This window comes from Gobio gobio (assembly GCF_949357685.1).
Source record: "Gobio gobio genome assembly, chromosome: 17".
Lineage (NCBI taxonomy): Eukaryota > Metazoa > Chordata > Actinopteri > Cypriniformes > Gobionidae > Gobio > Gobio gobio.
Window position 1 is genome coordinate 36894554 of NC_137110.1, and position 70752 is coordinate 36965305.

At 38.9% G+C, this 70752-nt stretch overlaps 3 protein-coding genes across 6 annotated transcripts; all 3 read left to right on the forward strand.

The window, feature by feature from the left end:
- The first annotated feature begins 8203 nt into the window (after positions 1–8203).
- Positions 8204–31843, forward strand: cacnb4b (calcium channel, voltage-dependent, beta 4b subunit). Its single transcript, XM_079841531.1, has 13 exons — positions 8204–8670; positions 13995–14126; positions 15061–15183; positions 15359–15486; positions 17957–18006; positions 18273–18292; positions 18498–18578; positions 22605–22663; positions 22774–22883; positions 24790–24941; positions 25043–25138; positions 27109–27297; positions 29695–31843. The coding sequence occupies exons 1-13, from the start codon at positions 8626–8628 to the stop codon at positions 29977–29979; spliced, it is 1470 nt and encodes a 489-aa protein (XP_079697657.1). The 5' UTR covers positions 8204–8625; the 3' UTR covers positions 29980–31843.
- Positions 31844–50330: 18487 nt separating this feature from the next.
- Positions 50331–57549, forward strand: etv5b (ETS variant transcription factor 5b). Of its 4 annotated transcripts, none has more exons than XM_079840316.1 (12): positions 50331–50506; positions 51771–51918; positions 52080–52167; positions 52281–52328; positions 52564–52614; positions 53519–53642; positions 53728–54015; positions 54373–54662; positions 55462–55524; positions 55662–55900; positions 55985–56086; positions 56251–57549. In XM_079840316.1, the coding sequence occupies exons 2-12, from the start codon at positions 51871–51873 to the stop codon at positions 56485–56487; spliced, it is 1578 nt and encodes a 525-aa protein (XP_079696442.1). In that variant the 5' UTR covers positions 50331–50506; positions 51771–51870; the 3' UTR covers positions 56488–57549. The 4 variants fall into 4 exon arrangements, with proteins under 4 accessions (XP_079696442.1, XP_079696441.1, XP_079696444.1 ...); XM_079840315.1 differs by having other exon boundaries at positions 55985–56092; positions 56251–57547; XM_079840318.1 differs by lacking the exon at positions 51771–51918 and having other exon boundaries at positions 50385–50506.
- Positions 57550–64338: 6789 nt separating this feature from the next.
- On the forward strand, positions 64339–69587 carry gca (grancalcin). The gene is made up of 8 exons (XM_079840319.1): positions 64339–64790; positions 67838–68002; positions 68083–68152; positions 68264–68307; positions 68452–68599; positions 68851–68964; positions 69074–69132; positions 69286–69587. Exons 1-8 carry the CDS (start codon positions 64767–64769, stop codon positions 69310–69312), a joined length of 651 nt encoding a protein of 216 aa, XP_079696445.1. The 5' UTR covers positions 64339–64766; the 3' UTR covers positions 69313–69587.
- Positions 69588–70752: the final 1165 nt, after the last annotated feature.

Consider the following 70752-nt stretch of genomic DNA (forward strand, 5'->3'; position numbering starts at 1 on the left):
TCTCAGCAAGATCCCAATTCGTCAGTTCTGTTCTGATATACCGTTGAACGTGACTGATTGATAGGGAACAATAATTACTGAATGAGATTAGCCTTATTACTGTCTATTAACTATCTATGACAAATATCAAAGAATTACCAACTCATTACTAATCACAACATTAAAGGATAGTTCACCCAAATATGTAAATTCTGTCATCATTTACTCACCCTCAAGTTGTTCCAAACCTGTATGGATTTCTTTGTTCTGCTGTACACAAAGGAAGATATTTGGAAGAATGTTTGTAACCAAGCAGATCTCGCCCCCCATTGATTACCATAGTATTTGTTTTCCTACTATGGTAGTCAATGGAGGGCGAGATCTGCTTGGTTACAAACATTCTTCCAAATATTTTCCTGAACTATCCCTTTAACATGCATCTGAGATGTAATCAATTGTCTTTTTTACTATGAATATGTTCATAAAATACATCACTAATTACTCCAGTGTTACCTAGTCACTCTGCAGGAACTACTAGTGATTTGGACTATTATTTTAAAGTGGAAAAAAAAAATTCACTTTAAAATAATGGTTCAAATCCCTAGTCTCTCAAGGTCGCTGGTTGCAGTACAAAGGAAGGTTGTCAGGATCTAGATTCTGCTCTTATTTTATTTACTAATCAAACAAACTCAACTTATCAAAACAGAAGAATCTGTGGAACGGGAACAGAACAACCAACGGTGTAAAGACGAGGACAGACAGAGAACTGAAACACAGGGCTTAAAGGTGCGATATGTAGGATTGGGTACTGCAGTCCAAATTCAAAATATTGGAGAGCGTTGTTTCCCCCGCCCCCTCCTCCTCAGACTTGACACTCACGCAGGTTGCCAGCTTGAGGACAAGCAACAGGAGTGGGTGCAATTGGCAATGAAAGCCACACTGTAAGTTGATATATCCGCGTTTTAAAGGGGTCATGTCTCAGGTCAACTTATGAAGTTTGCGTGGTTTTTACATTCAAAAACATCATAATGAATAAGTAACAAGCTATTTTCTGCCCTGGTTTTGAGCCTCTCTCATGGAACACTCGGTTGTTATGGGCGTGCGGCACTGAAGACTTGGAAGTAAACACCCACTGCTATGATTGGATAAGCTTTGCATATTTAATGAGCTTCGGCTCCCCGTGAGTACACGTGAGGCATTGTTTTGAAAGCATGTGGGAAAACGACAACCGGAATGATTCACCCACAGCTAGGGCTCGCAAAATGTCTTTTATCAAACAAACACAATGATTTATCTCTCATCCACCTGCAATTAATTGGAATGTTATTTTTATATTACTTGACCCGCCCGATCGGTGGATATAACTGCAAACCGTGCATGACAAACACACACACACACAAGCCAAGTACGTTGAAGACTGCATGATCAAAACTTCCGCGATTGTATTTTTCCTTCAAATATCAAGTCAAGAGAGTGAACAACTCGCATCAAGAAAGGAATGTTATTTCACTATTTGAGATTATACGTATTGGTAGCCCGTCTGGAAAACACATAGCCCCGGGATGTTGGGCTTTGCAAGCCCTGTGACAGCGTGGTAAATTATGTTTAGTTAGACATACACATAATCGTACACGTACGATTCATACACGTTACACATAATCAATAGATATTAAATGATCTGTAACAATGCAATACTATCACATATTAAAAAAAATTACTCACATTAGTGTGTTGCTTCATTCATTCATGTAATCTCATCCTGTCTGCAAATCCAGTCTCTTGTTTACAAACGAATCCGTGGTGAAATGAAGGAACAATCGCGCAATGTCTTCCCCACGTGAGCTGGATATTCATTAAAAATAAAGTTCAACCACACATTCCCTATAATTGAATCTGAAGGAAGCTTATGCAGCGACTGTATTCTTCCACAACCAGACACAGCGCAATATCTTGCTATCTTCAGCATGTTTATTGCTCGGTAGCGCGATCCGTTTAGCTCCATTAGTCGGTAGGCGGGGCTACAGAATCAGGCGTACTTATTCTGCTGGCCTGGTGTCAATAAAAGCTTTTCTTAGACTAACAAGGAAGTTTTCAGCTCCGAAACGTGCAGGATATTCTTATATCACGATGAACTTTTATATATCAAAGGCTCAGAGCCGGCCCAAGGCATAAGCAAACTAAGTGGCTGCTTAGAGCACATGAAATTACTTCTTGCTGCATGTTACTTTATTGAAATAGCGAAATAGCCTTAAGCAATTACTAGATAATATGCAACATTTTTTTTTTTTTTCTAATATATCCATGGATTAATTCTGACAGCGCTGCACAAGCTCGCGGCACCATCGGCTGGACACTATTAGCTTGTTAGCCAGGGTTCAAAGTGCAAAGTGCGAGAAAAAATCAGCGCTGAAATGGTGCTACTCGTCAGTTGCCCGGTCACCTTTTTATGAATGGATGGGTTTGAGAATGTAATATGGTTTAGTGCGAATATCTTATCTGACGTGCTGCATGTTTTGGATGGAGTAGTGCAGCATAGCTTTCCGTTTCTGTTCACAGTAAATGCTTCTCTGCAAGTGCTATATGTTTATATGTCGCTCAGAATTCGGGAACGGAACATGCAGCAAACATCTTCCCAAATTCGTAATGAGAATCCTTTTATAAATCTGTTGTTGTCAACAAAAAGAAGCACTATCTTCCTCTGTGTTTCCGCCAAAATAAAAGCTCTGTTTAACGTTTGAAAGAAATCCATCAACATTTCTTGTTTTTAAAAGAAGTCTCTTCTGCTCACCAAGGCTGCATTTATTTGATCAAAAATACAGTAAACAGTTATATTGTGAAATATTATTGCAATTGAATAGCTGTTTTCCATGCTGCTCAAGAAACATTTATAATTATTATCAGTTTAAAAAAATGTTTTAGGATTCTTTGAAAGCTTTCTATTTCAAATATATGCTGTTCTTTTGAACCTTCTATTCATCAAATGGGGGGCATATTCAGCATAAGACACTTCTTTTAAAAACATTTTTTTTTAAATCGTACATATCCCAGTCTGAACTCTAGTACTGTGAGACTTTGAATATTAAAGTGCAAATGAACACCTGACCACTCTTGTGGGTTTGGTACTGTTACAATTAAGAACCGTATAAGGGTAAAAACATGACAGGCAGACATGATGTAAGCAACACAGCTACAACTAATACAATTGATAATGGGTGTGTGAATTATCCAGAATTGACAATAGTCAATTGTATTGGTGGCACAGAGGGGCCCCCCCAAAAAATTCTGCTTAGGGTCCCATAAAGGCTTGGGCCGGCCCTGCAAAGGCTGAATGAAAAGTAGATTTCTCAATTCATTACCCCTTTAATATGCTCTGGTTCATAGAGATTTTATGATGGATGCTGAGGCTTTTTAGGTCAGGTAGAATCTGCGATCTCTGACCCAGTTTGTTTGTTGGCTTCCATGGCAGTAATACAACTGGCAACCTGTGGTGTCGAAACACTATTGGGTAAACTGGCGGCGTGCGGTTTCACACAGACCAAAACAAAAACAGATATTCCTACATGGAACGCACATTTCAAAGTAGAATAACTGGCTGCAGGGCTCGCAAAATTCCTGGTAGCCCTTCGGGCAGGCACTCTTGAGATTTTGGTAGCCAGAAAAGAATTTAACTAGCCCGAATAAAAAAGACAATTTTGATGTCGAAAATTGGACTCGAAGTCGAAATAACACAAAAACACAAACAAAAACACATGTATTTGGTTCTAACTGAACTGAAATTTCGTAGAATTTCTATCCTGACCTGTCTTTTTTGGATCAGCAGAACTGAAATACCGATGTAAATCCATGCGCCTCTTAACATTTCCTCACACTCACACACACACAAGTGTCATCGATTTTCACCATTTTCTCCACTGTGCATGCGATCTCTTTCATTCAGCAACTAAAAAATAAATGTAAAGTAGTAAGATCTTTGGCAAAATTACACATCCTTAATAGTCTAAACACAATCTTAAATTGTCACTGTTTCCGTCAGTGCTGCTTCCCAAACACACAACACTAACCCAAGCTAAGACTGGATATAGGCTTTATTAGTTAACTGTCTTCTATACACTGTTTCACAGAGTTGCTAAGTTATTAAACAATATTTAATGTTTTATATAATGACCACTAGGAGGTGTTCTAGGTGTATGTTTTCCTTGAAGGGTTGAAAATGGAAGTAATAAAGTAATGTACGTTCATTGCATTTTACCATGAAATGAGAGTTGTGTCTTTATCAAACAAACACATTAATGATTTATCTCTCATCCACCCACAATTAATGTCATTTATTTTTTAGTACTTGGCCCAACCGATCGGATATAGAACCGCGCATCACTAACATGCACACACACACACCCAGCACGCGTTAGCAGAGCATAAGCAGCGCCCATGTTAACAGATTAGAGCATGTAGCCTACACCACACGCAGAGGCGTTTAAATTATTAAAACTAGAGGCATATCTTAACTTTAAGGTTACTTTTATCATGTAAACTACTTATTTACAGCATGTCATTTGCATCTGTGTTTGGGACAGAGGGGAACACGGTCGCATTCAGCAGATATATGCTGCCCATCATAAATCAAAGCACGAGACAGACAGGGGTTGGAGGAGAACAGCAGAAAAGGAGACAGAATGGACGTACTCGTCTATATATTATACAAGCGCAGTGGTTCAGCTGCACGTGACAAACGCTGCCAATGTAAAAAGCGCTACATATCTTAATCCTGAAAAATCCTGAAAAAAAACCTTAATCTGCTCTCCATACGCACAGTTTCTGCCTCCGTCTAGCCTAGGCTGTGCGTGCAGTGTGAAACCGATCAGCTAAACTTCACTGCGGTCAAATCAGTATGATCAAAACTTCTGCGATCGTATTTTTCCTACAAATAACAAGTCAAGAGAGTGAACAATGCACATCAAGAAAGGAATTTTATTTCACTATTTAAGAAAGCCCGTCGGGCAGGGCGGTGATACATTTTGGTAGCCCGATTGGAAAACACATTAGCCCCGGGACGTCGGCTAGCGATTTTGCGAGCCCTACTGTAGCATTGTTTTTCTGAGAAACAAGTAGGTGAATTTAGCATGTTTCCTACATATCTGCAAGCATATTATGGTATTTTTATGCTTTAATAAAGTGAAAAACTTACATACAGCACCTTTAAATACACACCAAACAAGAGGAACTAATGAGACTAATAAATGAGACACACCTGAACTGAAACTCAAATCAAAAAGTAACTATGGTGACAAACAGGCAGAGGAAACTGAGGATGTATGTATCAATTTTGGTGAAAATATCTCATTTCGTTTTGGAGTTATAGACATTTATATATAAAAAAAACACGTTAAAAATGACTGACACTTGACTTTGATTGGATTGTACTACCCCTTAATATCAATATTTTGACATTTGGGCTGTAGCATTTAGCTATCCATCTATGTTTCCGAACTTCTGACGCTGGTTTCGTCTCGATCGGGCTAGCAGTTTCAAAGATATCAGCTAACGTTTTATAAGCGCTAAATTACCACGCTGCACAAACCATATGCCGAAACCTGGCAAGTCTGGTATCGTTGGACTCGGCAAGGATTCAGGAGACAAAAAAAGTTACTCTCATGAAAATAAGTCAACCACACCCAAAGTTATATCCACTAGGTGGCGCTGTTTTGAAACTTCTCAGGCTTCTTCAGGGCATCATGGTGACGACCCATACCGAGTTTTGTAAAAATCCATTCATGCGTTCATAAAATACAGCATTTTAGCACATAATTCAAAATGGCCGATATGGTAAAATTTAGCATAAATTGAGACCACTCCATTTTTTGATTTATGGACAAACAGTTAAAAAGTTATAAGCAAAAATAGCTATTTTTCGTATCTCCGGACCAGTAGGTGGCGCTGCACCGACACGCATGTTGCCTCAGGTCATGCTTGTGATGACATGCACCAAGTTTGGTTTGAATACGATAAAGCGTTGCGGAGATATAGCCTTAAGTGTATTTTTGCAACCGCTGCGTAAAATTTGTTTGTATGTTTATCGAAGAAGATTTGACGAATCAACTTGAATTCCATAACTTTTTGTCAGCATGGTCTGGCGATGATCTGGTTACATTTTCGTGAAAATCAGAGCAACGGCCTAGGAGGAGTTAGGTTTTTCATTTTCATGACGGAAAATGACGTCATAGAGTGCAATCGAAACGGCTTGAGACAAGGAATTGAAGGAAACGGAATTTTGTTTCTAGCCCTTAGGGTTTAAAAGCTATTAGCATAAACATGAGTGAAACTTTGAAATTGAAACTTTCCTGCAAGCGATTCTATGGGCTGCCAAAGACTTCAATGGCAGAATAATAATAAGAAATCTAACGGTTTCAGTAGGTGCCTTCGCACCTTCGGTGCTTGGCCCCTGATTAACACACTGACAGCAAAACACATGACTAGAAATACAGACATGAATGAAAAAAAAAACCTAAAACATGACAGTGTAGTTCTTGAAGATTGTATTTTTTACTCAGAACATGCTCATAAATTGCATCATAATTACTCATGTGTTGCCTAGTCACTCTGCAGGAACTACTAGCAATCTAGACCATTATCTTAAAGTGAAAAACATGTTCAAAGTAAAAAAGACAATAGTTTGTTATAGTCAATAGTTCTTAATGAAGCTAATCTCATTCAGTAATTATTGATTACGTAATAAGGAACTATCTCCGTCCTAAATTTAATAGTATGTACTGATTAGTTAATCTTGCTTACATTAGTTAACAGTATATAATAGCTGAAGTGTTAATGAAGGACTAGTCATTTGTCCTGTTGACCTATTAATGACGGAACATTATTCTAAAGTATTACCTTAATATCAAATATCAGATTCCATTAGCATAGATGCTATATATTCTCAAGAGTAAATGGTTGGGAAAGGATTGAGGAACAACCATATCTGAAACAATTCATTCATGTTTTTGTCATTGCTCCCTCTACAGGTAAATAGGGGAACATATTCACGCCGTAGTCGACTGAAGAGGTCTGATGGCAGCACCACCTCCACCAGTTTTATCCTGAGACAGGTAAAAAAAAATTGTCAATTTCTGGAAGCGATCAGGTAAAAAGTGATCTATAAAAAGCAATTCATCCATTTTTTTGGCTCAGTTAAATTATTACTTAGAGACTATTCACTTAAACAGTAGAACTAGTAATCAGACACATTTAATGTAGCAAACATATTCTGTCCTCATTCTTTGTTTTGTTCAGATTTATGGGCTGTTATGCGTGCCTGTTAAAACCTTTTTCTTTTTCACTTCCAGTTTAATCTTTTGTCATAGATCGTAATGCAACTTTGTATAAACAATGTTCATAATTGTATAAGTGTGCATAAATATAAAGTATACATATTTATATACATCATCCAGACCTCATGTGAGATCACACAAATATCTACTATATATATACTATATGTTGATAAAAGTGGAAATAAAACTCGATAGGTTAATTATTAATATATAATTTCTAACTATAATTTTGTCCATAACCATTTAATTATTATCTATTACTATATAAATATATGTATGTATGTACTGTATGACACATACATACATACATACATAGTGTGTGTGTGTGTGTGTGTGTGTGTGTGTGTGTGTGTGTGTGTGTGTGTGTGTGTGTGTGTGTGTGTGTGTGTGTGTGTGTGTGTGTGTGTGTGTGTGTGTGTGTGTGTGTGTGTGTGTGTGTGTGTGTGTGTGTGTGTGTGTGTGTGTGTGTGTGTGTGTGTGTGTGTGTGTGTGTGTGTGTGTGTGTGATGATTAAAATATAGTTCTAAATTATATTTTGATAATAATTCAAAATATAATTGATTAAATGAATCAAATAGAATCATTGCAAATAAAGGGGAACATACTGGAGAAAAACTGACTGTAAAAAAAAAATATGACAGAAGGAAAGACAGAATGAAAGAAGCAGAGGGAGGCTCTCTCTCTTTCTCTCTCATGAGCGTTCACAGTCAAGGAGAACACACGTCAGCAGCAGCTCTGACTAGAAGGCTGCTCGACCAATCAGCATGCAGCTGGTCAACTGTGTCATCAGCCTGAGATTGAGGAAGGGTTCTCTCTCTCTCTCTCTCTCTCTCTCTCTCTCTCTCTCTCTCTCTCTCTCTCTCTCTCTCTCTCTCTCTTTGCCTTACCCTCTCTCTCTCTCTGATGCGGGCAGCAGTGCCGTGCCGTGTGTGTGTGAGCGTGTTGGTGAGAGATGATGAAACGTCCGCGTCAGTGAGCCGTTGGGAAGCTTCTCCCTGCCTGAGGATGTGAGAGAATTGGAGGCTGAACGAGGGATCCACTCCATCCTGCAGGCCGAGCCGTCTGCACAGGCCTGCTTTCCCTCTTTCTCTCTCTCTCCATCCTTTCTCGTGAGGCATCTCTCACCCTTTTTTTCCCTCCTTGTTCTTCCTCTGTGGAGCAAGGGGATCGTCATCCCCCCATCGATTCTTTTTTTTTTTGTGGTGGTGGCTCCCTCCTCCTCTTCCTCCTCCTCCTCCTCCCCCTCTCTCTCCATCTCCACCACCTCCTCCTCTCTTTTTTTTCTCTATTCTTCAAGAGGACCTCTTTGGAATAGCAAACCTCCATGTATGACAATTTGTACCTGCATGGATTTGAAGACTCGGAGGCGGTGAGTTATTTTTCTCTCGATCGGAATTGGCTACGGCTATATATAGTGTTTTCCCACTGGCTATATGAGTGCGTGCGTGAGCGCGCTCGTGTGCGTGTGCCGAACACTGGCTCAGCTGTGCTGCACATACAGGGCCTGCGAGACTCAGTGTACCATGATTTTCTAAGATGCAGCCCACCAATTTCCGTGGGTGTACAATTGGGAGATGCTCATCAGAGGCTTGCGTGTGTGTGTCTTTCAGTATGTGTTGTTAATATCACACATTCCCATTGAACATTCACTCCTATTCCATACGGCGTGTTTAAAGAATGCCACAGTAAAAAAAAAAAACAGCACTCATTCATTTTTCTGTTTTTTTTTCAGGAATAAGATATGTAGCTTTCTGTTATTTGTAGGACCTATCTGATCTCTTTAAGGTTGAAAATGCTTAGGGGGTTATCATATCAATTGTAAAGCTTCCTTTACTGTCTGGCTGTTAAAGGGGCAGAGCCGTTTCTTGCTGATGTGTAGAATGTAATGAGTCACATGGCTTAGGTGCCTCACTTGAATGCCTTAAAGTGAAATCGAGCCAGAAGTCTGGAAAAGCCATCAGGAATTGTGCGTTGTGTTTGAGGCCCATACAACCCACTCTAATTCCCATCAGCTGTGTTTATATTTCAGTGTTCTATATGCATAAATACAGACCATAATCCATAATCAGACTCCTGTGCTTTTGTGAATGAACATGGTATATTATGTTGTGTAAATATTTAGTCAGCATTAACGTATAACTTTTTAACTAGGACACTCATTTAAAATCATTTAAAATTGAAGTCACACTTTCTAATTTTCACTATTACTGCGATTATTAACTACAACTAACTACAACTAATAACTTTGATTTTTGCCTCAATAAACTCCTAATTACTGCTTTTTAATAGTTGACACTTTAATATATGACACTAAAAGTGGTTCTTGGTCGTAATCATAGGGGAACCACTTTTGGTGCTATATAGCAGGGGTTTTCAAACTGGGGTCCGGGGACCCCCAGGGGTCCTTCAGAAGGTTCTAAGGGGTCCCCAGAAAATTTCAGAGAATAAAAAGACAAAGCAAAAATGGATAAAGTCTACCGAATATTCTAACGGTATAATTTCTAAATGTTTCTCTCCTTTCTTGCCGTATACATTCCAGAATTGTATATGTTTGCTTTGTATCTTTCTAGTGAGTTTCTCTCACTATAGTCCCCTTTATCTCGCTTACTGGGGTTGTAAGGCAGTTTTCTTAACACCGTACATACGCTGCTTACATACATTTGTTGTGAAAGTTGCTTATACCAATCATTTTTAATTGAAAATATTCTTCTTCGGGGTTATACATCCAACATGAATAGCCATTTAAGCTGAGATACAATATGTTGTATTTATAATGTCACACTTACTATTTATCTAACAGTTTTTTTAGATAAAATTTTCCTACATAAAAATAGATGGATTTTAGGTAGGGGGTCCCTATTAAGGGGGTCCTTAGCATCATAAAGTTTGAAAACCCCTGCTATATAGAACTAGCCTGGATGCCAGCCGAACTTAGCCCCGCCCACAACATTTTTACTCGGGCAGTTCGGTCTGGAATTGATCGGTAGAGAAGTAATTATGCCCGAACAGAAACTGTTCGGACCAATGAAATTGTCAGGGCGGGCTTTAGACGATGATGGACAGATGATCAACAGTAACGTAATCATCTACGTCATCAAAGGCACTTGGGTTGAGTTTGTTCTAATCCTAAACGGAGAACTTGTTCGTATGCATTCACCATTACTATTTCTCTCAGAAATGATGATCGTGTTGGTAAGTACTCTGTGTATCCTTAAATTATTTTTTTACAACACCGGCAAAGATTGTTTACACTAATCTTGTTCTTCTAACGTTAGGCTACTTATTCCAGCGTGCGTGCAGACAGGGTTGCCAAGTTTTTACAACAAAACCTGCCCAATTGCTAACGTTCCTCAAAACTAGCCAAAAACAAGCCCAATAGCTTTCTAGGGGGGGTTCTCCGGGGAAAAAAAGGCATTTGGGGGGTAAAATATGTGTTATTTTGGCAGGGCTGGCAGCTAAAAATCGCATTCCTGGGTTTGTAATTATATCACATAATTGGGGTCGCTTCAACCCGCGGACATGGCAACACAGTGCAGTTGAGTTCTGTTGACATTTGACAACTAACGTTATGCGTCGCTCCATTGCTCTGATTGGTTGTAGGTCTATCCAATTGAGGTCTTTCCTGGTTCGGTTGAAACACGCCCCATAATCACACCCCAACGGAGCAGTATCAGACTCATATTCTGACTAGAATTGAGTATGACGACGTCAGGCTAATATAGAACCATATCTTAATATGTTCTGTATATGGTAGCGTTGCTATATAGCACCTCAATCAGCGGTGCTATATAGCACCTCAGCCAAAGAACCGGTGAAGAACCACTGAAGCACCAAAATTGGTGCTATACAGCACTTAAAGAGGTTCCCCTATGATTACGAGCCAAGAACCACTTTGTGCCATATTTTTTATATAGTTTATTATGAGTGTAGTTTGTTAGTTAGTTAAGGTATTGGGTAGGATTAAGGGATGTAGAATATGGTCATGCAGAATAAGGCATTAATATGTGCTTTATAAGTAGTAATAAACAGCCAATATCCTAGTAAAATGCATGTTAGTAAGCAAATGGTTAATTGTGAGAATTAGACCCTAAACTAAAATGTGACCAAAATTTCAATAAGCAAGCATAATGTTCAAGAAAGTTGTGTAACTACATAGTCTGTGCTCATATGGCTGATATTCTACATACTTCAAAATTGATGTCCGGGAGAATTTATATTTGTTTACTAATAAAATACAGACCCGTTTGAACCACATCCGCATTGCAAATCCAGTTGAATTGCGGTTGTAAAACTTCTAAGCTTAATAAAAGCTTCATTTAGTTGAAGAGAAACCTGTCTGTTTAACTTCATTTTGGGCCATTGTCTCTCTTCATGATGTTATACAGGCCCTCCAAAGTCACTCTTCAGCAAAAAGACCGTTATCTCGTTAAAATCGAGGATGAAAGCCATTCATTTGAATTTTCGCTTTTTGCTCGCAATCATCACTTCTGCGGCGAAAGATAAGCAAACTTGTGCATTTTTTTGTTTCCCGAATCAGGCGTTTTGTGATTGGACTCACCGGCCTCAATTGGGTCCCTGCTGAAGTAAGCTTGTGTCGAGCGGCTGCCTTCAGGGAAAAAGTGTTTCGCCATAGGCAGCATGCTGAAATTTTTTAGCCGACTGTGAGGCTTTTTCGCCCTCTCTCTCTGCCTCTCTCTCTAATGCGATATTGACCCGATCATTCTTTTCACTGACTTGAGCTAATGTTGTTTCCAAATTGGATTAACAGAATACAGCTTCCCAGCTTCACTTCACTTCGAGCAGTATCTCTCATTAATTAGAAGACTATGTACTTGCTAGTTGGATCTTCTTTATTATCTTAAAGGGGGCAAGTGTGAATGCCAACGGTGTATGTTTTTATTTAGCGGATAGGGATCAGGTGATTCTCTTTTGAATGTCATGGAGCCGTCTGAGGACGTTATGGAGATTTCAGGTGAAAATGTCCAGATTATGTATTGTGACGTTTTTCATGGTCCTGAGAAGCCCGCAGTGAAGGTATGTATTCTTAAAGGAAACTATCTAGTTATGTTTTCGCATTGGAATGCCGAGAGAGTTTACTTTGGAGTAGTATACTTTTGAAGACTTTTTACTATTTAGAGTCGTTTGTTGTCTGTTGTCAAAGGAACTTTCTCAAAGCTGATGGATGATGGAAACGTACGAGGAACGCGTTGTTGAAATGATTGTACAGCCGTTAAAGGGTTTTTGAAGCTCAGACCTAGACATATATTTATAGTTTTTGGTTTGAAGATAATTGGTTTCTATCCTGTTGATAAAGATGTGACGTTTCATAGCCTGTTACTCTATTTTAGGATTCAATATGTTTATATTTGTCTCAGACAGTGACAGATGCCTCAAGGTGGAAATCGCAGTCTAACTCGAAATCATTTGAATGCATACTGGTTACACTGTTTTAAACTGTGACTGTTTATATTCAATTATTATTATATACAAAAATATGATGATTATCCATAAAATGATGGGTGACATTTTACATTACAGTATCCAACATCCATGTTACACATTGAACATTTGCGTAATTAATTACTATACCAATAACAAAATGACAAATGTATTACCTAGTATACTAGTAAATGTATCTGTTATTTTTAAAGACTATGTAATGTAGACTGAACAAAAGGAGTTTACCTCAATTCACCTTTAGCTCACAGGTGTATTTTTCTGTTTGCTTAAGGAGCGTGGCTGACAGTTCTGTCTAGTTAATAGAGGTACAGGTGGGTTTTTTGCTGACCTGTGTTTGCGGCGGTCTGAATAGGCAAACATGAGAATCACAGATGTAATAAAATCCAGCAGACCAGACCAGTGTGCACAATCACAGAGGAAGATGGTTAAAAAAAAATTATCTCTGAAATTTACAGTAAAAAAGACAGCTGTGATTGACAGAACTTTACTGTAAAAAATACGGTAGCATGTTTTGCAGATTGACTTCAGTAAAAAAAAAAAACTTGTTAATGTCAATTTTAAATAGAAGTTTTACTGTAGCATTTTTACTGTCTTTTACCATTGAAATCATTTTTTACCATGTGGAGGGTTCAAATGCCAACATTTGGAGAGACGGTTTCAGGTAAATATCTTTTCTGAGTCATTCTCCAATTTGAAAAGCTGTCTTTTTTCCACTTCTTTTGCATCTGTCCAATTCAAGGTTATACAAGGTTTCTTAAACCCAAAACAAACATTATTCAGTTTTACAAGGCAATATTCCATATTCCAAACTCTGACCTATAGAATGACGCTGTTACCCAAAGCAACTTGCATTCCATTCAAGGTACACATTTTATTTCCCTGAGAATCAAACCCATGACCTTGGCATTGCGACTGCCATGTTGTACTGATTGAGCTACAGTTTTTGATACTGTACTGTACCCTTAAGACTTCTATATGTAAATGTCCTTGGTTATGATTGGCTCCACACAGTGGCATATTCCTTTCATCAGGGCACACCAACTACCTGAATACTGAATAGATATCAACATGGCAGAGCAGCCATATGTTAATGAGCTGATATTTCAGAACAATCCATTTTTGAGGTTTTCATAAGTGGTCTGGGTGGACTAATCATTTGAATAACTTTCCCATTTAAAGCCATGATTAGACTGCATGCGTGTAAGTAATGTAGTATGTGCCTTCTGTTCGCAGGGTTCAGCTGATTCCTACACTAGCAGGCCGTCTGATTCAGATGTGTCGTTGGAGGAGGAGAGGCCGGAGGGGGGTAGTCAGGGCCGGCAGGAGCGAGAACAGCAGGCTGCACAGCAGCTGGAGAGGGCAAAGGTCAGGACAGACTAAGATCACACTTATTACATATTAATATATGGAGTTTATCATATTCAACACATATTTTATATTGTAATGCAATGCATTACTCCAACACTGTGTGTGTGTGTATATATATCGGAGGCATTTCCTCCGAGGGAAAAAAATTATTTAAAAAAATGAAACAACACAAATATTACTAAATGTGACATTAAAATGTGCATAAATCGCTTGTTTTTCTGAAGTAACACTGTCTAACAATGACATCAGCAGGTAAATTCAAGTATTTAATGTAAAAATGGAGAAAGTTTTCTGTTATGGGTAGATTTAGGGTTAGGGGATAGAATATACAGTTTGTACAATATAAAAATCATAATGTCTATGGAAAATCCCCATTAATCCCCATGTGTGTGTATGTGTACCTGGTATTCCCAACATTATGGGGACCACAAGGATAGTAATACCAGTAAAATTTGAAATTATGGAAATAATTTTATTTATAAAAACTTTTTTTTTTTTTTGTCCCCATGAGAAAAAAGCTTATAAATCATACTAGTGCTTATATATCATAAATTGTTGCATTGTGTTTTGAAAAAGTAAACCTGCAAAAAGTTTTCTGTGATGGGTAGGTTTAGGATGCACACTGAATGCACACTGACTCATGCGGACTCTTGTCACCATGGGGACCTAAATTGAGGTACCCATGAGGAAACAAACTGATAAATCATGCAGAATTCGTTTTTTTGAAAATGTAAAAATGCAGAAAGTTTTCTGTGATGGGTAGGTTTAGGGGTAGGATTAGTGTAACGGGATATAATATACAGTTTGTACAGTTTAAAAACCATTATGTCTATGGAGGGTCCCCACAAAGATAGTGAACCAGACGTGTGTGTTCTTATTTTTTTTTTCTATATTTATTTTGTTTTTTAATTCTTAAAACATCGACTTCTAGGCCAAAGCGGTGGCCTTTGCCGTGAAGACAAATGTCAGTTACTGTGGTGCGCTGGATGAAGATGTGCCTGTGCCAGGAACTGCCATCTCATTCGATGCAAAAGACTTCCTGCACATCAAAGAGGTAGCCTGTTGGCCCATTAGTGAAAGGGTCACTACTGACTCACTGATGACTTTGAATATAGAAAAAATCTAGTCAAAATTCATTATTAAAGCTGGTATAATTGGTCAAACGCTAAGAGGGGATAAAGTTTTTCCAAGCTTTTATTTCCTTTGTCCTTTCTCTGCTCCATATGCAGAAGTTTAATAATGACTGGTGGATTGGGAGGCTGGTGAAAGAAGGCTGTGAGATTGGTTTTATCCCCAGTCCCCTGAAGCTGGAGAATATCAGAGCACAGCTGGAACAGAAGAAAAGCCGTGTACAAGGGTAAGCAGACAGAGAATTTACTTACCTAGTTGATGGAGCATTTGATTTTCCACAACCTCTTGGTCCTTAATATTCTCTCTGTTTATATCCTTTTTTTTAATCAACCTGGCTAGGAAATCTTGAAGAATTTCCCAAAAATGTTCACCACTACATATTTCTAGGTTTATTTTTATATGTAATTTGATCCATTATTTAAAACTTGTTTTTGATGCCCTTTCGAATCTGTAGAAAACCAAATGCTCTATGGTTGCTAGTCTATAGATACAGTAGATACTATTGATGTAGAAACAAAATATTACATATTAGTCACTGCATGCCTTATTTTATATATATATATCCCAGTCTGTACACCTTACCATTAAATAAGTGGTGTAGGCTTCAAGAACAGAGGTGGCCTTTTAAAGAAAATTGACTTTTGTCTCAGTGAATCTGGGAGAATAGCATTGAAATTGAAACCCAGTGGGTATTGTGGATTTGCATTCCAGATTCACACCAGATCTGAGTTTTACCCTCTTTTGTTTTGTTTTTTCTCCAGTTAGTACTTGAATACAATGTAATCAGGACTGTAATCTTTGCCAAATACACCATGACTTAAATTTGACCCCAGGTTGTACATTTATGACAGTTCACTGTTCTTTTGTTCCATGTCTTAGCTACAGTAATGCAGTACCAGAACCAGCCTTTTCAGTATCAACATCGATACCTAGTCCACAGCGCAGTTTATTCGGGCCAAGAACCACCCACTTAGACTGTCTGATTGAAAAAGCACAGCATTCAATCATTTATTTTTGTTGTTTGTCTTTGTTTTTCTTGTTTTGTTTGTCGAATTTGTTTGTTTAAAACAAAGGGAAAATATAGGATACAATCAATGATATTATGGCCAAGAACCACACACTTAGACTGTCTGTTTGAAAAAGTACAGAATACAATTATCATTAGTTTTTTTGTTTTTTGTCTTTGTTGTTTTGTTTTGTTTTGTTTAGTTTTGTTTGTTGAATTTGTTTGAATGTTCAATGTTTAAAACAAAGGGAAAATATTTAAAAAGTTAAATCAAGCATACAATCAATGATACACTCTAAAAAATGCTGGGTTAAAAACAATGAAAAGTTGAAAATGGACTAACCCAGCAATTGGGTTGTTTTAACCCAGTGATTGGGTTGTTTTAACCCAACATGGGTTGTTTTTGTCTTTGTTTTTTGTTAAATTTGTTTGAATGTTGTTTAAAACCAGGAGAAACTATTTTAAATCTTAAATCAATGATATTATGGCCCAGAACCACCCACTTAGACTGTTTGAAAAAGCACAGCATTCAATCATCATTTGTTTTAGTTTTTTGTCTTTGTTTTTTATTTGTTATGTTTTGTTTAATTTATTTGAATGTTTAAACCCAGGGGGAAATATTTAAAATGTTAAATCAATGATACAATTAATATTATGGGCAAGAACCATCCACCTAGACTGTCTGTTTGAAAAAGCACAGAATTCAATCATCATTTGTTTTTTGCCTTTGTTTATGTTTGTTTTTTGTCTTTGTTTTGTTTTGTTTCTTGAGTTTGTTTGATGTTTAAAACCGGGGGAAATATTTAAAATGTTAAATCAGTGATAGAAGAATAGTAGAGAGTGTTACAAAATGGTAACCCTTTCAAATAATGGTACCACAGTAAAGTAGTTGTAGAACCAGAGCTGCAGAAATACATTTTGTGGTAACAATTAGTAATAAATACAGATTTTTGTTTTAATTTTTTCCCCCATGAACATAGCTCTGAAAATAAACAGGATGTGCACAAGGATGTACTTTTTAGTGTCTCAACTGAATATATTTGAAAGATTTAATGGTATGAACCTAGGAAACTTTGTTCATTGTGGCAGCCTGGCACTATATAAAAAAGTATTTTTTTCCAGGTAGACTGATAAATGTTTGCACAGTGGAAATTGCTTCGAAGCTAATTAGATTTGAGCTTAGAATTTTGGAGAGCTCTTGCCATTTTTGTTTAAAATATGCATCAGTCCAGGTTCATAGGTGGGCTGTCTGATGCTGAGACTACCATATGAGAGACCCAGCATTAAATTATGAGGCAGTTTACTTGAAAGTGCAGTCAGAGTTGAAATGATCCACACACAAAAAAAAAAATACAGTGGAATTTTGAGATTGTTTGACATTTGATCTGTTGAAAACTGGGTATCAGGTTAGGTGACACCAGCTCGCAGTTTGAAATCGGATGACTGACCCTCAAACCCAGGTGACTATCGATAACAATTCTACATGCAGCATCAATTCTAGGTCACAGTACATGGACAAGGACATAGAATCAGTGTGGGTCTGACCAGGTTTTATGCATTCGCTATTAGAGATTAGAGATTATAGCAAGTAGTATCAAATGTAGAGATTTAGAGTAGTCTGCTTGTGTGTTTGGACACACAGACTAAAAATGTTCTATCTCTGTCTCTGTTTGTCTGCTCATTTCTTTAGTAAGTCCAGTGGAAGCTCCTCCTCCAGTTTGGGGGATGTGATGTCATCAGGTGAGCCAATGATTTGGTGGGGGTGGGGCTTTAGGAGATGGGGGTGGGGTTACAGGAATCTCCCCGAGAGAAAAAAAACGGAATCGTAGGCAATTCGTCAGTGGATGATTTTACTCAACACTGTCCTGCGTAAGGCTAAAGATCAAACGAGCAGCTTCTTGTGAGCATGGGACAGTGGACCATGAATGACTTGAATGGCCTTCTCAAATTTGAAGAACTTGACAGTACTTTATTCTGACTTTCTTTTTTTCCCTCTCTTTGTACAGGCAAGCAGAAACAGAAAGTGGTAAGTGCGTCCACAGGATGGAAGAATCCCCACCTAACCTTCCTGTCCAGTCACTGAGGAGACTGTCACCGCTGTCTTAAACACAAATTCCTCTCAAGTTAAACTAAAGTCATTGTGCTTAAACTAATTGACGTATTGAACTGACATTATGTAAGCATTGGCCTTTACGCTGTTCTTTGTTATTTGCCTATGATCTCATACGCAGACTGAACATGTGACTCCCTATGATGTTGTGCCTTCCATGAGGCCTGTGGTGCTGGTTGGTCCATCCCTGAAAGGATATGAGGTGGGTTGTCTGAAATGATGTTGCGGTGTATCATCGTCAAACAGAAAAATGCCTTTGTCACAGATCAATCTGGAGAGTTTTTGCAAGGTGAATCAGCGAATTCATCATAAAACGACATCGAAAACAGACAATTCCTCCGTCAAGGCCGCAGAGCTGACGTTCTTTGTTTATGACTTGCTTCATGTCTGTGTGTGCGCATTTTGCGTTATTGATACCAGCAAAATATAATATCTATTCCAGTCTCCCCATCTCCTCACACAGAGAAAACAAAAACATACTCCTCCTCTCCGCCGTTCCGTTACCACGGCAACAACCTTCCGGGGTCCAGGAGACGTCAGTGCTAGAAAGTAGAGCACGGTTTGAAATTAGAAAGAGACAGAAAAGGGAGAGAAGAACAGCAACGGTGATGGAGGGAGGAAATTGGTGAGAGAAAGAAAGAATGCATGTGAGAGACAAAGAGGAAGCGAGACAGTGAAGTAGAGAAAACGAATAAGGAAAGCAAGCTCCTTTATAAGACGTAACTAGATGCAGGATTGATTTATTGTAAGGATTTCATTTACGCAGCTGCTTGGTGTTTAAACTACAGTGATTTGTTTAAGTAAAGGTGTGCATTGATGAGGCAAAATATGTGTCCTTAAAAACAAAAATTAAATGTTTGGCTCTGTTCCGAAAGCTGCCTCATGCCTACATGCGCAAATGACTTCTAAAGCAGATTCTCATGGACCCTTATAAGTGACCAACAGTGCTGGGTAGTAACTGATTACATGTGATATGGATAAATGAAGTACTTGTGATTAGATTATTACCATTTTAAAATACTCGTAATCAATAAAAAAGTAACTGTAGTCTGAATACATGTTATTCTCACAATGGCAATCAAATATTCATAATTCATTTATTCTCCCTACTACTTCTTTTGTTATCTTTATCATTTTCCTTTCTAAAAACACCTACTGCTTGTATACAATCAGAAGGTCTTCCAGGTTTGTGGAATTGCACACAAAGACCAGCCACTAGTCATGTGACTATCACTGAAAACTGAGAGCCACACAGCATTTGATCACTGGATTTACAGAAATCATTTCACTTTTAGCAAGTGTTTTCGCAACATTGCATATCTAATCAACTCCTGATTAAAACGATTATTATTTTAATTATTACAGTGAGTTATTTTACCAGTTGGCTTTTGTCTTTCGAACACATTAAAATGTACGAATTCACGTCATTTCATATTTACATGCAATGCAGGTCAGGAATTCCCAAACTTTATTGTCAGCTGAAATTTCAGTTAGGTCAATAATAAAATTAAGTCAATACAAATAATTATAATAATAAACAATAAAATTCACGGTTCTCTGATGTTGGTTAGTTGTCACATGACATGCAGGTAAACAAATCAAATATATATTTATTTATTTTAATAGTGTTTTAAAATGATTTAATTACTTAATAGCTTTTCATTTAACTCACAAACCCCAGTCTGGGAAACCCTGACATAATGTAATATTTAAAGGGATTGTTCACCCAAAAATGAAAATTCTGTCATCATTTACTCACCCTCAAGTTGTTCCGAATCCAAACCTGTATGAGTTTCTTTGTTCTGCTGAACGCAAAAGAAAATATTTTGAAGAATGTTTGTAACCAAGCAGATAGAGCAACCATTGACTACCATAGTATTTTTCCCCCTACTATGGTAGTCAATGGTTGCTCTATCTACTTTGTTACAAACATTCTTCAAAATATCTTGTTTTGTGTTCAGCAGAACAAAGAAACTCATACAGGTTTGGAACAACTTGAGGGTAAATGATTACAGAATTTTCATTTTTGGGTGAACTATCCCTTTAATGCACTTCATGTTGTTCATAACAAAGAATGGAATATATTTTCTTTCTCTTTGTATTTTTTTTTTTATCAATATGGTACAAGATTATTCTACTCAAATCAATGTGATAAACAAGTAATCCAAAAGTAGTCAGATTATATTACCTTAAATATGTAATGTAATGGATTATGTTACTAACTACAATTTTTGTCATGTAATTTGGAATCAGTAACCGATTACAATTTGTACAATCTACCCAGCTCTGTTGGCCAATTTGGAACACTTAACAAATGTGGCACACAAATATCACTTTTCACAGGAGACTCAACTAGAAATTGAAAAAGTACAAGAGTCGGGTTTTAGGTGTAAAAATCCCATTCGTTTTCTCAATAGGGAAATTGATTTTGAATGATAACTCGTAAACGTTTAAAGACAGACCAACCGTGAGCTACGTGGCTGTTAATAGGTGGTATATTTTTTTCTTCAAGCCATCAGCCTGCATTATTTCAATTAAAAAAATAATTGATCAATCTTTTTTTTTTTTATTGTTCAACAGCGTATCCTGGTGAAAAACTACATTACTCAAAATTCTGTAAATAAATCTCAACCAATCAGAGAACCACGACAAGTGAATCGATACAAAAGAACACTTTAGCACATTGTGAATGAGGCAGTTGCTCCATGCTCTCAAACTACTTAAATATGTTTATGTGTAATATGCATATTTTGCAGTAAATGTGAAATATATTGTTTCTCTCTATCTGTATGTGTGTATAGAGATATATACACAGAGCAGGCATAACATTATGACCTTATATTGTATTGGTCCCCCTTTTGCTGCCAAAACAGTTCTGACCCGTCAAGGCATGGACTCCACTAGACATTAGCATTAACAGCATTAACTTCTTAAGCAATTTGAGCTACAGTAGCTCGTCTGTTAAATCGGACCACACGGGCCAGCCTTCTCTCCCCTACGTGCATCAATGCGCCTTGGCCGCCCATGATCCTTTCGCCAGTTCACCACTGTTTCTTCCTTGGACCACTTTTGATAGATACTAGACACTGCAGACTGGGAACTCCCCACAAGAGCTGCAGGTTTGGATAATGCTCTGACCCAGTCGTCTAGCCATCACAATTTGGCCCTTGCCAATCTCTCTCAAATACTTACGCTTGCCCATTTTTCCCACTTCATCGACTTTGAGGACAAAATGTTCACCTGTTAGTTTGTGGGATATATTAGGCAGCAAGTGAACATTTTGTCCTCAAAGTTGATGTGTGGTCAAATTATAATGGCTAGATGACTGGGTCAGAGCATCTCCAAAAGTGCAGTTCTTGTGGGGTGTTCCTGGTCTGCAGTGGTCAGTATCTATCAAAAGTGGTCCAAGGAAGACCAAGGCTCAATGATGCACATGTGGAGCTAAGGCTGCCGGCATGTGGTCCGATCAAACAGACGAGCTACCATGCACACCCTTTCATGGAAACGGTATTCCCTGGTGGCTGTAGCCTCTTTCAGCAGGATAATACGCCCTGCCACAAAGCAAAAATGGTTCAGGAATGGTTTGAGGAGCACAACAACGAGTTGGCCGAGTGTTGACTTGGCCTCCAAATTCACCAGATCTCAATCCAATCGAGCATCTGTGGGATGTTCTGAACAAACAAGTCCGATCCATGGAGGCCCCACCTTGCAACTTACAGGACTTAAAGGATCTGCTGCTAACATCTTGGTGCCCGATACCACAGCACACCTTCAGGGGTCTAGTGGAGTCCAAGCTTTGACGGGTCAGGGCTGTTTTGACAGCAAAAGGGGGACCAACACAATATTAGGAAGGTGGTCATATAATGTTATGCCTGATCGAGATAATTCTTTGCTTTAAATTCAAAGTGTTGTGATTCACTTTGTGCCTGGTTGGTTTGTTTCATGGCTTTTAACTCGTAAACAAAAACTTTTTTTAAATCCCTATGAGAAAAAATTAATGGGAAAATACGTCAGGAACCAAGGCAACTGAAAATGTAGGCGGGCACTGTTGTACTCTTATTTTAGTGGAGTTTGACGTTAGCATGTTGCTCAGCTACAGTACAATACCCTGATAAGCATAAACATGGCACACATTTTGGAACAAAGTATATGTTATTATTTAAATATGAATTATATAGCTAGGTATTTATTATTTATGATAAATATACACTTCATATATTTTGTACAGGTCACTGATATGATGCAGAAAGCTCTTTTTGACTTCTTGAAACACCGGTTTGATGGCAGGTAAGTAATAAAAGTGGTTTATAGATGATTACACTGTCATTTCAAAATTATCATGTTCCTGCAGAACTTTTCACTGCAGCTAACCACCGATAATGTATTTATCGTCCTAGGATAACTATCACACGTGTGACGGCAGACATCTCACTGGCAAAGAGATCAGTGCTTAACAATCCCAGCAAGAGAGCCATTATTGAGCGCTCAAATACCAGATCCAGTCTTGGTAAGAGAGTTTTAGGCTAAACATAATAGTCCAGGTTAAATTTAAAGTGCCTCTATTTTGCTTTTTTGGATATTACATTTCATGCAGATGTTTATCTGTATTGTATATACTGTAGCGCTAGTGTGACTTGAGTTGACTCCCAAAAGAAAGAACTGATTCTGAAGTGCCTGAAATGAGTCGTCGGTAATTCGTCTTACTTCCTGCATGAACCTACATAGGTTTGTAACAAATTTCAGCCTTTATTGGCTGCCCTTTAGCAACGACTATCTTCCCCTGCCCTCAAACAATTTTGGTTTGTGTTCTTCAAAAGGCATTTCAAAAGGATGAGGATTCAGGCTCAAATTGCCTGAATAATCACTGTGTATAAGTGCTGATGAACCCTCCAAAATCCGTGTATCATCAGTCGATTTTTGATTTAATATTGAAAGTTGAAAAATGAGAAAACAGCTCTTTTTTCGTTTTTCTCAGAAAATTCTTAACGCATTTATTGCAGCTACATTTCATATTTTTCTCATCAAACAACCAGACTAACGAATGACTCGAAAATTAGTAAACCTATTGTAGGAGCAGGGCTCCAGACTAACTTTTTTCACTAGGAGCACAATGGCCCCCAACTGAAAATTTTAGGGGCACAACCAGAAACTTTAGGGGCACACACCGTAAATCAACAGCTAACCAAATCTACTAATGTCCACTGTATTACTAATAGGGATGGGTATCGTTAAGGTTTAATGGAATTACTACTTTTACCGATACTGCTTATCGATTCTGTACTTTAACAGTATTCTTAGCGGTTCTTTTTATAATACTTTATTTATTTATTTTTATATTAAAAAAAAACATAATTAAGAACATAATTAACATGGCTTTATAATCTGAAAAGTAAAATATCTATAGCAAAAGAAACCGCAAAGTTTGAACAAAAATATAAAACATCTATGTGTAAATGGACCAGTGTGCAGGCATTCGGAAGGTCTGCTAACATTGATATTACAGTAAAGTAATTTAAGTGCAAGCCGGTCCATTTCGCAGCACACACACATAAGCCACCTTGAAGTGGGAAACAGCGTCTCTTGCGCGGATTATTGACTTGTGCATTTAATATCTCTTTATTATCAAACACATCCCGCAGTTTAGCAACAGTAGAGACTGCAGTTTACAACAATCACTGAATCTGACGTTTAGTTTAGGTTTAAGGAGAAATGACAGCGCAAGGCTGTGAAGGAAAGGATGTCGCGCTATAGGAATAGTTTTACCTCATACCATCTTTTAATAATTCTTGGAAGCCAAAATCGAAAATAAAATTAGATTAATATCACAGCACATCCCTAAAGTTTAAGCAGACTAAACTTTTGTTTAGTTCTTGGCCATCGTCACTCATTAAGCTGACTGTGGTGTTGCGTTCGCTGTAGCTCCACGTGAGAGAGCTCGTTCGCTTTCTCTCTCTTCTGGATTGCGAATGGCAAAAATGCATCACGGACAAATGGTTTAATGTCATCTCATATAGAAACGGCTGGCAAATATAGAATTTGCCAGACATAACGACTATCAATTATAATAAGTAAGTGTATTTTCTTAATTTCTCCAGTACCGACAGCAGGCAAATTTACTGGTCGCACATGTGCGACTGGATGTAAAATTCAGTCGCACACTCTCAAATTTTAGTCGCACTCTGGAGCCCTGTGTAGGAGACCTCCAAAATGAAATTAGGAACCTTTAAAATAGCATAATAGTGGCACTTTAATCTAACATGCTGCTATCAAATGCAATATACAATCGTATAAAACCACATTCTCAAATTTCAAAAAGACTCACTTCCAAGTCCTGTTTTGTGTGTGTGTGTGTGTTCTATTTGTGTGCAAACTTTAAACTAATATCTAACTCTTTGTGTGATATGCATGTATAGCTGAGGTACAGAGCGAGATTGAGCGCATATTTGAACTAGCTCGCTCACTCCAGCTGGTTGTGCTGGATGCAGACACCATCAACCATCCTGCTCAGCTGTTGAAGACTTCACTAGCACCCATCATCGTCCATGTCAAAGTGTCCTCGCCAAAGGTGTGACATTCAGAGACGCTCTTGTGTCATGGTTTTAGTGTTTCATTAGAGAAAGACCAAATGATTGTTGTTGCTGTGTAACCAACTCTTCTGTCCTGTAGGTCCTCCAGCGGCTCATCAAGTCCAGAGGAAAGTCGCAGAGTAAACACCTCAATGTACAGCTCGTAGCAGCAGATAAACTAGCACAGTGTCCTCCGGTGCGTCTTCCCTTACGTGCAAACATAAACACACATATGGAAGGAAAATGCCGAAATGAATCAAGCTTTATGCATTTTTAACCTCAGGCAGTTACACTAGTTCCATTCCACTTTAGACATTCAACTAACTGTAAGTAACTTTGCAGCTACATGTCAACTTTCTCTCATTAATTTGCAACTAAAGCTCTGTTTACACCTGGTATTAAGATTCGTTTTGGTCAACCGGATCACAAGTAGACGAGGGAGATACCCATTTTCACCTGGTTTTAATCCACATCTTTTGTCCACTTTCAAACACTTCTGTCCTGATTTCTACTATGGGTGGGTCTATGTATGTTTTTTCTAGTGTCGGGCAAATTCACACGTTAACGCGGGCGATACATTTTTTTCATTTTAACGCATTAGAAATATTTAACGCAATTAACGTTCATTTTTATATAAATTTTTGCCTAGCGTTACATTATATGATCACGCACTTATTCATGTAAATGCTTTTAAACCATCTAAGCGCGACAAGACAGAAGAGAACGCGCTGTATGTCAGTGTCCTGTCTGTGTGGCTGCATCTCAATCAGATCCCTAGGTGTGCCAGTCTCGTGCACACATCAAGTTCTCTTTCGCTCTTGAACAAAAAATAACAATAACACAGAGAATGTTGCCAAAATGCCAGTTTTGTTGAGTATTCTCATAATAGGAGTCTTAAATGAACGTGAGAAAATGAGAAAAGAATGACAGCGCGTCAGATCCGCGTTCGGTAGCGGCCAATCTTAAAGTGACAGCAAAACTGATGATGTCTGTCATTAATGTTCATCAAAGAACAAAGGTAACAGAGAAAAGATGATTCATCTATATTTAATTTATTATTTATGCAGTTAAGAAAGGTGTTTGATAACTATTACATTTCTGTATATGTCTAACAGGGAAGGCCACAGGTAAATATAACTTTTATTATAATGGGTTTATTTAAAAATTGTTTTAAGTTCACTTAAATTAAGTTTTTTTAAAGCCTAATAAATGTTGAAATTGGTAGCTTTCAGTTATACTGTAATGTAATGTCATTAATGTTTCATAGAGACATTCGTATCAGTAATCCTGGCCTTCATTCATAAAAAGATGCCATTACAATACATATTTAAAATATGCTGTCTTTAAATTGCTTCTGCATTCATTTGGAGAGTAACTGAAAATATTACAATATAAAAATATTAAAAACTCGAAAAATATTTTAAAAAACTTGCGATTAGTTGCGATTAATTACAGAAAAAAATGCGATTAGTTTTTCAGATCTTTCAATCTAATGGACAAAATAAGCTCACAATTTACATATGAACGAGACGATAGAAAAACATAAGGAGAGCAACAACTTTTGTTTCTGCTCTGACAGCCGCAAGACCACGGCGAACGCAGTGAGTGTGTGTTACAAATCAGGAATGGTGAGAGAACATTGTGCTTGGTACGTTTTTTGTCTTCAAACCAAACTTGGGTGTCTTTGTTGCTGTTTGAACGCATTTGACCACATGAGCGTTTACACTCCGAAAGCAATCTGGTCGAATTCCAGTGCTCTGAAAGTGGTTAAAAGTAGACAAGCTCAACATTTTAGACCCCTTGTACACCTGAATTTAGCGTCGTCCACTTGTGATCCGATCGATGAAAACACATCTTAATACCAGGTGTAATCAGGGCCTAAATGTCACTTATTTATCATTATAGAGTATTAGTGGACTGTTAGGTTAGGGTTAGTAGAATAAGTTGACGTGTACTTGCAAAGTTACTTTGCTCAGTAGAGTGTCTGTTGGGGGACCATTAAAATAAAGTGTTAGTCTACTAATAGTCTGACTGGTAGTTGACATGTAGTTGCAAAGTTACTTATAGTTAGTAAAATGTCTAAAATGAACTATTGTTGCCCATCACTCTAATACTTTGTCAATATTTTTGAATGTGTTTGTGTGTGGCATGGCTCCGTTTTAACAGGAGATGTTTGACATCATCTTGGATGAGAATCAGTTGGAAGACGCGTGTGAGCACCTGGCTGAGTATCTCGAGGCGTACTGGAAGGCCACCCACACCTCCAGCAGTACCCCACTCAACCCTCTGCTGGGCAGGAACCTCGGCCCTGCTGCCCTGGCCCCTTACACTACGTCTGCCATATCCGGCTTGCAGGTGCGCAGTCACACACGCACATCACATATAGATGGCTATTTAACACGTAGGGCCAGATTTACTATTTGCTGAGAGCGCAATTCCAAAAATGCGACAATGGGAGTAGACAGTTCTGCGCGTGATCTACTGAGCAAATTAAAGAACACAGATGCAGCTGGATCATTTTCATAATGACCAATGCAATCTACCAATTAGCGTCTGGTTTAAGAAATGCTTTTTTGGGCGGTAAATAATGGGGCAAATACCAGTAAATTGACAAGTGCAGACCTTAGTAAATCACCTTGCATGATTCATTTAAATACTCTCCTCCCATAAATTTTGCATCTGAAAGGGAAACTCCTACAAAAACATATATGCAATAAGGTCAGCTGCAAAAATAATGTCCAAAAATACATTTTCACTGCGTGTTTTTAGTAAATCCTGACAGTTTTTCCTGACGAGTTCACACTTAAAAATAATCCATTAGGCGTGCTGTCCGAGGGGAGGGCTCCGAGCTTGGAATTTGGCCCAAACCCAGAGTACTCCCCCCGTATCTCTGGTTAGGATAGTAACCAGGTGAGTGAGAGGAGACGGGGTGGGTTAGGGATGCAGAAAACTGTCGAGGAAAATAGGCGAGTCGGCTATGTATATATAGGCCTCCTCTCCTACTGATTGGATAGGCAGTTTGAACGTGTTCCTCCTGAACTTTATTAATAAAACATAATTTAATGCAAAAAGAGTTTAAAATAGTTTTAAATAGAGTCATGCATGTCACTGTAGGACATGTCAACTACCTTATATATTGGGCCTATAAAATATTTGGACGCTTAAAAATGTATTCATTGAATTTATTTACATAATGGCATAAAATCAAACCATATGGCATCTGAAAACAATTAAATGTACTTTTTTCAAAACTTAACTGCACTTTTTTGAGCTAGTTTTTGCAATTACTTTTAACCAACTTTTGCCAAGATAATTTTGGATGTATGAAGTCAGTTCCCTTCAAATCCTAGCAGAGTAACCCAGGTGTAGTTCATCACAACTATGGACATGTTCCTGTAACATTTGACAACCTGAAATTATCCATATACTTTTGTTAATATTTGAAAATGTGTTCCTGGGTCATCTTTCTTTAAAATAATTTGTTTATATATTTTAAGCCGGGTGCACGCTGTGCGATTTTGGCCACGATTTGGCCGTCTGAGACAAATTTAGCAAATTCTAAAAGATTCCTCTGATCCTAGGCTAAAATCTGAAGTCTTGGATCGTTAGTTTGACATGTTCACTGGCAGCCGATTAATGACCACTGCGTACCTCAGACGAAATTCTGGCAGTGTCAGAAGATTTGGCGCACAATCCTGCAGTGTGACTTCTCCTACGACGACCGTCAAATTACCTTGGTTTTTCAAGACAAACTATGACCAAAATGAGCACTTGAGATTTCTTTGTAGCCACCATTTCAATCCCGCGTGTAATGCAGCTCACTGTCACCGAATTGATGATATAAAACTCCGGTCGAGATTTCTTGCGTGCATCCATTTTTAGCGCGCCTTGACTATCGTACAGTCTGACATTAATGACAACTTAGATCTTACAGTGTGGCATGGCTTACAGCGGGGATCATGTTCGTACAGTCTGACGAGGAACAATCATGAAGGACTATTATCAATCGCATAGTGTGCACCTGGCTTTATATAGAAAAGTGTCTATTTGAAAAAGAAATCTTTTGAAACAGATATTTCACAGAAAAGGCTTAAGCTTAGTCTTAGACTAAAATGCATATTTGAGCCGTTTTAACTGAAAGCAACTTGCACTTGCAAATCTTAAGATATGCCAATCCCATTGTTTTGTCTCAAGATGCATTCCCATAATGTTTTATTTTTCTAAGGTACATTTATAAAAGCTACTTAAATGCCCTCATCGAACTAATTAATCTAAGTCCTGTCTGTGAAACCAGGCCTATAAATGTCTTTACTGTCACTTTTGATCAATAAATGTATCCTTGCTAAATATAAAAGTATTCATTTCTTTCAAAAAAAAATATTTTTGAACGGTAGTGTATTAAAAAAACACCATTTATGCTCACAACACTTCACAGTTCAGGGACAGTTCAGCAAAAAATTAAAATTCTGTTGTCATTTACTCACCCTCAAGTTGTTCCAAAACTGTATGATTTTCTTTCTTCTGCTGAATGTCAGTAACCGAATGTTAGTATTTTTTTAACCATGCTATGGAAGTCAACGGGGCCCAACAACTGTTTGGTTACCCAAATTCTTCAGAATATGAAATTTTGTGTTCAGCAGAAGAATACAGGTTTGGAACAACTGTAAATGATGACAGAGTTTTCTTTTTTTGGGTGAACTATCCCTTTAAAATCAGTGCTGGCTCTTAATTCATTTGGTACTTGTACATCAGAATCAACAGGGACAAAAAACACGGCACGCCAACCACACCGGGGACAACTCCACCCCCAACGAACGCCGCAACCTGATGACCTCAGATGAGAACTACCACAACGAGCGAGCGCACAAGGGACGAAACCGGGGCTCCTCTGGCTCGCAGCACGGCGGCAGCGGTCGAGACCACCACTACATGGAAGAGCAGCAGGGCTACCAGGACCCCTACCAGGACACCTACAAGCCCCACCGCAATCGCAGTTCCCCAGGCAGCTACAGCCAGGACTCACGACACCGGCTCTGAGCCACCCTGCCCCGTATCGTCCTCCAAGCCTGAGCCACAGAGCCACGAGCCAAGATGGCTTCTGTCCAGAATTGTATACATCTTCCATTATGTTTTCCTTTTGTTAGGGTCTCTTGAGCTACAAAGCAGAAACTGTTTAGCCCCTCCTGAACCTTCGCCATCTGACCAAAGCCTGCATTTCCACCTGCTTCTACGAGGCTCAACGTGTCTGCCTGGGGAAAGAGGACCTTTTAAAATGCAATTGGAGACAGTTGTTATGCTTTCACATGTTAATATGCTTGTTGACTTTTTGTTTTGTCTATTCTGTTGCAAAAAGGCAGGTTTTCCTTCTACCAAGCAACCATTTAACTTCGAACTGGAATTGAATGATTGGTTGGCCCTTAAAAGCAAATATTCTGTGAAGCTAGCAATAGCAGAGAATCGGAGAGTTTCAAAGGGTGTATACAGGATCCCTGAAAAGGAGCTCAGTTAGTCTTTATGTCATTATTGCCAGCATGTTACCTGACCGCATGCTTTCCCTTGTCATTAGTGCATAACTTGAGCGGACAGACCAATAAGCAGGACCCCGAGAAAATGGCTGCCAAACTGGAACATTTTAATAATAATGTAACACAAACCTACTGCCAGCTGTCTTTTGTTACAGAAATGGAATCTTAAAATACAATGATCTTGGAGTTTCTTAGGCGGAGGAATTTTAACTTCTGCCGTTAATGGCAGGAATCTCAGATTCAGCCACAGACAGCCACTCATCTGTGCATGACGCACTCCATCCAGTCCCATAGACTCATTTCTTGCCAGGCGTTATTTTCAGTTCGGAAGACAGCTTAAAGAGATGCATAACATAGGAATGCCGAACAAAAGTGTCACGTGATCTAGTCCTCAGTAGAGTTAGCAAGACTTTTTATGACTAATTTTCATCATTTAAAAGCAGAAATTATTGTAATTTAGATAGATCCATCTTTTCTCAAGAGTGCTTGTTGTCACTAAAAAAAGGGCCATCAAAGACCTCAGCACTAAATGTAACTAGGACAAAAAGGTTAGTTAGACTCTGATTCTTTAGGAGTGACTGGCACTTTGTGCTCCACCCTGCCAACTGGAGCAGCTGCCGTCCAGCCCACTTCAGCCGATATGCAGTGACCTCTTCGGCAAAGGCAGACCGCTTGCCCCGTCTCAAATACTACAGACTAAATCCGCCAAGTGAGGTTCTTCTGCTCATACGTTTTCAGGGTGAAAGGGCAAGTAGATCCTCAACATAAGGAAGCAGTTCACACCTGGAACTGAAACTTACAGACACAAGGCCTTGGCTAACCATGGATTTCCTCGCCTGCATATTCTCGCCTTATTGATTTATGCTAGTTTGTGCATTTTCAAAAGAATACATTTGAAAGAAAAAATTAACTCGAAGGACCGCAACGAGTACATTCTGTATGCATTTGTCTATGAGCATGCTTCTCTGTTAATTATATAATGAGGATGAATGAACACGAGGAATTTGGCAGTCAATGCCAAAGCTGGACTAAACAAAAAAATCTGAAATCTCTGAATTTGCTGCCTGAGACAATCAGATGGAACTTCTCTGTAAAACCGGAACGTTGTTCATCCCTTCCCGCCATCCTGCTCTCTCCCGTTTCACAGCAGCTTCATCTGAGCTCCAGATAAAAGAATAAAAATGTGTCAATTTTTTCCTTTTTTTTGTGAAAGTTGAAAATTAAAGATGGAAATGCAAAATTGCATGCATATCATTTTAATTTATAACAAATTTGAAAGAAAACTGTTTTATGGAATATAATTGTGTAAAAGGCAAATCTAGCAGTATTTAAGTTCTTTTACAAAAAAGAAAAGAAGAAAAAATAAATGGTCATTTTGAAACCGTGTCATATTTATTCATTCATTTTAGATTTCGATCTCAAAGGCCACAGTAATACATTAGGATATAATATGAGTGACTATTAAACAGGTGCATTTTTAAAAGTAAAAAAAAAAAAAAAAACTTTGTATGATTTAAAACAGTATCAATGGACTGCTAATATACAGAATAGGATTTATGAAAGTACAGGGCTCAAACTCATAAAATTGTGGTGTTTGTTTTTTTAATTAAAAAAAAGCTTCAATGCTGATATTTTTGTTTACTGTGTAAAATCATGGTAACAGGATTGACAGCTTGCACCTTACAAAAACACAGTGATAAAAATAGAGATGCCTTTGGCCTCACAGAATTCATCTTTTTTCAGGAATCCACGTTTAAAAAATACATAAAAATTAAGGCAATTACACAGTAGAGGAACACAGGATGAGTTTTGTAGAATGACCCAGAAATTGTGAGACCATATCAACCAAGAAATGCGACTTGCATTAATTGCGTTATCCCCCCTCACCCTCAAAAATAAATAAATAAAAAATGCTTAACTTTGGTTGTCCTGTCTCTAGATGGCTATTTTGTTGTTGTTGTTGTTGTTGTTGTTGTTTGGACTGAATAATTAATTAATTTAACTTAAAAGCCTTTTGATCGAAATGCTTATGTAAATGCTTTCTAAAATAAATAGAAATAATAGGCTAATATGTAAAATATGCACATATAAAATGCTTACATACATAGCCTAGCCAACAGCCAAACAAATAAAAAAATAACTGAATGTTGGGACGGATATTTATGGAACAGAGGCCAACGTAGCAACCATCCGTAGCAACCAACGTTGCACCTCAATAAGTCAGTTAAGAGAATCATATAGATACGTATGTAGATGCCACATTCGACCACTCCACACACGTCGACGCATCCGCCATCTTGGAAAGGTCAAAGTTTCAGACGCTGTTGTCACTCACAGTAAAAAAAAAAAAAAAAAAAAATTATATATAATAATACTACAACACTAAACAGCATCGGCTACTAAAACCCGCGGATATTTACATTCCTGAAGAAATGGGATAACCGTTCACAGGTGAGAATGTGTTGTTTTTATAGGCCTATCTATTAACTCAATATAACAGGCTTTTAAACTAGGATACCTTTTTAACGCCGTCGTTTTGCTGTATTGTGTTAGTTAGCAAACGCATCAGCTGAAGCTCATACATGCGTATAGGGTGCAGACGCACAGTCAACTAGCTCCCGAGTGTTCACGGACCTGCTCTGACCGTTCCAATATGGCGAATGGTTTAAGCACACGGCCTATAGAAAAATCTGCTAATTCTAATCTATGTATATCATTCTATGTAGAGAATGTCCAGTGTGTGCAGAGCTGTATTTTACACACAAGATGGCGACTTTGAGTAAGAATTCAAATATTTGTTTAGTTTTGATGACTTTATTAGCCTATTCCCATATGAAAAAAATACTATAGGCCTAGTATATTATAGTAAAATTACTCTAGTAAATACTATAGTGTTTTTGAACCATACTATAGTAAATATACTACTGTAAATTAACAAAGTGTAGTAAATAGGCCTACTATAATTTACAACAATATACTACAATTTACTGTAGTATCTTTACTATAGTAGCCTATGGTTCAAAAACACTATAGTATTTACTAGATTACTGTTATTTTTCTATAATATACTATAGTATTTTTCATGCGTGTTGTTCTAAAATGTGGAAAATGTTAGGGAAAAAACACCAGTGGATGTATCCAAACTTTGGATTGGAAGTTTATATAAGCAGTTTCTGACAAAGCAAATCATGCACACTTCTCACAAAAATCCTTTCTTGTTTCGAACAGTAGGGAGCAGTAGTGTCTTGAATGTCGCTGATGAACCTCTTCCCGGTTAGAAACCTTTTCTCCTCCCTCTCAACCCATTTCCCTCCCCTTCCTCTTAAATCTAGATTAAAGGCACTTTGTAGTGTAGCATGCTTTAAAGACGCGGTTGGACAGAATGTTCCCTCTGTGGCACACAGAATCCAGACATCATGTTTAACATATATATATATATATATATATATATATATATATATATATATATATATATATATATATATATATATATATATATATATATATATATATATATATATATATATATATATATATATATATATATATATATATAATCTTCAATATTAATGACTTTGGTTCATCCAGCCTGTTGTTTAAAGAAACATCCCCCTTTTCAGGATGCAGAAGCTGGATGTCCTGTTAAAGAGGTTATCAGATATTCATTAATAGGTCATGTGAGGAAAACAATAGCACTGTTTAGCAATCACTTTGAAATAAGTGCTTTTGGCTTTGCTGATGTCATCAACCAATACTTTTTAAGGAAAGTGCTCTTTGTGGTTGCCAGGCAACATTCAATTTTCTATCTTCAATGAACGAGATGGTAAGTGCTCTTATTAGAAATGGCCAAATGAATAGCTGCATCAATCACAAAAAAAAAAAAAACTGCGCAATCAGCTTTTATAATAATAGGCAATAACATTGGGGAAAGTGTTGGGAAATATGAATAAAAATTCTACCAGAAATTAGCTTGTATACTTTACCTCACAAGAGAAGTATATTTAAAGAATAACAACACATGAGAGGTGTATATGAGAGGCTGTGTCATGCCTGCAAGCCCTTTAGCCATGACTGTATTCACAATAGAACAGCCTTGAGTGCCTTTGTTGCTTTTATGAAACATTTACTGCCTAATAAATGAATAAATAATGACACATTTTCATTAGATCTTTATTTTATTTAGGAAGTTCATTGAGTGCCATTGTAAACTACAGATACACTAGATAAGAAGATATACTACCGTACAAAAGTTTGGGGTCAATGTTTTATGAAAGAATAACTAAAAAAAAAATGTTTTGTGTGTGCTGAAAAAGCTGAATGTTCAGCATTACTTCAGGCTTCAGTTTCACGTGATCCTTAAGATATTATATATGCAATAGTTCTTAAATTAATCAATGTTGAAAATGGTTGTGCTGTTTTGTGGAAGCTGTGATAATTTTCTTTAGATTCTTTGAGGAATAGAATGTTCAAAAGAACAGCATTTATTTGAATTAGAAATCATTTGTAACATTGTACATTTCTTTAGAATCAATTCCATGCATTCTTGCTGAAAAAAAAAACAATCTTACTAACTTTAGACTATTGAATGGTAGTGTAGATTCTGCTAACTAAACAAAACCATTTGCCACAGTGAACAGGTCAAAGCAGTTACTAATGGCGTAAAACAAGATTGGTTTGCTATTGACGAATCTTTTTTTAAGATGAATGTTTTAGAGGATTCTAGAACGGGAAAATGACATGCAAAACATGGAGGAGTGACTTTTTTTGTTGGCAAAAACAGCATAAACATTACATAAGCTGCGTTGCTTCCTCTCACTGACATTGGCCCGAGGGAATGCTCATCCATCATCAAAAAAATATCTAGCCTTACTTACTCGGCTGCAGACTGGAACATGCTCTGCGTGGATCCATCAAAATCTGTTATTTTTAGCACAGAGGTCTCTAAAATTAAGGCAAAAGCGAGAGATTGATTTTCATGCATCTTTTTGATCAATATAATATATAGTCTAACATGGGAGGCGGGGTTTGGTGTGAAGCGGAGGTATATTTTAATGCTGTTATACAATATGTGCTGTTATGTGAGCCTACATACAGGCTCTAATAGAGAGATAGTGGTACAGCAACATAAGCACAGATGGTCACACATTTGGGTTTCATGATGAGTCCAGTCACCTCAACATGAGCGTGAAAAAACGAAGCCTGTTACCACATGTCCAGCCTCTTTTTCTGCCTGCTTTACTTAGAGTTTAGCTCAGAGTTCTACACAGAATGTAGAATATTTGTTCTTATGAGAGAAACAAGCACGCAGCCATCTTTCGAATTTTGTCTTTGAACTTCCGTTCTTACTCCACTACTGGGGTAAGTAAGGGTTAGGGTTATCCCCATTCATAAATCCGTAAGATCTTATCTTCATGCTGTGGAAATACAAACCGGAAGACACAACGAGCGCAGCGCTGAAAAGGGGCGAGGTACATATGGTCTATCTATATATAGCATACATGTCAGTGCACACAAGGATAGTAAAATGTCTGACTGAACAAGACGCTTAACGAAACATAATATCTAAAGTCCCTGTGGAGGTTTTGAAAATCGAATCTTGAGGATCATTTTCATACCCAAGTTCCTGAGTTGGGTGGGCAATAAACTTTAAACATGCCAAAGGGGAGAACAATTGCTGCTGTCTGTGACAGGAAGGCCTATGCTTTATTAGTTTTTTCCCCAATGTTTTTTTTTGTACTTTTTCTTGCCGTCAATCATTTGAAGGGTACATTGTAGCCTAAGTTTTAGAAATAGCATGTATTTGACGGAAATTCCAGAATCGTAAGCAAGCTATTTAGATAGCGTTGTGAATGTTTATGGTTGTCAACGAATGGGATGCTACATTTCATTCAGAATTAAATATCTTTACATTTAATAAGATTTCCTCAAGAAATAAATAATAAACCTAGTGTCCTCCATGATTCCTATTCTTTCTGACAGCAAAGCACTTGAACTCGACAAGCTTGTAATCACGACTTCAGAAGTGGGTAGGACATTTCAGATAGCACGTGAAGGCAGCATTATTTAAACCTATGGAACTTTGACATGAATTGCCTGTCTTTTGCCATCTGTGGTGAAACATAAAATTGCATGTCTCTGGAAGAGTATTTAGCCCTGCGTTCCTGCGCAAATTAATCTGATGGTTTGGGATCTGTGGTTCTCTATGGCCGCCTACCGGTAATCACCACATCAAATATACCGTTGGATATGGTTCAGATCATGTTTTGCCACAAACTCTCGCTTTCACCTTTTGACTCTCTGCAGTTCGAGGCTTGATTGACCAAGATGTCAGAGGGTTTTTATTCAGAACTGTCAATTTCAAAAGCTTGCTAGCTGATTAGTTTAAAGAACAATATTTGTTGGAGCAACAGCCGGACCTTCTTCTATGAGAATAGAAACTGGCAAAAAAAAAAAAAAATCTGGTATCTGAGGGTGCAAAAATAAATCGAAATATTGAGAAAATTACCTTTAAAGTTGTCCAAATGAAGTCCTTAGCAACACATATTACTAATAATAATACATTTTTGATATATTTACGGTAGGACATTTACAAAATATCTTCATGGAACATGATTTTTTACTTAATATCCTAATGATTTTTGGCATAAAAGGAAAATCGATCATTTTGGCCCACACAATGATCAGTGAAAATGTAATAGACGTCTAATCATAGCCCAAGATTAGACTAGTCATCTAGAACATTATCATGTCAAAGAAATGAAACCAAACACCTTGTAATCACTGTTGACTTTGCTTACATGACGGAATATCATACATCTCGCAAGTTATTTTGGCAAAAACGACATGTAACCAAAGGTTATTTTGGCTAGAAGTGGGTTACCGGACCATACCGGGTCTTTAGTTAACCGAGACGGTGAAATTATGGCTATTGCTTGCTGGGTAGGCTTATTGAATCTAGATAAGGCAAGAAGACAAATTTGATATTTATGTACTCAATAAGGAAATTTCTGAAATCTTTAATGTAAGCTTGACTTGAAGGTTTCATCTAAGTGCTAGTAGAAAATGTCAAGCTTTTAAATCTTTCAAAAATCGGCCCCATATACTACAGTACTTCCATAGAAGGTCTCACTGTAACCTTGATTTTGCTTATTTTTTAAAGAAAATGGGGGATGAGTCACATTATTTTTTGTGTGGTAATCAACATTATGCCCCAGTTGAGCTTAACTTGTATTTTCCCTTAAGGCAAAAACAGGCTAAAACCTAAACCTGAGACTTGCACCCACAATAAGTGAATATGTTTAAAGTTCACCCATTAGAATTTGCTGTGTTAACATGTTACATGTCTGTGTCAATAATAAGCCTATGTGCAGTGAAGCAGGTATAAACATGCATTCTTCCACTAGACTCAATGTGTGATAAGATAAGCCCTGTTACAGTCCAAATATTATTGTGGTCATTCCCAAATGTGTACACATTAAATGGACACATTTAGTAATGACCACACGCCTCAGCTGCAGGTCAGTGACCATAATCTTTTTTGTATTTGAGTATAGTGTCACCCAATCATTATCTTTGTCTCTAATGGCAGGTGATAGGATTACTGACCTTCCATGCAAGCCATCACAGTGATTGAATATTCAATGATGAAGCTGAAATGGTTGACTCCCTGATGGCGGATAACCATAATCGGTGTGCATGTGTTTTGCTGAAGGCATGGTCTAAAGGTCAGTGGAAATTTGACAGCATGCTGATGGCGGTCTATTTTTTAAGACAGGATGTCTGCTTTTTTTATTGTACTCCTTTATTGTCATGTTTCATTCTTTTTTAATGTTTAAATGGTTATAACGTTCATCATCATCTCTTACAGGTAACAAAATATCTGAATTCACAGTTATAGTTTCCGAGAACTTTAAATAAGCAATATTTATGACACAAAGCACTCATGACATAATACCATCAGACATAATGTGTCCTTTGTGAGCAGAACATGTTTGAGACCTTTACAAGCCAATCACTGGCGTCTTTTATCAGAGGTGACAGTAACATCACCTCACCACAACTTCTTGCCTCTATTGAAAAGGTCACTTAACTGTAGACTGTATTCTTTTTTTTGCTTTTTTCTTCATTTTTGTTCCTCCTCTCTTTCCTGACCCACATTCCCTATTTTTTAATTTCTCTCATATTGTGGAGAAAAATGTGGAGCTGACATTTTCAGCAGCTTGCTCTGTTTCTTCCACCACATTGTAAAAAGATCAAATAGTAACATCAAAACAACTTTGCGTCACTGGAGCACTGGCAGGTTATTGTGAAATGCCATCCGTCATCAGGGGCACACTAGTGGAGTGTGGTAAGGAACTTGCCCTGTGCCAAGTGAGGAGTCCTAACAGAGGTGTTATATGGCTTTCATCAAAATGGACAGTTGAGATTCATTATATTTAACAGACTTCTTAATGTGATTATAGGCTGGCAAACTGTAGTTTAGATATAGTTCTAAAAATCCTTCTAAAGAATAGCAAAATCCAGACCACAACTAAAACGATAACGGCACAGAGAAACAATATCATTGGAAGGATTTCAGAACGATTTTCCTGAAAAATTTACAGCCAATCAGAATCCATTCTGGCTTTTTACATTTTTTTATACTGGGGTAAACTTATGACGTTTGCGTGGTTTTTACATTCAAAAACATCATAATGAATAAGCAATAGGCTATTTTCTACCCTGGTTTTGAGGCTCTCTCAAGACACACTCCGTTTTGATGGGCCAAAAGACTTGGAAGTAAACACCCACAGCTAAGATTGGAAAAGATTTGCATATTTAATGAGCTTCAGCACCCTCTGTAACGTAGCTGCTCTGAGACAGAAGGTTTAGGATCCAAACGCAGCTTTATTGAGAGGGTAATCCACAATTGTAGTCAAAAACAGGCAAAAAGTCATACCCAGGCAAGCAGTCCAAACAGGCAAACAAGGCAGGAGAGACAGGCAAAAGGGTAATCCTGGAAACAGGCAAGAAATCCAAAAACCGACAGACATGAAACCAAGGAAAACGCTCAGAAATGCAGTATATACAACAAACAAGACTTCGCAGTGAATGACAGAGTGAACATGGTTTATATAGGCTGGGGTAATGGGGTAATGAGACACAGGTGCAAACAATGAGTGATGATGAGTCCAGGCAAAGGATTATGGGTAATGTAGTCTTTGATGGAATGACAGTCCGGGTTGGAGTGCCCTCTGGTGGTGTTCACGGGCACTCACACTGGTGAATTGTGACACCCTCAGTACATGTGGGAATTGTTTTGAAAGCATGTGGAGAAACGCTCACAGGGCTCGCAAAATGCCTTTATCAAACAAACACAATGATTCATCTCTCATCCACCCGCGATTGATTGGAATGTTATTTTTGTATTACTTGGCCGGCCCGATCGGTGAATAACCGTGACCCGTACACACACACGCGCCCAAGAAAGGAATGTAATTTCACTATTTAAGATAGCCCGTCGGCAGGCCGGGCTTACGTTTTGGTAGCCAGTCTGAAAAACACATAAACCCGGGACGTTGGGCTTTGCGAGCCCTGGCCCATAACGTTACAAGTACAAGTCTGATCACGAATTAACCAATTACACCTAAAAAAAAGGATTCTCCAGCCTGTGACAGCGTGCTAAGGTATGTTCAGTTAGACACACACATACACATAATCAATACGATCTGTAACAATGCAATACTATCACATATGAAAAAACATGTTTTACTCACATAAGAGTGTTGCATTATTCCTGTCGGATCCAATATAGAAGGCACATCATTGTGTTTTAATCTCAATATGCCTGCAAATCCAGTCTCGACCTGTATCTTGTTTACAAACGATTCTGCGGTGAAATGAAGCGAACAAACACGCAATGTCTTACACACGTGAGCTGGAACTGGCATGTTTATTGCTCAGCAGCACGATCCGTTTAGCTCCAAGACTCGTGGGCGGGGCTACAGAAGCAGCAGGCGTACATATTTATCTGTTGAGGCGGCATTTCTGCATTCTATGACGTCAATGGTCGACATATTCTGAGATTGAGCGTTTTCTGAGTGTTTGTCAATAAAAGCATTTCTTTGACTAACAAAGACGTTTTCAGCTCCGAAACGTACAGGATATTCTTATATCATGATGAACTTTTATATATCAAAGGCTCAAGGGAAAGTTGATTTCTCAATTCATCACCCTTTTAAGAGCTTGAGCATTTAAAGCGGCAATTGACAAAACAGAACAAAATTGTCCACTGGTGTGGACGCTAGTTATCGGTATAGTTATCGTCCTTGAAAAGAAAACGGAATACCTGGAGATTCTGTCTGAAGGCAATATCCTGTCAATGGCGAGGGCCTGATGATGTCTGCAAAGTGACGGTGGTATCAATCTTTCCCACAGTCAAAACGATAAGGAACGGTTACGGTTATATTTACACTTGAGCTTGGTTCGGCACAATTACAAACCGTTCTCACCTCGGAATTCTCGACTTACGCATTTGTATTGCATTCCAAAGGACTCTGTTATCAACCCCACACTGGAAAATGAAACCATATCCGTACCCACTGCGCTGGATCGGCACAGAATGGAGCAATGACAAATCTTTGGCTCGGAGATGGAAAAGCAGCTATTACAAAGTGCGTTGAAGGATGAATGCGGCCTGGATGTGCAAAAGAAGTCACAAATACCAATTTGTCTCAGTCAAAGATATACCAAATGGTAATATGCCCATGGCAAATGGGCGTTGTGTCAATTATGAGAAAATGGGGTGGTATGGGCAAGTCTTACGAGGCACCTACCACTTCATGGTGGACAGCAAATGCCCACTCAGACGAACAAAGCAGAGATGGCAGGATACAATCGAGGCATATATGAAGCCAAATTACACACCAAATGACATGCCATGACCCAAAGAGTGGACTCTGCAACAGTGGAAAATACACTAGAATGAAGGAGAAGAAGGTGTGAATGGGCCTTAAGGTGCGTTCACACCATGTTGTAATTATTGTAAACTTAACTTGTAAACTCTGAATTTTCTGAGAGCCCCATCTTGTACCATGTGACCTTTGTACCACAAGACTGCTGCATATTAATAATTTTAACATTAATATTGTTGCTGAAAACATGAACAGCATCGAGTAGAAAGTCACGTTATCTCGCAATTACTGTAATTACGACATGGCGTGAACGCAGCATTAACAGTCTTTGAAAGTATTCTCAAGAACACAATGGTGTCTTGTTAGTACAAGATATTCACATAGGCATGGTTGCCAGACTTTCAGAAACCACACTGAAAGGAAAGGAGACAGCAAGGAATTCAGTGTGCACTGTATGTTAATTAAAAAAGAAAAACGTTTGATTGCTGTGCAGTTTCAGTGGCCTCAGTAAACACTCTTTATCTATCGCAGACTTGCTTAAATACAGTAAGTGCTGATATACAGTCCAACATCACACATTACACTGTCTTTGGCTTAATAATTGTCCTACTGGTAGCTCTCAACTAGGTGAAGAGGGCAGTGGTTTAGCTTTGTGTGTCAGTTACATGACAGAAAGTAAACAAGAAAGACACATAATGGCTAATATGAATGGCAATCAAATCAAATTGGTCAAGTTGGTATCCCTTTACTTTTTAAATGCAACTAAAGCATAAAAGAGGTGTATTAGATCTTACTAAAATACAATTACAATTTCTGTAACCATTAAAGGATTAGTTCACTTCAAAATTAAAACTTCCTGATATTTTACTCACCCCCATCTCATCCAAGATGCTCATGTCTTTCTTTCTTCAGTCGTAAAGAAGTTTTTTTTTTTTTGAGGAAAACATTCCAGGATTTTGTTCCACATCATAGACTTGAACTTCAATGGCAACCAAAATGTGAAGGTCCATATCAGTGCAGTTTCAAAGAGCTTCGAAGGGCTTCAGAGAGCCCTGCACGATCCCAGACAAGGAATAGGGTCTTATCTAGTGAAACGATTGAATACTAAACTATACCACTACTAAGTGAAAATGTAGACCAAAACTGCAGCCAGCTCTGTTAATTCTAGCCCTGTTACCCAATATAGGAAGTTTTGAATTTATTAGCACCTTTAGGATTTACTTATTTTTATTTCTAGAGAATAATTAGATTAGATTAGATTAGATTCAACTTTATTGTCATTACACAAGTACAAGTACAAGGCAACGAAATGCAGTTTAGGTCTAACCAGAAGTGCAATAGCAGCAAGTGCAGGATATACAATGGATGCGTAAGTGCAGGACATGGATATGTACTGAATATGTATAAATATGTATAAATAGAGAGACGTTATTACTATAAACGTTATTACTATAATGAAGTCACACTAATGACGGTATTGATTCGTCTCAACATTTTGTTAGCAGGATTGCAAAAATTGCTGCTCATAAAATTAAACAACACATCCTGAGGTGGATGAACAATACGTTTAAGCAAACAAAATTAATTTTGAACAAAATGTGTGTGTGTGTGTGTGTGTGTGTGTGTGTGTGTGTGTGTGTGTGTGTGTGTGTGTGTGTGTGTGTGTGTGTGTGTGTGTGTGTGTGTGTGTGTGTGTGTGTGTGTGTGTGTGTGTGTGTGTGTGTGTGTGTGTGTGTGTGTGTGTGTGTGTGTGTGTGTGTGTGTGTGTGTGTGTGTGTGTGTGTGTGTGTGTGGTTTTGTCTGTCTGCATGTGTTGAACTCCCATCTCTCTTATGCTCCAGTTACCCCGAAGCTTGCTTAAAGCAAGCAGGCATAGCAGTCGTTTAAACACATCGGCACGGCAGCTGGCCTACTTTGGTTTAGTCTATTAGCCAAAGCTGAGTCCCCACACACTCAATCAGCTTTGAGCTGCATTTGGGACAAAGGCTTGGGGGAAGGGGTTGATGTTTCTAACAGAGGCTCTAACTCTTTTGGGGTAGCTGTTGGCCCTCCTGAGCTCCTGATCTCACTCTAAACACTGCTGGGGCCCTGTGGGCTTAATGTGTTTACTTGCATTTCCTACACCTACCTCATACTCCTCCCCCAGACAGCCAACAGTCTCCCGCCCCAGCCAACACGGTGCCCTCCCCGGCTTCATCAGCATGCGTGAAAACCAGCAGCTCCGAACACAAGACCATTGGCGAGGGTGTAAATGGATTCAAATAGAGGAATGACAATGGAGATGGTGTGAAGAGACCGCCCCTGAACCACCCGTCCAAGAGAGACGGAGAAATGGAGTGATAGACAAGTGAGAGGTTGTGTTGGTCATTGAAAATGCGTTTTTTAACAATAACTGCCTGCCGGAAATGCCAGTCAACAGAATTATGCTTTCATATACACTGTTATTTTGAGCCACACAGTTATTTTAAGTGGTGACACAACTAGGACATGTCTCATGCAGTTTATTTTAGTAAACACAGAAGAACTTTCACAGCAAGCCCACACATCTATATTCTTGAACTAAACTGACATGGATTAGCTATAAAAAAGTAAATAAAATAAAAAATAGTCTCTTATATCATATTTCAAAGGAGCGTTTCTTGAATGATTGATATGAACGATTGATATTTCTTTTGTCTCCATGAAGCTATTTTTGCTTTGCGGGTCACTCTGACTCGTGAAAATCTAGTAGTTCCGTGAGTCAGCTCTGTTCTCTTTCTCTGGTGCTCCCTCTCTCTCTCTCATGACCAAGGTATCTCCATGGCTACAGGATCCTCAGAGGTTCAGGTTGCAGAAGGGGGTGTGTGAGTAGGTGCTAACTGTAGCCGTGGTAAATGAGCTTGAGAAGAGGCATTGAAAATGCAGAAGAACACGGACAAGTGAACATAAATTTGCTCGATTCAGGGTTTTTTTTTTAGCAACTCCTCTTAACCCTGTTGCTGTTTTAATGAACGTGACAGAAATGTAAAATCCTGAATGAAAGGAAAAGAGACAAAAAGTGAGGGGATGTCTGCCCTAACTGGAATAGAAAGAAACTTTTTAACTTTTTACAAAGTCTCTTCAACTATTCACTCTAGACATAACAAATTAAATTATAGGATTTTTGCATTTATAATTATGTATTTAGTAGATGCTTTTATCCAAAGCGTCTTACAGAAACATATATGTTCACAGAGCCAACAATATTGCAGAAAAGGTGCAGAAAAGAAAATACTCATTCATTGTTTTTTTTATGTACATTCTTTGGTCTTTCATAAAGTAAAACTGCATTTCTGTGATGACAACTCTCAGGGCCCTTTTTTAATGATCTAAGCTCATGGTCTAAAGGTGCACTTAGGTCATGTCCGAATCCACTTTTGCTAGTTTAACAATGGGGAAAATGGTCGGCGCACCATGCAGACGCATAGTCCAAAAGGGTTGTACCTAGTCTCTTAATGAGTCGTGAGTGTGTTTTGGGCATAACATGCAATAAGCCAATCAGACTCTCATCTCCCATTCCCTTTAAAAGCCAGTTGCGCTCGCACCATGGCGGATTCGCTATTTACATGGCGGAAAATAGACTCCCCCAACCTGATGAGTCATTTTAAACACGTGTGTATTGCCACGATTGGTTAAATAAGTAGCCAATTTCATTCGTCATTACTGCAAATAGGTAATTCTGATACATGCAATGACTGTCTATGTAGGCATTTTATCTTTATGGTCACAATAATCTTTTACATTATTTTTAATATATTTAGCATGTTTGTGTGCTGCTGCACATCCCTGTGTGTGAAACAAGCATAGTGTACTCACGTTGTGCACCCACCTATAGGCGCATATTACTAACGCGCCCTTTAAATGACACAAAAAATACTGCGCAGTCTATTTCAGTTGCCTCAAAATAGCACCACGCCAACAATGCGCCTGAACACACCTCGTTTTCAGACCAGCACGCCCATTGGGTCACAAATGGGCGCAAATGTATTTGCTATTTAAACAAAGTGGCACTGGATGTGAAAATTATAACTATTGAAACTATAGCAAAAACACATTTGCGTCGCGCGCGTGTATGATAGGGCCCTCAGAGTGTTTGGCATGGTAATGGATATGACAGTGTTGATACTTTTGGTCTTGGCGGAATAGATATGTTACGCTGCTCCTGCTGTTATTGCTGCTGCTGCTGTAGAGCAAGTACGGGACTTGCTACTGCCCATACATTCATGACACACTGCTTTGAGCAAGTAAGACATGCTGCTGCTGTACAATATAGCATACATGAATTACCCGTAGCAGATCTATAGGTCGAGCTGGGGAAGGTGGAGGGTTTCTGAAAAGTATTTGAAGGTTGAGTAGCGAGCTCATTGGCTACTGATACAGCAGGAACCAATCAGATGTTCCCTTTATGGAGAATGATGTGATTGCAAGCAGATTGAGTTAAAATGTAGGATTACTTGATCACTAGGATTATTGTATGTTTTTTTAATGCACCCAGATTGTATCTGTCCCATAAATGTCATCATTTCAACAGTTAAACATTTGTGATGCATTTATTTGATTAAATGCTGCCATATCCCTTTACACACATTCACATAACCACTCTCGTCCGTCATCAATCAAAGGGAGATTTTCAAAATTACAGCTTTGAGTGAAAGAGAATCGTTCCCTTCAATTACAGGGAGCACCAGGCAATCACAGGTTTGATGTATCCTGCATAGTATGACACACCAGGGACTGTGAAATGAATTTAGCTCTCCTCAAAGAAGAAAACAAACACTGACTCACACCCAGCACAGCAGCAGATCAAGGCTCTGGAACATATTAACAGTCAATTAATAACATACTGCTTTTTCGATCTGAGACAAAAAAAAGTTCAACCTCATGCATGAGTCAGAGATGAACGTTCATGGACAGAAAGCCTATGACTCAACAGACGTGAAGTTGCTTTGGCTACAGTGTACAGAAGAGGCAGATACGTTCAGTGCTGCAGCATGGTGCCATTTCAATTGAATTTAGAGCATATAGTTATATAATAGAGGCGTTTGAGAGCTATATTTAGAGTGGCCTCGCAGCAAGTCGCGTGGAACACTGATGAAAGCTATGGCAACCTGTTTAATTTCAGGTTTTGAGGAGCACTATCACTTAATTTAATGAAGCTGTTCAGCAGGTTCATTGACAAGGGTATCAGCCTCAAGCAAAAAAGACAGTTTTGGATTGTTTAGTTTTTTTAATTAGAAAAGGGGGATATTATTATAGTCGCAATGAATGTAGCAACGGATCTTTTTTTCCATATTGTGATGTATATCCGAGTGAAATGGATTATCGAAAAAGCCATTTTTGGGGTTTAAACGGGCTAAAAGATTGGAGAAGTTTGGCATACATCACCAGAAAGAAGTCTACTCTGTTGTTCTACCGAAAGATCGAGTTATGACAAAATAGTTAGGCTATAACACTATTTATAACGCAATCCATTTATAACACAAGTTCTAACACAATCTCATGCCAATTCTTAACTATTTTCTTTTGCCGAATTGGTGGCTAATTTGTATGAATTTGCACAACCTCATTCAAACGTTTCATATGATCTGTTATTGTGGACCTTAATCATCACTTTTTTCCTAAAAACGTCATGTTTTCAAATAAAATCGTGAATTCATACAAAATCATCTGGTAAAATAGTTGACAAGGTCAAAATAATAATAATAATAAAACATATGCATGGATGAATTGTTTTATAATAAGATCAATAACAATAAGCGTGAATTTTAATTTCATGCTGACTTTAAGAATCACAGTTAAGAGACAACTAGCAACACCAAAGCTTTTATGAAAGAAGCCAATGTGACATTTTGTCTTTATTTGTGTCTTATAGAATATGATGTTTATGGGATTTTTGACATGCACTATATTGCCAAAGTTTTTGGGACATCTTCCTTTATATGCATTACATGAACTTTAATGACATCCCCTTCTTAATCCGTAGGGTTTAATATGGAGTTGGCCCACCCTTTGCAGCTATAACAGCTTCAACTCTTCTAGGAAGGCTTTCCACAAGATTTAGGACTGTGTTTATGGGAAATTTTGACCATTCTTCTAGAAGCGCATTTGTGAGGTCAGGCACTGATGTTGGACGAGAAGGCTGGCTCGCAGTCTCTGCTCTAATTCATCCCAAAGGTGTTCTATCGGGTTGAGGTCAAGACTCTGTGCAGACCAGTCAAGTTCCTCCACACCAAACTCCCTCATCCATGTCTTTATGGACCTTGCTTTTTGCACTGGTGCGCAGTCCTGCTGGAACAGGAAGGGGCCATCCCCGAACTGTTCCCATAAATTTGGAGCATGAAATTGTCCAAAATGTCTTGGTATTCTGAAGCATTAAGAGTTCCTTTCACTGTAACTAAGGGGCCAAGCCCAACCCCTGAAAAATAACCCCACTCCATAATCCCCCTCCACCGAACTTTACACTTGGCACAATGCAGTCAAGCAAGTAACGTTCTCCTGGTAACCGCCAAACCCAGACTCGTCCATTGGATTGCCAGACAGAGAAGCGTGATACGTCACTCCAGAGAACACGTCTTCACTACTCTACAGTGGCGGCATGCTTTACACCACTGCATCCAACGTTTGCATTGCACTTGGTGATGTAAGGTTTGAATGCAGCTGTTCGGCCATGGAAACCCATTACATGAAGCTCTCTACGCAATGTTATTGAGCTAATCTAAAGGCCATACAAAGTTTGGAGGTCTGCATCTATTAACTCTGCAGAAAGTTGGCGACTTCTTTGCACTGTGCGCCTCAGCATGCACTGACCCCGCTCTGATTGTTCATGGCCTACCACTTCGTGGCTGAGTTGCTGTTGTACCCAGTTGCTTCCACTTTGTTATAATACCACTTACAGTTGACCGTGGAATATTTAGGAGTGAGGAAATTTCATGAATGGACTTATTGCACAGGTGGCAACCTATCATGGTACCATGCTTTAATTCACAACCCGTTCTTTCACAAATGTTTGTAGAAGCAGTCTGCATGCCTAGGTGCTTGATTTTATACACCTGTGGCCATGGAAGTGATTGGAACACCTGAATTCAATGATTTGGAGAGGTGTCCCAATACTTTTGGCAATACAGTGTATCTCCTTGATAAAAGTTGTCATTTTGCCAACTCTATGTTCATGTATTGTTACAACTTAGTGAAGTTGTATAGACACATCACTAAATGAGTGTTTGCTTACTTTCCTGTTTAAAAGTCTGTAGGCTCCTTTTCTTCTTGAAGAGGCCTGCATTTGTGTGTGTGTGTGTGTGTGTGTGTGTGTGTGTGTGTGTGTGTGTGTGTGTGTGTGTGTGTGTGTGTGTGTGTGTGTGTGTGTGTGTGTGTGTGTGTGTGTGTGTGTGTGTGTGTGTGTGTGTGTGTGTGTGTGTGTGTGTGTGTGTGTGTGTGTGTGTGTGTGTGTGTGTGTGTGTGTGCGTGCGTGCGTGCGTGCATGTGTGTATGTGTGTGTGTAAGAGGGGAGGGGGGGTGACTCACCTATTTACAGAGGGGTGTAACATTCACATTGCCATCGACGCAGCAGGAGTGTGCACCATATTTCATTCTCGTGCAGACATTTTGTCTAATAAACCGTATTAGTGAACAAGTTAAATTAATTTCTCATATGAATACAAAAAAGTATGACATGTTAGTTGCTGACACTAAACTCCAGATTTTGAAGAAGCTGTTAGTCTATGCTCAGTGTGAATGTTTTATTATTCAAAAATACCAATTACTTGAGCAGAATGTGTTTGTCCGTTTTTGGGAATCTGCAGGCTTTAGAGACTTCCAGCACCTGCATAAGTGCTTTTTCCATTTCATGTCCAAAGTAGACAGCATAAACAATTCACAAACATTTTAGTATAAGAAGTAAAAAAAAAATCTTCAAACAGAAACCCTCTCCATGATACATTGCATAGCCCTGAAAATGTTTATTATTCAATGGCCTCCATGCTCCCACAAATTTAGTAATACATGCATTTTGAGATCGAAATGAAATGAACTGAAATATAAGTAGTAGAGTAGACATTTTATCTTTGAAGATTTTAAGGTTGTACCCTATAGGGAAAACCAGAGATCAGACATCACTGTCTGATGTGCAGATGTTTCTTTGAGGAACAGGCATGAATAATAGATCAGACAACAAAGTGTTCTCTCACAGTGGAGTTTCCCAGCAGGCAGCAACACTGATTTTATAATCTGCCTCCCTATCGGTGATATAGTTATGGTGCCATGATTATTTAAGGTGCTATATTCATTTGTCTGTTTATTGTGTAACTAAGTGATCTGTGAATTGGCTGTAGATAGTGAGCAAAAACAGATATGATGTAGGGAAACGTTTTGGTAAGAATGAGATTATCACAGAGGATTCCAGTCATTGTCCAGAGTGACACGTCCACTCTTCTGTCACCCAGGATAGAGGTCAGTGGTTTTCAAAGCTCAGTCAATAGCCCCACTGAAAAAGCAATGGATTAGACTACTGTAAACATGCTCTCCCTACCCTTTTACATTGTTATATCATTTCTAATTAATGATTTAAAAAAACGTAAAAACAAAAAAAGTACTATTGGCACAGTTTTATATAGCATTATTTTAAGTTAGGATTTGAAATCGTTATGTATAGTCTAATCTCACAGTCACTTATTACGCTGAAATTATATTAAAACATCACTTAGAATAAAATTCAGATCTGCCCCGCAAGTTTTAATCCTCAATTGGACATTCACTCTCGTTTTGCTTCTGGCCCTTTAAAAGTCTCTTTGCGGTAGCGAAACATCTGGTTGTTGAATGAAACCCAGTCATTCATAAAAACAGGAGAGAGACCTGCTCTGATAGGCTGACTACAGCCTAACGCTCGCGTAGGTAATGCAGAGACAGCTATTGGTCAATCGCTTGAATGACGTGAGGGACTAGCCAATGAGCTTGCCTTACAGTGTTAAGCCGATGCTCTTGGAAAAGCAAGCGATCCCATTGAGAAAAATTCAGTCGCGTCAAGCTGAGGGAGAGTGCGAAACCTATTAGTTGCCGCAAAAGAAGTCTGTGTTTTTCTGGGATTTATTAAATCACTTTTTTTTTTGCAAAAGCAAAGGATTTAATCACCGTTGGGTGAGTATATTTTGCACGCTGCTCTAGCGTTGTATTGTTTAAGTATGACCCGATGCAAGTTTCATCTGCTTTTATTTTTTACAAAGTTGTATTACTTAAAACGTCGCGTTTAGTTTTGCTGGCTCGCTCGCCATTTTCTTTGTGCGCATATTTGGCAACCATTTCCAGTTGTCTGTTTTTTTTCAGTAGTTTATTAAGCTTATTGTAAACTTAATCATGTGCGCAGTTTGCGCTGTGCAAAATCCATATGCGGTTTGACGAAGTGCTTCTCGCGCGTTTGGTGTTTTTATGAATGGAACGGCTGAGGTTTTTTGGGGTAGCGCGCACGAAGGATCAAATTTCACTTCATTGAGAAAAACAAGCGGCCGAGGGAAGGGAGGGGGAGCGCGCGGCGATAATGGGCGCTGGGGGGGAAGGGATTGAACTTCTTGAACTCGCTCTTATACCTGTTAACTCGCTGCTGTAATGCTATAATCTCGCTTTACTTATTCAACAACTATAGCTTCCGCTGGCTGCCTTTATATCGGCAATAAAAATCTTTAAAAGCATAAACTCTTCTTTTTCAGTATGAATTGTGCATACGCACGTTTCCTCCCTGTTTTATAAAGGTCTGATAAGCCTCAGGAAGCAATAATGTTAAGCGATGGATTTTTAATTAGTTCTTGGTCCAGAGAGGTTAGGCGATGTTGGCTGTGAGGTGTTTTCTTGGCCTCGCGGCTGTAATACGATTTTATGGCCTGAACACTTGCGTCAGGGAAAATAAACACACGTGTGTGACGAAGTGAGGAATAGCTTAGGCTTCATTATTTGATTCCCGTCCTTCCACTGTTTAAATCCAAACTTTACCTGTTTTAATAAAAGTAGCTGCTTGTTATTATTTAATTATCACTTTCGTTTAGATTCTCAGTGTCTTGGATAGTCTCATAGGCAACAGATGGTACTGTATGGTTATGTAAGGACCCCCATCTGTACCGTGAGCCTTGAATGGTGTATGTGTGTGTGTGTGTGTGTGAGAGAGAGAGAGAGTGTGTGTGTGTGTGTGTGTGTGTGTAAGTGTCCTGCACTAATGCAGCACACTTCATCTGAGCAGGAGCTGAGAGTGAGTGTTACACAAACAAACATGCTAGCTGAAGTTTTCGCAGATCAAAGGGACAGTTGGTCCTGAACTGTCAGGTCCTGGGACAATCACTGACAGCTGCATCAGATCCTGACAGGGTGCTTGTCTTTCTCTAAGTGCCACTTTTCTCGGCTCTTCTTCCTACAGGCGACGATATCACCCGTGGGCCCACCCCCCTCTTTATCCCTGTTTATTCCCGTTTTCCGTCCTGCTGCAGCCCCTTAGGCCGCAGTGAGAAGCAAGCGACATGGACGGATTTTACGACCAGCAGGTCCCTTTCATGGTGCCCCCCAGTGTACGTCTCCGCTTTAACTTGTCATGCCTCATTTTCTTCTCTTTTGTGACTGTAATTCACTTTTTAGATATTTTACTACAGAATATCCATCAAGGTGAATGGCTGTACACAGTGATCACTTGTTCCAACTCTCATTATTTGGTCTTGGTCTTATTTTACAGAAGTCTCACATGCAGGGACCATTTTGCAGAACTTTCAATGACCGAAAAAGGAAGTTTGTCGACACTGAGCTGGCACAGGATACAGAGGGTAAACAAATGAACCTGCGATCAATCCATCCATATCTCTTTAAAACACATCATTTAACCCGGGCCCAAACAAATCAGCCTGTTTATTCACAAATCAATCATTGTCTTCCACAGAGCTCTTTCAAGATCTCAGCCAGCTACAAGAGATTTGGATAGCAGAAGGTACGCCAACAGCTCTAGAATAATCTAGGTTATGGAATATATTTCATAACTACTGTTAAGGCACAACTTGGTGGTTGATCTCTGGGGTTTCATTTAAACGGGATAAGACAATATGACATATTTAAACATGCAAATTATTTATCTTCATGTTAAATATTTCATGCCTTTATTCACCGACTGTGAAGCAGGTTTTGCAAGCCAGTTAGTACAAATTGTTTTCCTTCTCCATGTGCAGCCCAGGTACCCGATGACGAACAGTTTGTTCCAGATTTCCAGTCGGATAACTGTGAGTACCTTTTGAATATTCATGTAGCAAGGAAGTGGGGTTGGTCGCAGAATAGTATATATAACTTGCCTTTATGAATTATAGAAACTTCTGGCTTTATGAAAAACATTTATTTATTTATACTGCGCAAATTATTAGCGCTGGATATTTTGCTATGGACATTATGAAGTGTTTTGAGATGTAAAGTACTTTCCTCCTTGAAGACTTTCTGTGCCAAACCTGATTCCAAGGCATGAGTTTAAGATGTTGCTATGGTGTGTGTGTGTGTGTGCGCACACACACACACACACACACACACACGTGAGGCCCAGTCTACCGCTGCGGTGCTGTAACTCATGGCAGCCTCCAGCTTGGTGACATTTTAATGGGGCTGGATCCTCTGCGCGCACACACTCTGGTTATTATGTGCTGGTGAACAGTGCTCTGGCTGTTTCCCTTGTTCGTTTTTTCTTCCCATTTGGCTCTGAATAAGTCTTAATTGTGTGCACTTTCTATGGTGTCAATGGTGTTTATTGTAGAACGTGAATGCACATGGATGTGTTTGCATAGAAATTGTGTGTGAGAGGGTATGTGTGTGTTTGTCTGGCACAATTCCTCTTATCTGGCGTCGTGCCTGTAGCTCTCACAGGCCCCTCTTTCACCACAGCTGGGCAGTGGGGCCCTTTTTCCATAGGAATCACGTGATAGTCTGCGAGTTCTAACTTGCGGCCTCCTTTTCTAGAGGGAAAGGCCTTTTTTCCTCCCTCTTTTAAAAGGTGTAGTTCCAGTACTAAATATTTATCTGACACCAGAAACACACTAGGCTCCAAGTCAAAGAACTGTGTTTTTGTTCTGGCTTTTTAGTTTACGTAGACACAATGTATCTGTGCCACACAACATTAAAGGAAAAACTTTGTCTCTCTAGTGATGTTCCATGGACCTCTGCAAACTAAGGTTAAGAGGGAACCGAGCCCAAGCCGGGAATATTCCCCCTGTGGACACGAGCAGAGACTCTCTCCATATGGGGAGAAGTGCCTATATAACTACAGGTATACATTTCCTTGTCCTTTCCCCATCTTTCCCTTCTCCATGTTCCTCCTCACTCATGCTTTATTTGCATTTTGTCGATTTTAGTGCCTTCAACAGGAAGCCATTTTCTTTCAACAAGCCACTGACACCTCCTTCTACACCGGCATCACCCTTTGGCTCCTCCACCAGCACGGCAACACATCATGTGCAAAAAAGAGCGATGCCACCAGCCCAAACTCAGACACAAGGACTGACACATTTACCTGTCCACAATCACAGTTCTACCCCACCACATCAGAGAGCACAGACTCCACACCACAGTCAAAGCCCGCCTTTCGCTGTGCCCTGCCCACCTGTCAATCACCCAGATGCCTCTTACAGTACAGACCACAGGTATGAATTATGACATCTTGCAATTTATTATTAGGTTGTTTTTATTTGGGTCACAGTGAACAATTTTTAACCTAATTTCTATCTTTGCCTTCAGCTTGAGCTGCTCGTGCATGTTAAAAGTACTGTAATCAGCTCAGCCTGAGCCTTTCATTAGGCATTATCTTGTTAAAGATGCCACACTGACCTGGACAAAAGTTCTATTTTTATCCCATCTCTAGGTTTAACTAATGGAAAACAGAGCTTTAACACCACTTATCTCTTTGACGCGAAACTCATGATCTCAATTGCCCTTGACGTTGAGAATAATGCCTTCTCACATCTTTATCCCTCTCTTTCCCTTTCTCTTCGTCTCGTTAGGTTTCACCGGCAGCTTTCCGAGCCCTGTCTGCCGTTCCCACAGTCCGATGGGCGTTGTCAGACATCTTACCCCCCGCAGACCCGTGGCCATTTTCCCCGACATAGCCGCCCCCCTTATCACCGGCAGATGTCAGAGCCGTTGGTGCCAATGCCTCCCCAGGGATTCAAAAAGGAAATGGTGGATCCTCGTTACAATGAGCAGGGTGTGCAAAACATGGGACCTCCTCGTGCACAGTTGATCCACCAAATGTCAATCAAACAGGAGCCCAGAGACTTCGGCTTTGACTCAGGTGGGTGTAAATCTGTGAGATTTGGAATTCGGTCCCTGTGAAGCATGTCGTGCTGTACTGAGAAATCCTTTTAGCTCCCCCTAGGTCAGATGTATTGTTGGCTGTGAAACTGTCAAAATAGGGACAGCAAAGCTCACACAAGTCACTTTCTCTTGGTCAAGATGGCAAATTTGTGACCAACTTACACTCAAGATTAAATCTGCATTGGGAAATCTTTTGCCCTGAAGCGAAATTCCCAGAAGCGTAATGGAACACTGAAACTCCAAACTTTACATTATATAATATTGTAATGTATTGTCCTATATTATAAAATAATTTGTAATGTGATTTTATAAAGTGGAACTCCCCAAATGTATTATATTGTGTATATATTTGTATATAAAAAAAATAAATAAAAAAAAATGTTGGTAACACTTTACAATAAGGTTAATTAGTTAATATGAACTAATAATTAACTGCCACTTATAAAGCATTTATTTATCTTTGTTAATTTCAACATTTACTAATACTTTATTAAAATCTTGTTATCATTAGTTAATGCACTGTGAACATAAACAAACCATGAACAGCTGTATTTTTATTAACTAACGTTAACAAAGATTAACAAATACAGTAACAAATGTACTGCTCGTGGTTAGTTAATGTTAGTTTATACATTAACTAATGTTAGCAAATGAAACCTTATTGTTAAGTGTTACCTATTTGCATAAAGAGGAACTCTGATAACCTTGAACTCCCAAGCATTGTTATACATTTTATTATTAATGTGATTTTTATAATTTTCTCAATTGTCTTGCAGAAGTACAGAATTGCCAGTCGTCTTTTGGAAAATCAGCAAATTTCTATGGCGCCAACAGCGAGGGTGAGGCATTTATCAGTTTAGTTTAATCTACCATTTCCTTGAAGTGTAGATGTTTAATTAAGCAACAGCTTCTGATTGGTCTTAAGTTATAATGAGACTGTCCATATTAAATCCACATTTTTTTTTCGATTTTGCAGGTTTTGGGTATGATGGAGAATCCCACCTCTATTATGATGATGCGTGTGTGGTCCCAGACCGCCTGGAGGGAAAGGTGAAGCAGGAGGGTGGAGTTTTCCGGGAGGGTCCTCCTTATCAACGAAGGGGGTCTCTGCAACTCTGGCAGTTCCTGGTCACTCTGTTGGACGACCCATCCAACAGCCACTTCATTGCTTGGACTGGCCGTGGGCTCGAGTTTAAACTCATTGAACCAGAGGAGGTCAGTGTGTTATGAAAGCCAATGGCATTATAGGCCGTTTTTATTTCAGCCGACAAGCAGCATTAACAGCCACATTTTCAATAGGTTGCTCGCCGTTGGGGTATCCAGAAGAACAGGCCTGCAATGAATTATGACAAGCTGAGCCGCTCCCTGCGTTACTACTATGAGAAGGGCATCATGCAGAAGGTAAAGGCACGTTCACGTTCCAATGTCCTTTTTCTTCTTTCAATCCCTTTTTTAGATTATAGTTCCCTCGTTTCCTGTAGTTAGTACAATCCACCCCATCAAAGCATATCAGCTTTTCAAACAAGATTTTCTAAGACATTTCTCGCTCTCTTGTTCATGTGCAGGTTGCTGGAGAGCGGTACGTGTATAAGTTTGTATGTGATCCTGATGCACTCTTCTCCATGGCATTCCCTGACAACCAGAGGCCCAGTCTGAAGGCAGACCCCGATGGGCTGCAGGTTCCTGAGGATGACACCGTTCCACTCTCACACTTTGAAGAGACCAAAAGTGTCCCTTATACAGCAGATGCCAGGGACCAGTGCTTAGTGGGGCCGTCCTTTCCGGAAAACTACGCTTTCTGAACTGCTTCACTACCGCTGAGCGGACCAGAACTCTAAAATGCATCCTCGCACTCCAAATGCAGCTCATGTCGAATTGTAATCGCTCCAATGAGGAATCTGTAACGCCTGCTGAAAAGTCTCTAAACTTTCTTGCCACATTTTTATTGTTCATATGTTTGTTACTACACCGGTTCCATGATGGAAATTTTTTTGCTTTTTTAAAATTTACACAAAAAGATTTAAAGGGACACAACAGTATTTTTCAGTATAACCTTATATAAATAAGTGTATATTTTAAAATATGGCTTTCGTGCACTGCTTTCTTTGTGTATTGGGCCTGGTGTCTTTTTCAATGCTCTGCTTTAGTGAGATTTTTAGGACTGACAATGCATAATGACGCACCTCAGGCTGTGTTGTCATTATCAGTGTATATAGCTTTCATTATAATCTGGAAAAATGCACAATTTTTCTCCAGCTGGCCAAGTAAAATGCTTTATAACTGTTCAGAAATGGCTATTTCAACTGCTTTTGTAATGTAATTTTTATGGATATGGGATGGGGTAGAATGGGCAAAAAGAGAGCAGGGGCATTGAAAAGTGAAATCTATGTATATTATGAGTATATTTTTGCAAAAGCAAATGCATTGTATAAGCTGTACAACAGACTTTTATCTCTTCTAATCGGTTCTGTTTGTACAGTGATGTGTGTGAAATTGAAAACCAGCTCTTGATATAGGGGGAAATTGAGGCTGATTCAAGATCAATCATGCTTGTGACCTTTAACTGTTCACCAATCGATTAAAGCAAGGCCATCTGATCGCTGTTCAGTAGTAAACAAGCATGGCAAGAACCCCCCTAGCTCTTTCCACCTTCACTGTCAACCTTGCTTGTCTATCCTGGGTACAACAGACCCCTAGTTCTGTTTCACTGTGGATAAAACTTGTTTCATTGTCTTTTGAAGGCAATTTCTTTAAGAATTTTCTAAGTACAGTTTTGGTGTACAATTACAGATCTGTATTTTCTAAACTATAAGGTACAGGATAAATAAACGTCCATAAACTGATATGGTTCTTTTTGGACATAGTTTGTTTGGTTTTTGTCTCATTTATAGCCAGTGGCACATCACTTACACTTTGAGAACATATTTGGGGTAAATTAACAAAGTAAAGAGCATTATGACGGCCATTAAATTCTTCCACTTAAGGCTGGAATACACTACAAAACCTTTGCCCAGATTTGCAGTCTGGACAAAAGGGGCCATCCCCAAACTGTTCCTGTAAAAAGTTTTGGAGCACGAAATTGTCCAAAATGTCTTGGTATGCTGAAGCAATTAGAGTTCCTTTCACTGGAACTAAGGGGCCAAGCCCAACCCCTGAAAAACAACTACACACCATAATCCACCCTCCACCAAACTTTACACTTGGCACGATGCAGTCAGGCAAGTGGCATTCTCCAGGCAACTGCCAAATCCAGACACATCCATCAGATTGCCAGACAGAGAAACGTCTCCACTGCTCTGGAGTCCAGTGGCGGCCTGCTTTACACCACTGCATACGATGCTTTGTATTGCACTTGGTGATGTAAGGTTTGAATGCAGTTCCTCGGCAACGGAGACCCATTCCATGAAGCTCTCTACGCACTGTTCTTGAGCTAATCTGAAGGCCACACAAAGTTTGGAGGTCTGTAGCTATTGACTCTGCAGAAAGTTGGCAACTTCTGCACACTGTGCGCGACAGCATGCGCTGAACCCGCTCTGCCAGTTGCTGTTGTTCCCAATTGCTTCCACTTTGTTATAATACCACTAACAGTTGACCATGGAATATTTAGTAGTGAGGAAATATCATGAATGGACTTATTGCACAGGTGGCAACATATCACGGTACCACACTTGAATTCACTGAGCTCCTGAGAGTGACCCGTTCTTTCACAAATGTTTGTAGAAGCAGTCTGCATGCCTAGGTGCTTGATTTTATACACCTGTGGCCATGGAAGTGATTGGAACACCTGAATTCAATGATTTGGAGGGGTGTCCCAATACTTTTGGCAATATAGTTTTCAGTCACGTGACTGTCGCAGAGCCTTGGAGAGCAAAACCGCCATAGATCTCCATAGAACTGCAGCACAAGCCTGTCAAATTTTCATCTTAAAACAAAAATATGTGAACAAGAAGCATGTTTTGGGCACTTATGATCCATATACAGCACCGGCTGCAGTATTTCAATCACTAAAAACAGCGGGATGTTTTTAAAACGCTTAATGTGAAAAATAAGGATATAAGCACCAATAAGGATTCAATTAAGCAAAGTTTAACGCTAATCAAGGATTTGTTGATATGGGTTTTTATTTAAAATCGAGTTGTTGCACCACTTAATTTTAAACACAGATAAATTACGCAGTAAAACCGTTAGAATTATAGAGCTGATCAAGCAGCAGACGGAGGGTGAACTGTACAGTAGTGCCGTGATATTAAAAGACGGTGATATTAAAAGATCAAATTTCATTTACACCTTTTTGATGATGCATTCTATATACAGGCGAGCAGATGAGCCAAGAATATTAACGCAACGCGTTTTCTTTGTCATGGTTTTCAATGGGAAAAAAACTTAACGAGAAACCTTGTGTTGCACCAATATTCTGTGTTCATCTGCTTTCCTGTACACAGTATGCAACATCAATAAGGTGTATATTAAATTTGGTCTTTTAATATCACTGTTTTACTGCATTAATAACGACTACAAACCTGGTAAAAATGACTGGCGGGCAATGGAGGAAAGCCTTTATTTTGCCCTCCAGGTGGGCGTTCCTATAAGAGTGTGACGTCACGTGAAAACTATGACTAGTGTATATACGACAACATTGTCCAAACGATCCCCTTTAACACGGATCCGTGAAACCGATTAAAAACATCATGCTTCCATGCCTGCCGGATCCATGTGAACAGGGATCATGTTGCTAACGTTGTGGTCTGTATGCAAAACAGCGCGTTTGCGTTTTTAGTACATCGTTGTCGTACCCTTTGAAATCCGTTTTCAGGCCCCCAGAGCACTGTTGTCCTGTAGATGAACATCCAAAATGCATTTTTTTGTTTAAACGGAGAGGATAACAGTTTCGTTTTCAAAAACTTTGAATCCCCTTTTCAAAATGTTGCTTTTTCAGGCCCCTAAAATGCTGTTGCCATGTAAATAGATGCCCAAAAGGCATAAAAAGATTTCTGTTTTTGGTTGAAAACGCTGTCATTTAAACAGCCTCTATGATTCCATCCAGTCAGATTATCAAACAAGTTTGATTTTTTGAGCCGATTTTAGAACACATTGTTTACATGTGTTTCCTAGCAACGCAAACCATTCTTATGATTTAACTGTCTGGTAGTGTGTAATCCTTAGGCGTTGAGATGCCAAGTGTTTTAAAATTAAAATATTCAGATTTGAAAAGTTGTGTAGTGTATTCCAGGCTTTACATTCAGACTATTCAGTCCATTTGGCACATTGAGGAATCTCTTTTACGTGCGTCTGTGATCTTTCCAGGAACCTCTCAGTTTGACTAAACTGTAACTCAGCAAAGCCTGTGTAACGAGGTGATGCAAAGTAGCAGGGTATTGCATAACCTAGTGACGCTCATTCTCTTTCTCCTCTCCTCTCTCCTTTAGCAGGGTTGGTCTTAATCCTGCTGGTGACCTTGTTCCATGGAGTCAGAGAAAAGAAGAGTTATTAAGCTGTGATACACTCTGATCATCATAAAGAAACTCAAGCTAATTGAATGCTTGATGAATGATAAAGTGTAACATTTTTAGTGCCAAACCACAGAAAAGTTGCATACCTAAAAATGTATTATTCTTAGAGACTGAGTATCATATTTACTGTTATACAACAGTTCCAGCACTCAAATCCGATTGGCTGAGCGGTGCTATAGGTATAACAGCACTGGGATGTTTAACTGTTCGTATAAGTCAGTTTCTCTGTGTTGATGCTGTTCCAGACCACATATGTGAGCGGTGCTGAATGGAAGCCAAACAAAGATCGATTCTGGTCTGAAATGTAAATTACTTTATATCAATTACTTGTTTATAGAAATGTTGTAAAAGAACAATCTTGCAGAATATCAGCTCAGCTTTGATTATTTATGACACAAGGCTGCAGCCCTGCAGATATTCAGCACTCCTGCTCATGTGATATTGCTTAAATATTAAATTTACAGTGTATTTATGTCATGCTTCTCCATTCAATTAAAAAATTTAGTTCTTATTAATTGACAATTACCATTGCACACCTGTTCATAATAGATGAAGAGTGCGTAGAAAACAGGATAAAAAATCTCAAAAGTTAAAAGGAAATCCTGCACAGTAGCAATACTTGCAGAAGATTTTGTTTCGGTCTATGTCAGATATGCCTGATGAAGGTCATGAGACCGAAACGTTGCTGATAAAACATTTTTGATATCTTCTGCAAGTATCGATAGTGTGCGAGATTTCCTTTAACTTTTGAAAATTTAGATCTTAAAAATAAAGGTTTCACAAGGGGGTTTTCACCATTTTATGTTCACCAACGACCCTCCCAGGTAACACCTTTATTTCTGAGTGTAAAAAAAAAACATTTTAATAATCTTAAGAATCTTTTTCTACTATAAAGAACCTTTTGAGCCATGGAAAAGTTCCATGGATGTTTAAGGTTCATCGTGGAACCACGGACCTTATTCAGAGCATGTGCCATTACAGGTGCTGCAACTCAATGTGCATACTATCCATCCTAAATAGTATGTGACATTAGTAATAGATTGGTGAAGGTATGACGTCAACTTTGTAGGCCAACCGGCAGTTAGCTTTGCACTGGTTCCCTCGAGAAAACCCCAATAGGATTTTCCCATAGGATTTTGGATTATCAAAAAAGCTTGGTGATCAATAAAAGTTTTTGATACTTACACATTTTGTCCATCAAGATAATTATCACAGATAAACACCTTCTATTCATTTTGAAGCCTAAATGCAGTCGCCAGAAGTAAAAGGCTAAAGGTAAGATATAAACAAACTACACTCACCTAAAGGATTATTAGGAACACCATACTAATACTGTTTGACCCCCTTTCGCCTTCAGAACTGCCTTAATTCTACGTGGCATTGATTCAACAAGGTGCTGAAAGCATTCTTTAGAAATGTTGGCCCTATTGATAGGATAGCATCTTGCAGTTGATGGAGATTTGTGGGATGCACATCCAGGGCACGAAGCTCCCGTTCCACCACATCCCAAAGATGCTCTATTGGGTTGAGATCTGGTGACTGTGGGGGCCATTTTAGAACAGTGAACTCATTGTCATGTTCAAGAAACCAATTTGAAATGATTCAAGCATTGTGACATGGTGCATTATCCTGCTGGAAGTAGCCATCAGAGGATGGGTACATGGTGGTCATAAAGGGATGGACATGGTCAGAAACAATGCTCAGGTAGGCCGTGGCATTTAAACGATGCCCAATTGGCACTAAGGGGCCTAAAGTGTGCCAAGAAAACATCCCCCACACCATTACACCACAACCAGCAGCCTGCACAGTGGTAACAAGGCATGATGGATCCATGTTCTCATTCTGTTTACGCCAAATTCTGACTCTACCATCTGAATGTCTCAACAGAAATCGAGACTCATCAGACCAGGCAACATTTTTCCAGTCTTCAACTGTCCAATTTTGTTGGGCTCTTTCCTATTTGTAGTGGAGATAAGTGGTACCCGGTGGGGTCTTCTGCTGTTGTAGCCCATCCGCCTCAAGGTTGTGCGTGTTGTGGCTTCACAAATGCTTTGCTGCATACCTCGGTTGTAACGAGTGGTTATTTCAGTCAAAGTTGCTCTTCTATCAGCTTGAATCAGTCGGCCCATTCTCCTCTGACCTCTAGCATCAACAAGGCATTTTCGCCCACAGGACTGCCGCATACTGGATGTTTTTCCCTTTTCACACCATTCTTTGTAAACCCTAGAAATGGTTGAGCGTGAAAATCCCAGTAACTGAGCAGCTTGTGAAATACTCAGACTGGCCCGTCTGGCACCAGCAACCATGCCACGCTCAAAATTGCTTAAATCACCTTTCTTTCCCATTCTGACATTCAGTTTGGAGTTCAGGAGATTGTCTTGACCAGGACCACACCCCTAAATGCATTGAAGCAACTGCCATGTGATTGGTTGATTAGATAATTGCATTAATGAGAAATTGAACAGGTGTTCCTAATAATCCTTTAGGTGAGTGTACACCACGGTCCCGAGATTTCAACGTCATCATCACTAAGCTTCCGACAGCTAAAAACATTTTTCCCAGAACGTTTGAGTTAGAATAGTTTATAAGAGCACAATTATGAGCATAATGAGGCTGTAAAAGCGGACTGAGCCTTTTCGGCGTGATGACGTTTAATCTCCTCGACAGCCTCTGAATGGTTAGTCCCATTTAGCCACTTATTAGCAAGTGCCTTTTTCAAGACACGTGACCATAAACAGTAAAAGAAATGGACACAGCGACCCCATAGGCTTCGACGGGGAAAAGTGAAGTCAATTAGAAGCACTCACTTCCTGATGGCTGAGCGTACTGCGCAGCCTCAGACTGAGCTTGACGACGTGACGTGAGCAACCAGTCTGACAGTTGTTAGTCTTCTAGTAGTTGTGCAAAGTGAAATCTGAATCACATTGTTGAAATATTTTGTCCCGTCGCTTTTGGCTCTCTATGGGCTTCTCCCCATGCTTCTCCCTTGACTTTATGCCTCCACGTCCCCCCGATTGCCTCATAGACAGTAAAAGAGTGCCTGCGAGCTTCTCCTCCTGTCTATACGGTAATTTCTCTACTATGCGACAGAGTCGCGTGGTTATGACGCAATCGTTCGCCAATTTTTTACAAAAACGGCTTCTACGGGGCGATAGTGTAAGATACAAGGTAATGGAGCCTTTTATACATTGTCGTGTTTCTTTAGAAATAAACAATGGTCAAATGGAGTCTTTAAACGCCTCAGATGTAAAGTTATTCGCTGTCAAAGTGACACCAAAATGAATGAGAGTCAATGGGATGCTAACAGCAGGTGATGGCTTGGTTAGCAATGGCGGCCCCTATGGAAGGTTCGCTTTCCGGGTGCTGGATTACCCCCTTGCATGTAACAGCTTCATAAAATCACGAGTGGGGTAATACTGATGTATTTTATGTCGTAGAATAAAACGTGAAAGTGTCTTGAGCTTGTGTTCACCACAGACCTTATTTCTGCCATTTAACCGAAACCCCGTTCAAAAAACCCATTGACTTTGGAACGAGGGAGCAGGAAGTGCTAAAATGCTAACTCGTTTCCGCGTTTTGGCCTACAAAGTGATGTCATGCCTGCACCACTATTCAATACCATTTAAGGCGGATCGTATGCACATTGGGATGTGGGGCAGGTTTTCAATGGCATAAAAAGCTGTATAACTATATATATATTTTTTAAACTTACTACACAGTTTTTTGTCTACTGAAATTTCTTGGAACTATATTTGCAGGGTTTCACCAGCAGAACAATACAAAAAAAACATAAATAACAGTAGAACCCACTGAAAAGATGTATGTCCATGTCCATCCCTCACAGCCTCGCTTTCATTCCCGTTAAAAATCAAAGATGGCGCTGCTGTGAATAAGGTCTATAGATTTTTAAGGGGTTGTTATGACGTCAAAAACTTCCATACGACCAAAACATCTTGAATGGAAGGAAGCACTAAAACTTACCTCCAAACTAAAGTCTTATTGCAGGGGTTGGTTGGTTGAGTGACGGTGCTGCCAGCTTCTACTTCTAGTGTAATGGCGCCGACCGGTGGTTTTCAACGTAAATGACAGGTTAGTGTTATATAAGAACGCCACGCACGATAAACACGTCACCCACGCAATGGCGAATTAATACAGAATATATCACCAGTAAACACGTCTGTGATCATTTTGAACGTTACAGTATTTTCCATGATGCATTTCATAAGCAAAACTGCGCAATATCATTGGCCACCAATGTTTTCACTCAAATGGCCATATGACATCCGTGTATGTGTCACTGAACGCTTGCTTTCCATTTGGAGGTGATCCAAAATCGCCGCTGCGTCGCTTACGTAGTCATATTTTATGATGTAAGGTTATAGTAAAACTCCAGAAAGCGACCACAGTCCGCCTCTGCTACCCTATCGCTGTCAGTCACGCTGGTCCTAATGACGTCATTCAATCATTTCCCGTCACAGTCGAAGTACGGAAGTGATCTGGACTGTCCGAAAACTTCCCCATAAGATTCATTTTTAAATCGTTTCTGTTCCTTGAGGGTGCAATCACTAAGTATGGCGTATCCTGGATATAACAATGTAAGTATAAATTATATTTTTTATTTTGTAGAATGTAAAACTAATACGATAATTAGCTTAAGAGACGCCCAGATTGGTTGAGAAATGTGTCTGGTATGTGTTGTTACGGTCCAGATTGTTACATTAAATAAATGACATATTCTCTAATATGAATTCGGTATAAACTAATATGTATTACGATTGAAACCGCGGCAGGTCATGCCTGAGGCCAGTATCAGAAAATAACTTTTTTTTAAATTTTTTTTAAACTAACGTTACAGGTCTAGATTTTTCCCACCGCCCACCCAGAATTGGTTTTCAAGGGCAAGGACATTTTCAACAATACAATACAATACATAAGCCATAACGTTTTTTGTTTTGTTTTCCGGTGAAACATAAACCATTCCTAAAGCAAATTATCTTGAGATTTAAAATTGTGGACGTTTTTTTGTCTTAAAAATGTCTCAAGTTTATTTATTTATTTTACCCTATATCGGCAAAGAATTTGTCTTGCTTTAAGCATAAACTTTCACTTTTCACTTAAAGTAAATATTATTTTAAGGGTGTTTAGATGTTTTTATAAAATATATCTCAAAAAAAACTTTTTTAATTATTTGGTTTTTTTTTGCTGACTGGCAAAGCTGCCTGTCACAGCACGTCCTCCATCTATGCCAAAAAAAAGATTTGTAAAAAATTATACCGGTTTAGCAAGCTATAACAGCTTTTACCTTTAAAGGGATTTAGAATGAACAAGTTAAAGTGGAATAAAAGATGGGATATGAACATATTTCCACAGAAACCACATGTATAGCCTCTTCTCTTTGCTATGAACAGGCTGTAGGTCGGAGTTAGTTTAGGCCAAATAGTGACAGTGGGATGTGTCAGACTGAATGTTATCAGTTTAATTGGACACTTGTGTGTGTTTGGGAACAAATCCAAGTGGAGTAATACATGATGTTCATAGTATTCACATTCAGCAATTGGTTGGTTGATACATTACCCAGTATTCAGTGTATTTCGAACAGATTGCACTTTTTTTATGCTTACTGTAGCCTTATCAGGGCTGTTGTTAGTGGCAGACAACTTGAACCTTTTTGTAATGCGTCTTAAAAGTAGTCATGTGTCTGAAAAATCTTCATTTCGATGATCTGAGATATTTTATTCTATACCGTTTTCAGGTAATGCATGAACAAAACATCACTCAACATTATTTGTAGCGCACCTACCCTCCAATAATCTTATTAAGTTTCTTATTAAGCACCATATTGCATATTCATTATATTTTTTAGTTAACCCGTTGTCTACATTATTTCAGTCAGGTCCACTTAAGTCAAAAACACCATAGACACATTTTGTCAACTTTTTTATTGGCATATTTTGCTAAATTTACATTTGGCGATATGGCTCTGTTCTAAATTCCCCATCCTTTTCAAGACAGGGAACAGCAGCTTCTGGAGACAACCTCCAATTTTTTTAAACTGGGAGGGCAGCGAAAATCCCCCATTGCAACCCTCTACGCACACCTTGGCAATAGAATCGCCTTTGGCTAGTACATTTTTTTGTTTAGTCGCCAGACTGATAATTATATTATATTATACTTATATATACCACCAAATGTATCAATATCTTTGTAAATGGCACAGCTTTTTAAATTTCTGAACGTACACGCTTAACATCAGTCAGTATTAGATTATGTTATGATATTATGATAATCAAGCACTATATAATAATAGAACTTTAGTAATTAGAACTAAAACTGTTGGAAAGGATTTATTAATGCATATTTGTCATTAAACTGAACTTTGGACTGGTGGTGGTGCTTAAGATATTGTTGGTGTTTCTGTAAAAAAAAAAAAAGATAATAGTAATTATATTGTATTATTAAAAGATAATAATAATACTACTACTAATTCTACTACTAATAACAATATACAACGCACTAAGGATTGAGCTGCTGGGTTCATGAATATTAATCACGTTGACAGCATTCGCTCAAACTGATTTGCTGAAATCAAAACAGGGACAGGAAAAGATGAGCGCCAGCCAATGAGATTGCCATTTGCACATTAGTCCCGCCCACTACCGGGGAAAAAAACGGCATATCTTCTGCTGGTTCTTCAAAGCTGAATAATTCCAAATGAACTCCGTTATTTTAACAGGAAAATACAACAAAGAATATTGTTAACATGTAGCGCGTCGATTTTAAGTGGTATATAAGACTCTCGCGCTCTCTCTCTCTCGCGCGCACATGTGTGTGTGAGAAACGCGCTCAGCAAAGCGACAGAGCTCTTCACACTAGAGTTTACGGTACGTCAGATGAGCTGATTTGAAATCGTATAGATCGCTTGACAAGAGCGAAACTCTCAAGCGCTCAGAGTGTTCAGCGAGTAAAAATATATTTATGCTAAATTTATTCTTAGCATCTAACACACACACTGGCGAGTAAAATCTGAGAATTTATTAGCCAATGGCGATAGTGACGCTTTACTCGCATATGCAAGTGTTTTACTCGTATTGTAGAGGGTTGCATTGAGAACAGAGTATGCATCAAGGACAACGGAATGACATTGATTTAAGTTAAACCCAGATTAAGGAGGAGGTGGAGGTGGGTTGCAAAGCAGCATGCAGTGGAAGAAGCAAGCAGGCAGATTGAACTGAAGCTACACTTAAAGGGATAGTTTGCCCAAAAATTCCCAAATCATTTACTCACCCTCAAGTTGTTCCAAACCTGTATGGGTTTCTTTGTTCTGCTGAACACAAAAGAAGATATTTTGAAGAATGGTTGTAACAAAGCAGATAGAGCAACCAATGACTACCATAGTATTTTTTTTCCTACTATGGTAGTCAATGGTTGCTCTATCTGCTTGGTTACAAACATTCTTCAAAATATCTTCTTTTAAAATGATGGCAGAATTTTCATTTTTGGGTTAACTATCCCTTTATGTAAGGCGCCCTGTTTGATAATAAACAGCTTTCAGCTAAATGAAAATGTAAAATTTTTAAGTTTAAAAAAAATATGATGTATCAGTACAGTGGGCTAATTAAAAGTGTCACCCTTTTACTTGCAGTTTGGTGGTCCAATGCCAGGAGTTCCTGCTCATGGTATGGCAATGCCAGGCGTTCCTGCTGCAGGTGGCTTCCCAGCACAACCATATGGGGCGTACCAGGGGAATTTTCCTGCTTCTGCTGCCCAGGACCCAATGTGGGGCTATTTCACAGCAATAGCTGGTCAGGTGAGAGCTTCTGGGTACTTATGGCTATATCTTTTCCGTCCTATTATGTTGTCCACGTAGTAACATAAATGTTATGTCAGGATGGTGAAGTTGATGCTGAAGAACTTCAAAGGTGCCTCACCCAGACTGGAATCAGTGGCTCCTACAATCGTGAGTACATAGATTGTAGAAGAAATTTTGGTTCCAAATACTTGGACAAACAAATCAATAATACAGAGTCATTGGATCATCCTCACTGCACTGCTTTTTTTGTTGTTGCAGCCTTCAGTTTGGATACCTGCAGGATTATGATTGCCATGCTGGATGTATCCTTCACAGAAACATGAAACAACTCTGTTCTGGCACTGTTCTTATCTCTCCAACTTGAATCAAACGTTTGCTTCGTGCTAGTCTCAGTAACCCAACAGATCCCTTGATGTGGTTTAGATTCTTTAACCATGTGTGCGCAGAGAGATCACACCGGAAAGATGGGATTCAATGAGTTTAAAGAACTCTTTACTGTGCTAAACAGCTGGAAGCAGAACTTCATAATGGTGGACAGGGACTGCAGTGGAACGGTGGAACCTCATGAGATGTCCCAGTGCCTTGCTAACATGGGTGAGCGTGACTTTTCATAGAAGTATAACTTAAGTCTTATTTCTATTGACCGAGATCAAAAATCACCTAGTTTTCAGGGCAAAATATAGAATCTCTCAAAGAATAAATAACAAGTCACAAATTTTGAGCTTTAAGATGATATCAAACTGAAAACTGCTGGGTGGAATGTACATGTTTCTGTAAGGGGATAATTACATCTCTAAGCCAATAGCTTTCGATGCACTAAGACATTTTTTGTCATGATTTCACAGGTTACCGAATAAGCCCACAGGCACTGAATGTCATCGTCAAACGCTACAGCAGGTCTGGAAAGATCTTCTTTGATGACTATGTGGCGTGTTGTGTGAAGATAAGGGCACTTACAGGTGAGACTTTTTGTAAAATGTAGAAATGCAACTCTATACAAAACATGATTAGTATTCTTTAATACATTTTTTTTATCAAACACTGTATGACTTTTTTATTTTTCTGTAGACAACTTTAGGAGGAGAGATACAATGCAGCAGGGAGTGGTAAACTTCCAGTATGATGATGTAAGTGATGAACATTTTTTATTTATTTAGAGCCTATATTTTTGGCCTCAGATTTTTAAACTGGTTTACACTGATTAATTGTGGAAGTAAAATGGGTTACTTCATTGAAAGCATATCGGAAGCTGTTGTAACATCTTTACTTTCCTCTTGCAGTTCATCTTGTGTACTATGTCTCTCTGAAGAGGGTTACTGACAAGTAAGAGCACTCCAGGAAGAGCACTGAATGACTGAAAGTCAGGAGAAATATATGTGCTAATTTGCCAGTATGTTGTTATATGTGAACATAGGAGTAAACCATATATTACTCAAAATAGCTATCAATATTTGTGCCAAGGCAGACCTCAGTTGTTTTTAAATGATCTTTTTCATAATCATTCTTTATAAAATTTTGTGTATTACGTTAGAATATAACCACACTTACCATATATTTTGCCAATAAAACATGGTACCTCTTAAAGAGTTGTGTTCTGGCTTTATTTTGCAGCAAGGACAGTAAGAATGTGCTGTCATGGTTCATGTAGGTAGTAAAAATCAGTGTTGGGGGTAAAACATTATAGTAATCGGATTACTTTTTTCCAAGTAACTAGTAACGCATTACTTCGCATTACTTAGTTTTCCCAGTTATTGACTGATACCTCTCCTGTCCCCATGTTGAGAGGAATCTGGAGGAAATGCAGAGGCGTTGTGTGCGCTGTGTAAACATGATGGTTATTGTAGTTCTAGACTAAATGTGAGCATGCATTTACTCTTCTCACTTGCACAAAAAAACAGATTCAGTATTCCTCAAAATGAAATGCAAACTCAGAATATTGCGCAAGCCTGCAATAATTAAATGTTAAATAACACATTTACCTTATGTATATGATCTCAATTTATTAACCAATGTTTTTGCTACTGACCTTCGATTATCCAATTCTACGAATAAGCAAAAATGACTTTAGTTAAAGCCCCCCTGTAGTGAAAATGAAGATTTTAATGTTTATATGTCTATGTGGTAGCCTGACGTCGTCATACTCAATTCTAGTCAGAATATGAGTCTGATACTGCTCCGTTGGGCTGTGATTATGGGGCGTGTTTCAACCGAACCAGGAAAGGCTTCAATTGGATAGACCTACAACCAATCAGAGCAACGGAGCGACGCATAACGTTAGTTATCAAATGTCAACAGAACTCAACTGCACTGTGTTGCCAAGTCCGCGGGTTGAAGCGACCCCAATTATGTGATATACAGACCCAGGAATGCAATTTTTGGCTGCCAGCCCTGCCAAAATAACACATATTTTACCCCCCAAATGCCTTTTTTCCCGGAGAACCCCCCCTGGAAAGCTATTGGGCTTGTTTTTGGCTAGTTTTGAGGAACATTAGCAATTGGGCGGGTTTTGTTGTAAAAACTTGGCAACCCTGTACCTGCACGCACGCTGGAATAAGTGGCCTAACGTTAGAAGAAAAATATGAGTGTAAACGATCTTTGCCGGTGTTGTAAAAAAAAGGATACACAGAGTTTACTTACCAACACGATCATCATTTCTGAGAGAAATAGTAAAGGTGAATGCATATACGAACAAGTTCTCCGTTTAGGATTAGAACAAACTCAACCCAAGCGCCTTTGATGACGTAGAT

What these genes read in the sequence shown, in the direction of transcription:
- cacnb4b (XM_079841531.1), top strand. Translation starts at nt 8,626, where the DNA reads ATGTATGACAATTTGTACCTGCATGGATTTGAAGACTCGGAGGCG. An exon ending in GGGGGATGTGATGTCATCAG is followed by an intron (nt 18,007 to 18,272) that starts GTGAGCCAATGA and finishes CTCTTTGTACAG; the next exon opens with GCAAGCAGAAACAGAAAGTG. An exon ending in TCAAAGTGTCCTCGCCAAAG is followed by an intron (nt 24,942 to 25,042) that starts GTGTGACATTCA and finishes TCTGTCCTGTAG; the next exon opens with GTCCTCCAGCGGCTCATCAA.
- etv5b (XM_079840315.1), top strand. Translation starts at nt 51,871, where the DNA reads ATGGACGGATTTTACGACCAGCAGGTCCCTTTCATGGTGCCCCCCAGT. An exon ending in AGAGATTTGGATAGCAGAAG is followed by an intron (nt 52,329 to 52,563) that starts GTACGCCAACAG and finishes CTCCATGTGCAG; the next exon opens with CCCAGGTACCCGATGACGAA. An exon ending in TCTTACAGTACAGACCACAG is followed by an intron (nt 54,016 to 54,372) that starts GTATGAATTATG and finishes TCGTCTCGTTAG; the next exon opens with GTTTCACCGGCAGCTTTCCG.
- gca (XM_079840319.1), top strand. Translation starts at nt 64,767, where the DNA reads ATGGCGTATCCTGGATATAACAAT. An exon ending in TTATGATTGCCATGCTGGAT is followed by an intron (nt 68,308 to 68,451) that starts GTATCCTTCACA and finishes ATGTGTGCGCAG; the next exon opens with AGAGATCACACCGGAAAGAT. An exon ending in TAAACTTCCAGTATGATGAT is followed by an intron (nt 69,133 to 69,285) that starts GTAAGTGATGAA and finishes TTCCTCTTGCAG; the next exon opens with TTCATCTTGTGTACTATGTC.